The sequence below is a fragment of the Cenococcum geophilum genome, assembly GCF_001692895.1.
Source record: "Cenococcum geophilum 1.58 unplaced genomic scaffold K441scaffold_38, whole genome shotgun sequence".
In the NCBI taxonomy this organism is placed as follows: domain Eukaryota; kingdom Fungi; phylum Ascomycota; class Dothideomycetes; order Gloniales; family Gloniaceae; genus Cenococcum; species Cenococcum geophilum.
Genome location: NW_027137596.1, coordinates 1,213,790 through 1,282,733, shown reverse-complemented (window position 1 = coordinate 1,282,733; position 68,944 = coordinate 1,213,790). Strand labels below are relative to the sequence as shown.

Genomic DNA, 68,944 nt, shown 5'->3' with positions numbered 1-68,944 from the left:
AACCCCTATACTTGACAAGCCTTTAGTATAATTATTTAACGCCAATAGTGCCTCGTAGAGAGCTCGTCGGGTTCTTCCTTATATTGACCCTAATTCCTCTTCCTCTCCAAATTAAACCAGATCTTATTATATAACAAATCGTTTATCTATATCTCCTGATTTTCTAAATAAGTTATTACCTTTAATGCTAGCTATTTATATAACTAATTCTAATGCTGACGGTTTAATGCGAATTTAGGGGTTGCTAGAAGACTCTGTTAACTAGTAACCTTTATTACTATAAAAGAAATGCCTATAGAATACACGGCGGCCGTAAGTCTTTCCTCTACCTATATTTAAATCGCAAGAAATCTCAAAAAGGTAACGGATTTACTAAGCTAAATAAATTGGAAGACTATAAAGAAGACACTCTTAAAACCGGCATTTAGCCCTAAATTATATCGCGACGCCTCTTTAAATAAACCTAGATTCGGTAGAGTTGAGTTCTAATTCCTAACCGGCGACGAGTACTTTAGAGCAGCTATTTAAATATAATAGTCGATATGTTCCTAGTATACTTTAATTACTAATATATATTAAGTATTAATTAGTTAGTAGGATACCCGCCTAGCCCTCTATTTACTAGTCTTAATACTAATATATAGGAATTTATTCTAGGAACGCCTTCTAATACTATCCCTTCCCCTCTATAAAGTCTAATAAGTTAGGATTCTAATTCCCAGCTAATGATAAGTAATTTAGTATAGCCTTCTATATATATCTTAGATGCCTATTATATTATTACTAGTATATCTATAACTTTCCTTAGCTTAATAATATATAGCGGGCATTAATAAGATATAAGTTATTAGATCCGCGCGCGCACTCTATACCCCCTTCTAATAACCCGTACATTAAAGGTTAGGTACTATTAAATAATAGACAGCACTATTAGGCCTTTAAAACAACTGCCGGCTACGCTATAGATCTTTACGACCCTAGTACGCAATAGACATACCCTAAAAGTGATATTAATATTAGATACAGTCCTTATAAATAAACTTATAAATAAAGGTAGCTCTACCTATGCCTTTAACATAGCTTACCTCCATTAAATATATCCAGTCTTATTTAATTTACTATTATTACCGCACCTATTATTTTTACTAAATGCTAATATAATTTATCTACAGAGCTTATACTACTTTAATCGCTGCTTAAACAAAGTGGGAATATATCCCAGCTTATTGTAAAACTGTTAATATTAATGCTAAAGATAAATAATATATATATTAAAGAGATCTAAAGTGAGATTTAGATATGCTATATAGCGCATCTAGAGTTAGTAAAGTGTTAGCTACTTTAGAATAAGATCCTTTAGATAGCTAGCCCTTTGTCTTTAAAAATATTTAATAATTTACTTACTTAGTTGGGTATAAAGACCGGGCAGATAAAACTACTATAAACCCTTCTAGCAACTTTTAATAGTTCTTTAGGAATATACGGAGACTATATATTCGCACTGCCCGTACGGCAGAAAAAGACCTCTCCTATAAATAGCAACAGCACACCTACTTTAGAACTATCTACACTAGCTCTATAAGCAAATTGTAATATATATCCAAGGAACTACGCTAAAAGGCAAAACATGCTTCAATATAGACGGACTCGTAAGTTCGGCTTTATACTACAACTTTTTTTATTTCTAATACCTCTAGATACATTAAATTTAAAATTTAAAGGCTTAAGATACGCTAAAGACTTTTCATAAGCGGAAAATCTCAATAGGTACCTATAAGTTTATAGGATAAAAGTTACTAAATCTCCATAAGTACCTAATCGGGGGTTCTAATTGCTAGGCTACTAAATTAAAATGTAATGGGGGATACTAGTCTAATTGTAAGAGAAAAAGGTAGTCTAGTAATACCGCTGTAGCTAGGAGGATAATATAATAGCAGTGTTTACTATTAGTCGTCTAAATAGTTAAGAATTTTAATTATAGAGTTATTGTCTTTATATTAAGAATCGATCTTCTAGCGGTGTAAGGAGGTAGGCTTACTAGCCTCTACTAGATAGGTAAATCAAGTTAACCATTATATTTTAACACTTTATTGCGAAATTTATCAAGGACTACGCGATATTAGAAGTAGTCGCACTATATTTAGTTGGGTATTTATAAAGTCCTATTACACTAACTTACAGCTAAATTAGCCTAACTAGTAGTAGGATCTTCTAGTATTTACAACTATCATAATACTGTAAAGATATTATAAAGACGAAGGTATGAATAGGTATATCTTAAGGATGTTATTAGTATGCAGTTTTACGTTAATAAATATCAGCCTTACTAGCCTCGTATTGGCATTCTGGTTTACTATAGCTAGTAGAGTAAGGTCCTAGGCTAGTGGCGATTTGATTAAATAGTAAGCGAGATATTTTAAAAACCTTTGTGTATTTATTACCGTAAGGCTTTTAGGGAGTCTAAGCCGTATATTAAGGAAGTTCGTTTTAATGGGGACTAGGATAGGATAACTAGTGGAGGTGATTAGGACGTAGTAGAAATGCGTAGCAAGCTCGTATAGTAGTTCAGCCTTAAAGCTTCTATAATTATTGCTCCAGATAATATAGTATAAAAGTATTGCATTATTATAAATGAATTAAAATCGTCTCTAGAAACGATTAAAGCTAATAGCCCGATTATAAATAACTGTAGCAAACATTACCAGCAAAATATAGTATTTTAATATTATAACCGTATAAAAAAAATAGCATATTATAGACCTTTTTAACTCTCAAAATCTATTCTACGCGGTAGTACTATTATTTAATTTTACAGAACAAACTGTTTGAGCGCTACTATATAAACCTATAGTAAGCAGGTAGATATCTCTTTAAAGTAATAGAAATCTACTACATTAGTTAACACTACATTACCTACTATTATTGCCTCTACCTCCGCCTCCTATGTATCTTATTTATAGGTAAGGCCTTTGCCTAAAAGTTAGTATACAAAGGAAATTAAATACCGCTATATTATATGCAGCGCCATAATAGTTATAAAGGACTTCCGTTTTGTACTAGTAAGGGTCTTCTTCTTTTATAAATTTTGCTATCGCGTATACTATTTAGTCCTGTAGGTAGACTATAAGTTTATTAATCTTTATCCTAGTTAGTCTAATTTCCTATAAGTAATGCCGATTTTAAAGGTAAATAATATATAGTAGAACTTTTCATCAAATGCAGTTTATTTTATAGTGATTAAGCAAATAGTCTCTATAATAGGTATAGTCCTAATAATTTACTCTTTATATTTTGTCTCTAAAGCTATATTTCTTCTTATATAAAGTATATAAATCTTTAAATTTTATCTAGTTTAACGGATAGGTACTATAATTACTAAGTGCTATAGCACCTATCTGCTTTCTCTTATTATAGATAGCTTTGCTATTAAGACCGTAAATAGCTTTATCTTTACTTTCCTTATCTATATTATTGAATATTCTTATATAAGCTATTTTTATAAGCGTGAATATTAATAGTGCTCGCTGTTGGTTATTGATATAATTAAATTTTTTAATTATAGAGTCAATTTCCCTATAGTATTTTGTAAGAATGTCCCTAGCTTAGTAGTAGTCTATATAGGGAAGTGATCTTAAAAGTGCTTATTTATTAATGCTCTTAAATAATTTCTCGCGATTGTTATATAGTATTTCTTAGAGGAAAGCCTAGTAGATATGCGAATTTATTAACTGGCTTATATATTGCTAATACATCGCAATACGTATATTATAGTCACCATTAATAAAACAGTTTACTTCATTAATATTAATAGATATATTAGGCCGAAGAAGTATATTATTATCCTAAAATAAAAACATCTTTAAATAATAGAGTTAATAGGTATTTATAATGAAGAACTAGCTTTAACCTTTTATAAGTAAGATTTATAGCACTTAATAAAGTAGGTTTGGAGGTGATTTTAGTAAGGGGGTCACCTTCTTAAGGGATAACCTTTTAGTAGAACCAATTACTAGATCTTATCTACCTCGCTAATTTATCTAATTATTAAAAGTATATTTTACACCTAAGCTAAAAGCATTTAGTTAAGTTACTAAATATAAAATACTAAAAATGATATTCTCTCTTTAATGCCGACGCTAGATTACGGCCGGTAAAAATACCTTATTACCTTCTCCAAACCTTCTAACCTTTGCTTTAGTGTTTTAGTTAGTAGCTTCCTGCTTCTTTTAAAGCTGCTACTCCCACTTCTCTTCTCTATACTTCTCCTTAAATAGTTTCTTAGCTTATTTAAGCAGATCTTCTCCGAGATTATCCTCTAATACTACTAATAACACCTATCTAATAGTGTATTATATAGATCTATCCTCTGCAACACGAAGAGCCTTAATATACTTAACTATATAATCGTTATCCTCTCTATAATATAGATATCTCCCTATCTTCTAAAGCCGCTTCTCCCGTTATAGGTCCCACTTTTCTTCTCTAAACTTTATCTTAACTAAGCCCTTAAACTAGTTATAATACTCTTCTCCTACTAGACTATCCGTTAGTACCTCTAATAATATCTATCTTATAGTATATAGTATAGACCCGCTATCTATAAGCTAAACAGCTTTAATACACTTAACTATATAATCCTTATTCTTTTAGTTAGGTAGATATATATAAGGAAGTATTTTCTCTTTATAAGGATTTAATAACGGTAATTGCCTTATTTTCTTTATCTTTTTAACTTTTACCTTTTTAGCCTTTACCGTTTCCCCCCTTAAGCTTTTACGTCGCTTAGTAGATTAGCTATCTTTAGGAGGCGTAGAAGAATTAATGGATAAGGCAGACTATTTCTAAGCAGGAGTATTCTAAGGTAGAGTATTAATGCTAGATAATGGAGCGTATTAACTTTGCTATTTTAGTAATAGTTAATAGATAGGGTCTAGTCTGTTAGCGTTCTTAGCCGGATTATACTTACTAATAGTATTTTCTAAGGAAATACATTAGATAGACTGGGATAGTTTTAGGACTATTTTAGGTATACCTTAATAAGCTCTTTAAGAACATGCTCTTTTTATATTTATATTACTCCCCGCAGAATTACTACTAATATAATACTCTATAGCTAAATCACCCTAGGTAGGTGTTTACTCTAAATGCTAGTCACTATCTTGTCCTAAATTAACTTCCTTATTACAAAGGTATTTGCCGTAAACGTTATTAATATCTACCTTAGTCGGACTTAGTATGCAAAAATCGCTAACCCTTACCGCAGATTCGTCCTATAGTTTTTCTCTAGGAAGTCCATTAGGTAAGTTAAAACGCCTAGGTTTAATTATACGGGTATGGGTATAAGTATAGTCTAGTCTATTCTATAGCCCACTTCCTTACTTTTAGAGAATATTTGCATTCTAAGTGCTTATATAGTCGCTAGTGTTACTAGAGCTAGAGCCACTTCTATGCATTATTTTAGGGTAATTAGGGACCGACTCCTTACCCTAAACGCCCGTGTTATTTATAATTCTTTTAAGGGTGCTTTAATTGGAATTTTTAGAGGGTATTAAAGAGTATTCCGAGTCTGAAATAATTCTAGCTAGCTGCTTGTCTGCTTTCTCTAGCCGCTTATATACCTTTTTAAAACCAAGTTGATTATAGGGTACTTTGTTAGTACTATTATAAATAATATAGTTTTAGTTATTAAGGCTCTGGCTACTGTTAATGCTATTAGTAGGTCCTAGGTAGGCACCTAGGCGACTAGCTATAGTATTACTTAGAAGACTAAAAATAGAAGTTTAGCCAGTTTAGCCGTTAAGAGTATTAGGCTTAAGACTTTGGGCGCTATAATAGGGTGGACCGTTATATAGTTTTCCAGTATCTAGTATAAGTGGTTTATCTATAGTATAGTGTAAGCAATTTTCCTAAGCCGATTATAACAAAATTTTGAAACGTAGTATATTTACCTTTGCTATTAACCGATACTCTAGTCCTAGCTCTAGTTCCGACTCTAGCTCTATATTTATTTTAGAGGATACTGTCCCCCTAGCCCCTATTACCGGCTAGCTACTTAATGGCCGTGCGCCTAGGGCTAAGACTAGCTATTAATACGCTTCTCTAATATTTCCTAAAAATAAAGTCTTCTACCTTTAAAAGAAAGTTATCGTCAACCTTCTACCACACATGCAACCTTACTAAAAGGTAGCGCCACAATCCAAAACTTACGCATACCCATCTTACCATCAAAAACAATCGATTTTCTAACTTTTAAGACCTAATTCCTACTGCCTAGCGAGCTAGAGGTGGATTTATTTGTCATTTTACCCCCTTTTCCTAACAGAAAAATTTCTCTAAGGGTGGCCCTAGCTTATAAGCGAGGCACGAACAGGAACACCAAAACTACTACTACTACCACTAATACCAAAACTACAAAATAGGGGCTAGTTTCTCTACTACCTCTTAGCCTAATCTCCCCAGAAATCTTCTAGTAGGATTAGTAAGGAGAAAAGGGTATAAGAATAGTAAAAACTAGGAAAACCCCCCTATAAGACACAAAATGCCAAGGCCCGGTAGGCCTAAAAAGAAACCTCCTATAGAAATAAGTGATAATNAGTCTATATCTACANTCACTTTTTCTGNCCCTTCTCCTTCNCCTGGCCTATTTGGGACAGGAGAAAAAAGAGGACATCCTTAGTCTTCTACTGAAAAAGAAAACCAAAAACCTGCAAAAAAGACAACCAAAATAAGGACTTTTACGGCTGGTATACCTAGTATATCTTTCTCTCCCCTTTCTCCAGAACAATACCTATAAAAGGCTCTAGATAGCCTAACCCAGGCCTATAAAGGGCTAGAAGAAGAAGAAGAAGAAGAAAAATAAAATAAAAAGGAACAAGTTAAATAGCTAGAGGACTATACACGTAGTGTCCTAGTAGGAGAAAACCCCTTTATAAAAGGAAAAGAAAAGATAAACGATGTCCTAAAAGGACTAGTTGAAGAAGTAAGAGCTCTCCGTAAGGAGGTAGCCCCTACTAAAAAAACCTACGCAGAGAGGCTAAAGAAGGACCTCCTTACTTCGTCCTCTCTACCCTCCTCATCACTACCATTTCCTACTCCTTCTACTTCTACTAGAAGTAAGAAAAAGCAGCTATAAGAAAGAAAGCTAGTCCTAATTACAGACTAAAAGGACTAACCTTTAGATACCTTCTCTATACGAAACAAAGTCAATCAACTATTTGCATTAAAACTGCAAGTAGAAAAACCTGTTTTAGTATCCATAGCTAGAACTAAAGGAAAACAAAATATTCTCCTTACGACTATAGAAGAGAATAATGCGGATTTCCTAGTTAAATATAAAGAAATCTGGCATAACTGCTTTACCTTTTAAAGAGAANAAAAACTAGAACCTTGGGTTNAAATTATAGCCTATNGGGTTCCTACCCTACCTTTCTTAGGAGAAGGAGGCTCTAAGCTTCTAAAAGAAGAAATTGAGACCTTTAATCCTATAAGGATATAAGGACTACCTAGATGGATCTATTTAGTGTAAAAAGACACGATCTATAGACTAGATTTGGCTCTATAGTTTTTACTATAGAGAATGAAGAAAAAAGATAAGAAATCCTTAAGCAAAAAGAGATATCAATTGCAGGTACAGCTACTAAGGTAGTAAAATACCTCGAAGTCTCTCTTACTACGCAGTGTACGAGCTACTAAAAATTTGGCCATATAGGAGATAGGTGCTCTACTAGGGCCTGTAGATACTATACGGCTGCACATTTATCTAAAGACCATTCCTGTTCTATCTGTATAATAACAGGCAAGCCTTGCCAGCATACCACCCCTCTTTGCATTAATTGTAAAGAAAAATACTTTGCTAATAGTAAAGACTGCGAGACTCTTAAAGCTGCTAAACTAGTACGCGAAGAAGATTCTATGGAAGAATAAAACAGATAGGATTCTAGAAGGAAGTAACTCCTACTAGGCTCTTAAAAAGATATTAGAGAGCAAAAGAATAGAAATAAATTGCAAAAGGACAGGGACAAGGGTTAGGATTTCTTATAGTTTTTCCTACCATTTTCTCACTCCCTAGTAGTTGTAGTATCTTAGTATTTTACTAGGAAACTATAAACTCCTAATTTAGGGGTTTATAAACTACTAGGATATAGCTACTAGTACATATTAAGCTGCCTAGAAAGGATTTATATATATAGAACTATAGCGCTATAGCCCAAGGCTGCATGCGCAGTATTGTACGTAGTATAATACAATGGATAAAAATAAAAATAAAAAAAAGTCATCGTCATCGTTATTGCCGTTACTATTGTCGTTGTTATTATAATTGTTATTATAGGCACTAACACTAGGTTTCCTAATAGGATTATCGTTTATAATAGATAATTTTCCTACGTAATATTAGATGCTATTACTATAACCTAGCTGTATATATATCTACCTTAGGTTCTAGTTAAGCCATCTCTAGCTTCCTAGCGCTCTATACCTTTTTTTTCCGGGATAAGACCTATAAGATCTATAATCGGTATAGAATAGTTGTTTCTATCAGTAGGTTTCTAGCTTTGCCCGCTAGTTTTTAAGGGAGGCCCTTTAAAGTAGGGCGATTAAGAGACTGGTCTAGCTTTAGGTAACCGGGTAGTTAATTTTATAGGATTATAGAAAGTTTGGGAATCTATTTATAGGTTAAAATTTAGGGCGAAAAGATATAGAATGGGTAAGTAGTCTTTTTAAGTAAGATAGTTCAGAAATAAGTAAGAGAGAGTGTTCTTTATAGGCGTGCTTTTAGCATAGCTTAGTCCTTAGCTTGCTGCTAACCTTGCTAAAGTAGTAGCTTAGCTTAAGTAGCTTCTAGCTAAGACGTTACAGTGCATAGATATTAAGCCCATCCCCTTGGAATTGGTGGTGCCTCTAGTGCTAGAATCAGCTTAATAAGTTAGCTTCTAGCCAGGGGAACTACTTAGAGAGTCGTTTAAGATTTACGCGTCATTCCCCCTACTTAATCCGTTGAGTTTTCTCGTAGGATACCGCTTCTTTTAGTTAGTAAATGTGTAAAGGGGTGCAACCATTGCTGTCTGCGCCTTGCTGTACTAGGGTCTATATTAGTAATGCTTACCCGCAACTCCTGGAAGCAGAGGCAGTATTGGTATTTATTAGTGGTGTCGAGTTAGCTTGCTCCGCGGCTCAGCCTTCGCCCCTCTTGGCTATATTACTACTTACTTTCTCACTAATTTAAAAGTGGATGCTTTAGGTGCCCCTTATACAGTATAACGTAGTCTCCTAGATGGACGACTTGTTATAGCATTGCCGTTAAATTAAGGCTGTATATCCTTAGCTGTTTTTTATAAAGTTTAAATCTAGCCTTTCTAAAGTGGACTAAAGCTAATGCTTAGGAGTTAGGGGGCTAATAGTAAACCCTAGATCCTGGTATATTGGCCTTAGTTTATAGTATTTGTTTACCGTAGTGTGTTACCCGTTCTTATATAAGATAGAAACTCCGCAGTAAAAATAGGGTCGACTAACTTAGAGTTATTTGGTAAGCACTTTATATAAAGTATTAATAGGGGTATACGGACCCGTTTTACCACTATAGTAGCTTTATATAGTGAGGTATTTCTTTTGCAGTTATAAGGTTAATATAGCGGTCCTTTAACCGAGTCTATCTATCCTCTAAGCCTCTTGCCGCCCTTTGCTGCCCCCTCCTGCCCTATTTGCACTATACTGCTACGGCAGTTATATTTTAGTAACTAGTTGCAATACAAGCTCCATAACTTCTTATTCTAGCTACAGCTACCTAAGTTATACTCCTAAAGCGGTAAGGGTGAGGTATATTCTTTAGTTATCTATAATAATAACCTAATAGAGTTTTAGTGCTAAAGTATATTTCCGGTACAACGTATAAGGGTTAAGTTAGTGTCTTAACCTAGGGCGGATAATCCTTTGTTAGAACTAAGACGATAGAAAATAGGCGAAATGGGGCTATATAGATGTTAGAAGCAAAGACTAAGAATATAAATAGCTATAAAAAGAATACTAGAGAGGAGAATAAATGAAAAGCAAGGCAGAGAGAAAAGGAGGCTTAGAGTGTTACGGCACTATTACAGACCCTAGCCAGGGGCTCGCTTGGAGACTTGGCGTATGTATATAGACGTGTCCTTTCCTTGACCTTCTTCCAGACCCCATCTTGGAATTCTCGTTCACTGGCTACCAATAGATTCTTGTTCTTTTGACTGAGCCTTCACATAGAGGATACTTAGTATTAGTCTCCCCAAATCTAATTCGACGGTAGTATATAGGCCTTAGGAGCGGAAATAATAGTTAAACATTTAGAAATTAGCTGAGAGGGTGCGTATCTCGGTGTTAGTCATAATTGGAAGGTCGGCGTTAAGGAGTAGACGTAGGGTATCAAGGGTGGGGCCTTATAGTAGGGGTATGATAAAGGTAGAAGCGGAATTCGAGAGAGAAAGTGCTGGTAGAGAGGGCAGTAAAGGTAATAAAGCATTTTATAGACGTTAAAAGCAGCGGTTGACTAAGTAAGAGATCGATACCCGAAAACGGGTATCGGGGCCCCGCTAAACTTAAAGAGGTAGTATACCTAGATATAGATTACCAATCTACAGCCTTTTTTTGACTTTATTTACCCTTCTACTCTTTTATAGCAGGTGTATACTAATCTCTATATATTCTACAGCCGTACTATCTTAACCGTCCGTAATAATACCGTTACTGCTATTAACGATACTATTCTCCGCTCCCTTAATAGCCCTAAGTCCATCTTTTACTCTACGGATACTATAGAATAGTGTGGTGGTGGACGCGGTCCCTCCAGATAGGAAGTCACAATGCTGTCTGTCTGTCTGTCGGTCGGTCGGTCGGTCGGTCGTCAGTCGTAATCAATCAGTAGGAAAGCAGTCAGTAAGAAGAAAGGAAAGAATGTATTCCGGTCGCTCGTGATGTCCAAGAAGGAGGGAAGCCGAAGGCTCTATAAATACAGGAGAATGCCAAGGTACTAGGCGTGAGACATTTTACCCCACCACAATAGGACAATCTAAATACTAAAAATACTCCCCCCCTAGAGCTTTTATAGAGCTTTAACCCTATAGGCCTTCCTCCTATATAGCTCTACCTTAAAATTAGCGCTCTAATAATCCTTTTACGGAACCTATATCCTAAAAAGGGCCTTTATAACGGTCCCCGTATAGTTCTTACCCGAATAGGCCGCCGCTATCTTAAAGCCTATATTATTAGCGGCTCCTTCGCTAACTAGCTATAGGTTATTCTATAGATTAAGCTTACTTCTATAGAGGGCGAGCTGCCGTTTATTATTAGTTAACGGCAGTTTCCTATCCGTTTATCTTTTATAATAACCGTAAATAAGTTATAGGGTTAGTCTTTTAACTTTATAGGCGTTAATTTACATATACCAGTTTTTACACATAGTTAGCTCTATATTGCACTATCTTAGGTTACTACTATAAATAGTATTTTGGTACTACTTCCCCCAAATTAAATAGAAACGGACAATATTATATATCTAGAAGTTTTGCTTTTATAATAAGGGAAGTAGTAGTAGGAGTAGAAGTAGGAGCAGAAGTAGGAGCGGCAGCAGCAGCGGTGGTGGTGGTAATGGTGGTAATAGTAGTGCTAGTGCTATTAATTAAAGAAGAAGACGACGACAATGATGACGATGTAAATAGCTATTATTAATATACATCACGTAATCAATTATATAAATCTATATTACGCGATTATATAAAGGCCACCTAAGTCGAAACAGCAAAAGGCCACCTAAGTCGAGACAGCGAGACGCCACCTCGCGTAGCGAGGTGGTAGATTGGATTCCCTCCTAGTGTATAAATAGTCTCTTTTCTTTATAGATCAATCTACACACGAGTCCTTCTTTTCTTACAATCGGTGCACAGACTACCGATTAACAGATCTTGTTAGATTGGAGTGGAGTGGATTTAGGGGTCAAATCCACTCCAAAGCTCCTAGAGCTCCACGAACACTAAACCTAAATAGGACTAACGGTTACCTATAAAGGTTAGTAATCCAGCTCCAGTCCAGTCCAGTCCAAATTGGCTCTAGTCTAACAAGATCACTGCCTGTCCAATCTTCTTCTTAAGCCTCTTCCGTGGACTCTCCTTTGGGCTTTCTTTAGTACTATACGCTGGGTCGTTCTTGTCAAATTGGTGTGGCTGCAAGAAGTCGTCAAATGTTGATCCTAGTCTTGAATGTTGTGGTCGGAGAGGGGAGGAAATTGGGGTAAACAACGATCTGGGCCTGCGAATCTTATCCCTTCCTTCTTCAAGACTATCCAACCCCAAATTCTGGCTTCCTTTTCCTAAAGGGTGGTAACCTGGGTCAATGGCATGACCCACAATGAGATGGTAGAGGTCTTCCGGTGTGAGTGCATAAGTGTAATAGCGGCGTCCTGGTATGTGAGGAATTGGGTTACGTATGGGAGGCGCTATATCCCAAGGAAGCTGACGCTGGTGGAATGTATGCTGTGAAGAGAATGTTGGTTTAGAGATAGAGATGTGCTCATAAATACGGGGCCCGCCGGCTGAAGTTGCGTAGGGGAATGAAATATAAGTGTCTTAAGATACATTCGCTCGCAGGAATTCTGAGAGGCAGTCTGGGTAATCCTGCGAGGCATATGATTCGGAATAGGGCATGTTGTCGTCTTGAGAGTCTATTTGAAGTTGGAATTAAGGGGCGCTGGAAATAATTTAGTCGATGAAGTTGTGAGCGCGGAAGCTGCGCCATTAGCTTTGACGGACTTAATAGGCATAGTGGACGCGGTAACGTTTTCTTAAATACAATCGGGGATGAGAACGGATTTGTGGGCGTAGTTAAAAGATAAGTAAATGACATCCACGTGCCATATGTCCTAAAATGATTAAAATTATAGATACGTGATTTTTCACGATATGTTAAAGAACTGTCGATCGGTAGTCCGTGCACCAATTGTAAGAAAAGAATGATGACTCTGTCTATTGAATATGGCTTTAAGAGCCTCTATATATATATAGGAAAGGTGTAGGGAATAAGGACGAGAAGGGGGTAGGGGGGGTGGCAATGAAAACAAGGGGTAGGTGACCGAGTCAATGACCGAGTCAATAATCGAGTCAATAACCGAGTTAATAGGAGGTAGCTAAGTCGGTAATAAGATAACCTAATTTAGGTCGACACACCCCCCCAGCTAATTAACTAGTAGGTGATTAGCTAGATATACCTAAATAGGAAATATCTATGGTATTAAACTAAATAGAAACCATCTAAAAGCAATAACTTAATAAGGAAATCGTGCAAATAGGTTAAACAGTATAGTTAAATCTAACTATAATAGGGTCTTGATATTAATTAGATTTAGTTATTAAATAAAGCTCTTATACTTCTGCCTTAGCAGGGCCTTTATAAGACCGTTAGCCGTTATATTAGTAGTAGGAACCCACTTAATTATAATTAAGCCTTTTTAAACCTCTTGGTAAAGCTAGTGCTAGTAGATATCTACGTAATAAAGCTTTATATTTAATTAAGGTCCGTTCTTAGTAAGCAGTTAAATTATCTATAGGTTATTACAGCCAATTATATACTCCTTATTTATGTAGAGTTATATAGCTTAAAAGAAGCGCTACTACTAAATTAATTCGGCAGCTATATTTAATAGAGCCTTAAGTTTAGCTTTAGTGCTTAATATTATAACAGTCTTCTGCTTAGTAGAGCGCCAGTTAATTACTCCCCTAAATAGTAAAAATATAAAGCCGTTAGTGCTCTTCTAACTAATAGGATTATCGCTAAATATAGCGTTACTTATATAGACGACGATCTGACTTCTAATATTCCTATTTAAGTATTTAATTACTAGGGTTTTTATTTAATAGAGGTATATAATTGCTTAATTAACTGCAGCTTTATATAGGGGCGACGGATTACAAAGGAATTCTATAAGCTTGCTTAAGGCTTAAGTGCCGTTAGGTTGTGTAATATAGGTAGTATAGAGTAGTAAGCCGACCTTTCTCTAATATATATAGACCTGCTACTTAGAGGCCTGCTCTAAATTAGGCAAAATATCGTCCGTACTTATTAGCGTATATACTAGATAATAATCTTTTAAATAAAAGGTGCTGGCGATCTTATTAATATAGGAATCTTAATAAAGCTAAAGCTTCTATTAAGGTTAATTGCGAAGGATTCTAATTTCTAAGAACTAGGTTAGTTCTCCTAGGTTCTTAATCTCGTACTTCTTTATTAGCTCTTCCTTAAAGAGTTAAAGCTTTAGTAGGTCTTCTATGCGGTAGGCTACTATAATATTATTAACGTAGAAGAACACGATTAGCTAGTCGTTATAAAATAGGTATAATTCTCTATTAACTACCGTTAGACCTAGGGTCGTTAGGGTAGTTAAGAACTTATTAAGCTAAAGTAATAGTAATTATTAGAGGCCGTATAAAGCTCTTTAAAGGAGTAAATACCTACTCTTTTATTAAAAGCTATCTAGAAACTTAATATAGACTGTCTTATTAATAAGGCTATTAGTAAAGGCGTTAACTATATTATACTATTAAGTCTTTAGATTGCATATAGCGACAATTGCTATTATAGCCCTAAATATTTTTGCTGCAAGGGTTGCTATATACGTATCCTTTTTACTAAGTTATTATAAGTTACCTTATATATAAAGATAAGCTTTAAATTTAACTAAATATCTATTAGTGTTAAACTTATAAGTAAATACCTAGGTAACAGGTAAGACGTTAAGCAATACTATCCGTTTAATAGTCTTAAATATCCCTTACTGCTTAAGATTACTAAATTCCTTATTAGCGGCTTTTATAAAGCTATCTTTATACGGGTAAGCTTAAAGCTCCTTTTAGCTATAAGGTGGTAATAAAAGCTTTTTATAGTATAATTGCTTTTAGTAATATTTAATTCTAATAGCAAAAGCTTTATAGAAGGCAGGAAGGGTATCTAATTACTTAATATCTATAAGGTAAGCTTCTTAATGCATTAAGGGCTTTTTAGTTCTTTTACTTGTTATAATATTAATATCGCCTATATTGCCGTGGATCTCCTATCTTAAATAGGCTTATTCTTTAGGAACGAGTTTAAATTAGGGTTTTCGCTTAATCAAGGCACTTAACGGCTCTATATTAGTAGTATTTAATTAAGGTTTTAGCGTCTTAGCTAGGGTAGAAAGGCCTAGTATAGAGTTGTCCTTAGAGGCTTATAGGCTAATTACGTTATCATCTTAATCTGTTACTTAATCTTAATTTTCATTAAAATCTACCTATTAACTTCTACTAATATCTACCTCGTCCTCCTTATCTAACGTCTTATCTAACGTCTTATTAAGCTCTTCCTAAAGCGTCCTATTAATATTTAATACATTAATTACTTCCAAAATTTAATCCGCGCGTTTTTAGAGCAGATTTGCAAAATTTAACTAACTATTATTATAGAGCAATTGCTTATTAAACGTTACGTCTCTTATTTAAATTACCTTTTTTTCGCTAGGTATATAGACCCTAAAGATATTCGTTAACTAGTACCCCACTAGGTAACCAATATAAGCCCTTAGCTTAAGCTTTTATATATATAGGATGTTATATTTAAGCGGGTAAGCTCTACAGCCGTATACTTATAGGTAAGCTATATTTAGCTTTAATAGTAAGAGCCCTATTACTAACTAAAGTTTCTTAAAAGGTGTTATCTAGCCGAGCTAGGCGCTTAGTGTCCTATTAATTAAATATACTTGTATAATTACAGCACCTGTCGTACTAACCGCGTGCCTACACGTTCGGTACGTCAGGTACGCGTTTACGCGTTCGGCGCACCAACTACCCGCTTACGCGTCTAGACTAACTAATTAGGGGGGAAGGACGCATTAGTATATAGACCACGTAGTCTGCTTTAATATAAAAGACAGTCACTACCATCCTAAAGAGCATACGATACTATACGTATTTCGTGCCCTGGGATATAACTCACTCGTACTATTAAGTTAGTACAAACACTAATTAGTAAGCGCGCACAGATCAGCAATCACTCGACACCTCCCCCCAAGCAATACTTAATAGCGACTACCCGTTTAATCCTAATACAACCTACTAGAAGGTTGGAAGGTAAAAAATTACGGAACTATTACCAACCCTATATACTTATTTAAGTCTTAATATAGTTTACCAGAAGTTTATAAACGCGAATACAGACCTTTACAGAACCCCCTATCCTTAAACCTCAAACCCCTATTCCTACTACACCCTCTATTAATACCTCCGACGTCTTTTTAAACCCCTTATAGAGACACCCTTACCCTTCTATAAACCACCGCGGACCTACCAACCGCTTTTACGGACACTATAAGACCCTCCCCACCCGCTACGCACTATACTATATAGCATAGCGGATATAAGTAAGCAAATTAACGAAGGCTAAGAGAAGTGGAGTTAGGGAGTCGACCTTACATCTATAAACGACGTTAATAACTATATTAAGTTTAAAGTCCTTAAATACGGACATTATAAGCTTATAAACGATGACCTATAGGAGCAATATAAGAAAGACTTTACAAACTTTACAGAAGCTACTTTTAAGGCTTATAGTATCATACCTATCCGTAACCTATAAAACCTTTTACGTTACCAAGGTATATAGGTTAAAAAAGATAAACAAGTTACTATTACACGGTCCCTATATAATACACTATATAAGGAAGACCAAACGGAATAGACCAAAAAGCAGATCTTAGATTACATTAAAACCAACAACCTCTTTGCCTCCTTTAAACTTAACAGAATCTCTAGCTTTATAGCTAACCCCTTTAACTAAATTCGCTCTATAAACCCAAGTAGCATTAGAATTAATCTTACTGGCCAAAGTATACCTAATACCCAAACTACGGACCGCAATACCCCCGCAACCCAAATTACGGACTATAATACCCCCGTAAACCAAAATACGGACCAAAACCCTTCTGTTAACAAAGCTACAGATCCGCAACCTACCTAAGTCATAGATCCGCAAACCATATATCCGCAAACCATATATCCGCAAGCCATATATCCGCAAGCCATAGATCTATAAGTTATAGATCCGTAATATACCTAAGTAAAGACCTATGGTAAGGAACTAGCTAACCTAGCTAAGCTCTATACTAACAAATCTAAGTATAGCGGTAAAAACGACAATTTTAACTTTAAACTAACTATCTTTACGGACCTTTACTAAAAGGCTAACATTCCTAAATAAGAGTTTAGCCAAGCCTACTCTACTATACTATACGGCCTAGTACTTAACTACTACTATACTAACCTCAAGAGCAACCCCCTTAGTGTTCCCTTTAATAAACTATATAAAACTACTTGTAACTACTTTAAAGGACCGGAATATAGGCGTAATATCCTTACCTAATAGAATGCGACTAAGCTACGGACCGTAATTAATAAGAATACTAAAAAATCGACTATAGAGTGCCTGTAAATTCTTATTAAAGACCTTTAGCACCTATAGCACGGCCTTAACGCCAAGCTTCAAATAGACGACTTCCTACATAACAAACTTATTACGGCCTACCAGGAAGTAGAGCCCTATAAGTACGCCTATTATAAGCCTATAGACACCTTAGCTGGCCTTATTAATGATTTACGCTCCTCTATTATAATGTATAAATTCTTAAACCCACTAGGCAGCACTTAAGCCTTTACTGCGGATATTTAATATCCGCAAACAGACTTAGACGTCTACTTTACGGACCGCCGCTACCGCTAGCAGCACCTGTACCAACTAAGTCCCACCCGTAACCCCTATAGCAACTCCCGTATAAAAACATACCCCCGCAGACAGACTAGCTAGAAGTGCTTCGTATGCGGTAAGGAAGGATATTAGTCTATAAGGCATACCTAGGAAGAACGTAATAAGTCTAGGAAGAGACTTAATAGCCGTATCAGCCAGTTCATTTTAGAATATAAAGAAGAGGAAGCAGAAGAGCCCCCTAATAAGTTAATAAAAGCCCTTATAATTAACTTTAACTTAAACGCTTAGGAATAAGAGACCTTAAAGACATTTCTAACCACTTTCGGACCTTTTATAAACAGCCAAGCCTTTAATATTACGACCGTATTAGCCGACCGTTCCTTTATACACTTAGTTACGCCTAAAAACTATTCCGTAAGTATCTCCGTTACGAATATTATAGATTATAAGCAGGACCTATTTGCATATATCACTATAGAACGCTATACCCCTAAGGAATTCTACGGCGTTATAATCGACACAGATACCTCTAAGAAGTCTACTATAGGTTACGGACAATACCTTGCGTATAAGACCACCGTAAATAATAATACGGACATTAATATTATGTAAACTGGGGCCGTAAACGTCTAATTCGGCATTAGCTTAACCGCATTAATTAGATTAGTTAAAGTCAAGACTCCAATTGGCCTAGTTAACTTCTACGTAGTAAAAGCGGACACCCCCTTCCTACTCTATCTTACAAACATAGACAGGTTACAGGTATACTATAATAATGTTACGGACACCCTAATTGGCCCTATAACTGCCCTAGGAAGTAAGCATGTTACCCTACCAATTATACAACAATTTAGACACCCGTTCCTTATATAGGGAGAGACTTTACGGACCTATATTTAGGAATCTTTTAACTATAACCCGTGCTACCTTACTAGTACGGAGATCTACCGTCTATACCGCCGTTTCGGCCACCTATTAGCCGAAAAGCTATATAGAGTCCTTAAACGCTCTAGACACAACAACGTCAATAGAAAGGTAGTTAATTACCTAACTAAATACTACTCCTTCTGCCAGAAATACGGATGTTCCCCAGGCTAATTTAAGTTTACCCTTTATAAGGACCTTAACTTCAACCACTTAGTATACGTGGACATTATATACATTAACGGCAGTCTAGTATTACATATAATCGACGAGGCAACCCGCTATTAAGCCGTCCGTTAGTTGCAAAATATATCTATAAAACACACTTAGGACATTTTACGGACCTACTAGATTAACACATACGTTAGACCCCCTAAGTACATCACCCATAATACCAGTAGGAACTTTATTAGCAAAGAATTCCAATAATACGCTATAGCCATGGCTATCTTAATAAAAGCCGTTCCAGTTAAGGCGTACTAGTCTATTAGGCTTATTAAGTAAGCTTACCCAGCTCTATAGAGAGCTTATTAGATTATTATAGACAAGTATAAGGACATCTAAAAGGAACTAGCTTTACAGATAGCCGTAAAAGCCATAAACGACACCGCTAGCCCTAACGGACTAGTACCCACCCTCTTAGTTTACGGAGCCTACCCAAGGATAAGCAACCTAGGCCCTCCTACCCCGTCTATTACAAAACGAGCAGCTATAATACGGAAGGTAATAGCCGAAATAGTCAAGCTACGGGCCAAGTAAGCTATTAATAACGCTTTATACTACCGTAATAGACCTAACACGACCCTAGTATACGACCTCCTACTTAACTCTAAAGTCCTTATATAGCGTAAAAGCGGCAAGTGAACCGGACCCTACCGTTTACTAGCTATAGAAAACGAGACGTGCTATATACAACTTCCTAGCGGCCCAACCAGCTTTAGGAGCACGTCTATAAAACCCTACTTTCGGCCTAAAGACACCTATGACGTTAAGCCAGACAAACTAGAAGCAACTACCAAGCTAGATAAACTAGAAGCGACCGCCGAATCAAACAAGCTAGAAACACCCTTACCTACCCTAAAAGTCCTCTAGAAACCTACTAAACCTACTATACCTACCATAAAGCGCGGTTAAGGACGCCCCTAAAAGCACCCTATAACTAAGAACACTATAATAAAGACTTACTTAACCTCCGCAGGAATATCCGCAAGGCAATCTCCGCCTGCGGATATATTAGTTCTAGTATAGGAAACCCCCTTTACGGACTTATAACGTAAAGAGATTAACGGACTACTTAAAAAGGGGGTCTTTACGGTTATAACGGAGAAAGACGTTCCGTAAGGCGTCCGTATATTTAACTTACGCTTTATTAATAAAATTAAGCACCCAGGTACTAACAAAGCTTTTAAAAAATTAAGGCTTGTCGTATAAGCCTATAACGACTAAGGGAAGGGCTTAGTCCTTACGCAATCGCCTATAATTTAACGAGTCAGCTAACGGATTATACTTATACTTACGCCCGGACTACAGCAAAGCAAACCCGTAGCTCTTTACCTACGGGATATCTCGCAAGCCTATATACAGTCTAATACCTACCTAAGTAGGGACATCTTTATACAACTACCCCCTAAGCTTAACCTACAACTAGAAACAATCCTATAGGTTATAAAACCTCTATACGGAGTACTAGAAGCTAGAAACCATTAGTTTAAGATATACTACTAGCACCACGTTAGTAAACTTAAAATGGAATAGTTGACCTACGACCCCTGCCTCCTATACAGCCCATTAAACGGCCTTAGTATTATTAGACTCCAAATAGACAATACCCTCTTCCTAGCAGACCAGACCTTTACGGACGCTAAAGAAACTAAACTATAAAAGGCAAAGTTCTTAGTAAAGCCGTAAGAGCAGTTAACTAAGCAGACCCCAATTAAGTTTAATAGAGGCTTAATTACATAAAAGGGCAACCTAATTAAGTTAACTCAGGAACGCTAAGCTTAAAACCTAAAGCCCGTTATAATAAAGCCTACGGACCTTACTAGCTCCCGCAGAGAGACCTATAAGACCGTAAATACAAAGGACCAATACGCTGCACAGCGTATAAGAGGCGCCTATATTACCATAGTCTGCCAACCCAAATCTGCCTACGACTTATCCTTTGCGGCCCAGGCAGTAAATCTATAAGAAGAAAATATTAAGCAGCTTAATAAGCGCATTTAGTGGCAAATCGACAATATAGCAAGGGGACTTACTTTTATACCACTAGATCTGAATTCCCTTAGCCTACTAGCATTTACGGACGCCTCCTTTGCCAATAACAGGGACCTATTATTACAAATCGGCTTTATAATTGTACTTACGGACCGCAATTAGGACGTAAATATACTATACTAGTCTTCAATTAAGTGCAAACGAGTAACCCGTAGTGTACTAGCTTCTAAACTATATATACTAGCNCATAGATTTAATATAGCAGCCGCAATCAAATCAACGGTTTAGAAGATTCTATAACTGGAGCAGTTACCCCTAGTTTTATACACCAATTTAAAGTCCCTTTATAACTGCCTAGTTAAACTAGGTACGATACAAGAGAAGAGGCTCATAGTTAACCTAATGTGCTTACATCAGGCCTACGAACGACATGAGATTACAGAGGTCAAATGGATCAGCAGTGGAGACAACCTAGCAGACGCCATAACTAAGGCAAAGCCGTGTTAAGCTCTTAAAACCCTAATTAATACGAATAAGCTCAACCTAAAGGTTACAGAATGGGTAGAGCGAGACTAACGGAGCATTTACGGTTTAGTTACGGCCCGTTGGAAGGCCGTATGGTGCATTTACGGCCCGTTAAAAGGCCGTACAGTTCACTTTACGGACCGTAAGCAGGACTTACGGCTAGCTTGGAGCACCATTTGGAAGGCAACCCAGAAGGCACCTTAGGGGAGATTTCCTATGTATTTTCTTTTATGTTCTATGGTTTTATTAAAGCAACTACGGAGACTATACACAAGTGGTTTCATTTTTCAAGTACCGCCAGTGTATAATTATAGCACCTGTCGTACTAACCGCGTGCCTACGCGTTCGGTACGTCAGGTACGCGTTTACGCGTTCGGCGCACCAACCACCCGCTTACGCGTCTGGACTGACTAATTAGGGGGGAAGGACGCATCAGTATATAGACCACGTAGTCTGCTTCAATACAAGAGACAGTCACCACCATCCCAAAGAGCATACGATACTATACGTATTTCGTGCCCCGGGATATGACTCACTCGTGCTATTAAGTTAGTACGAACAATACTACAGCTCTAACAATTTCCAGCTAGAGTTCTTCTAGTAATTAAGCCTTAATCTGCATATATTAAGACTTAATAATAATTACCCCCCTAGAACGTTTAGTAGAACTGTTTTAAGACTTTATATATAGGGCCAACTGCTCTAGTAATATTCCTTTTTAGGTCCTTTAGGTGTTAAACTCGCCACCTAGAGACGTTTTACCATTAATTTAGATTATTGCGATCTTTAGGTTATATTAACGTTCTACCCTATTTAAGTATTATATATTTACTTATATTGTTAACGACTTATAGGCAAAGGTCTTAACCTTATTTAAATACAGAAATTCGTTATAAAAATATATCGTCTAGATATAACCGTTATATGCTACAATTTCTAGAAATAAGTTAATATACACTTAGTAGAAGGGTCTAGTTGCCTTACTAGTAGGTAGTCTTCTTAATACAATCTTATAAGCCTTGCTAATAGCATAGGTCTTATAGTTAATTATCGCTAGACCTTAAAGTTTTACACTACCTATTTCCTAGGGTAAATACTTAATTGCGTCGGGTCCTACATGGCCTAGTCTCTTATACTAGAGTCTACTAGCTACTTCCTAATTAGAAAGGGGGTCTTATAATTAAATTGCGAATAAGGCCTTACTTAGGGTCTTTAATTGCAGCTTGTTATACTCTAAGGTTAATTAATTATAATAGCGCTTGCAATATACAAACGTCTTATAATTATTTTTATATAGTAGGTTCGTTTTATTATCCTACCATATATCCTTCTTATTAAACTTTCTTAGGTAGGCTAAATTTATATAAAAACCTAGTATATAAGCTGCGTTAGCTAAGAAGATCTTTCTAAAACCTAATAGCGTCTAAATAGTAATTACCGCCGTCCCTATACCCTTAACTAGATCTATACCCATCTTGGTATATACAAAGTTATTACTTAATTAGAGCTCATTAACGAACCTTAATTAATCGCTAATAACGTATATAGTGGTTCCGTTGTTAAGGATTACGCTATTATATAACTTATAGTCAGTGCCTACTTTATAGGCGCCTATTTAATATACGCAAAAGGTACTATTATCTTCCTTTTTATCTAGGCTTTGTATAGCTTCCTTTTCTAAAGACTACTTCCTAACCTTCTCTAGTATTCGCTTATACTATTCTAAGGCATTAGCAATCTTTTCCTTAACCTTCTTAGCCGTAGCTTTATCTAATTTCCAATTCTTTAATTAAACCAACTCATTAATATAAGGGCAATCTTAGAACTAGTAAACAGCTCCATAGTAGTATATTAGGGTATCTTTCTTCCGTGCCGTCCTAGTAGTAGTTAGGGCCTTGTCCTTAGGAGCCTCGTCCTTAGGAGCCTTATTAATTAGCTTACCCTAGAAGCTTACTATATTAGCACTAAGCTAAGCTCTATTCTTCTACTAGGCAGTCTTTAATCGTTAATAGTTTTAATATATAGATATTACGTAGTCCTTGGCCCAGTTATATTTATTAAATTTAACCCTCCATATTAAGGCCTAATTTAGTAATACTGGCTCTACCGCTAGCAGAAAGTCTCTAATTACTTAGTCGCCGTCTACGTCTAACAATTTAATCTTTTTATAGTTATTATACGTCTTTTCCCACTACTATAACCAGGTTTTAAAGCTCTAGTTCTTTAGACCCTTTTTAACCTTAGCGTATTAAGTAGATAGGTAGAGCTAATATACAGTATTAGTAGGGGCAACCCTCTCCTTAAGAGTTACTAGTATATTATATACCGAGTTAATACCTAGTATATAGGTGTTTAGATGTCTAGCTACTATACCAGTAGTATAGCTTTATAGAGAAGTTAAGGCTGCCTTCTACTTCTTGTACTCCTTCTTTACTATCTTATACCTTTTATAGAGAATTTAAAGCTCGTCCTTCTTGTCCTTAGAGAGAGCTATATAGGAGGTTATTCCTAACTTTACGTCTTAAGGCCTAAGAAAGACTAGCTTAATTAATTGGGGCAACTTGTCCCGTTTAGTTAAGGGGTCAACATATTCCTATACGTCTCCTATTTAGGCTTAAAGCCTAATAAAGTTAATCTATTTATCCCAATTAGCTTGGCTCGATAATATCACCATCGTGGTAATAGCTTGGGTAGGTGGTTAAGAAGTTATATTAAAAGGTGCTTGCAGAAAGGCTAAAGGATTTAGTAATAAGTAGTAATTTAATAAGGGGTATAATTAATTAAATTAAATAGTTAAATAGGGGCAATACGGCAAGCAACCCGGGCTTATAACTGTTAATTGGTAGTCCGTGCACCGATTGTAAGAAAAGAATGATAACTCTGTCTATTGAATATGGCTTTAAGAGCCTCTATATATACATAGGAAAGGTGTAGGGAATGAGGGGTAGGGGGGGTGGCAATGGAAACAAGGGGTAGGTGACCGAGTCAATGACCAAGTCAATGATCGAGCCAATGACCGAGTCAATGGGAGGTAGCTGAGTCGGTGATAAGATAACCTGATTCAGGTCGACAAGAACCTCTCAGTATCTTTTTTTCATAATCTCAACGCATTCTATATCAAAAGTCTAAGCGTCTTTCAGCGCCTTCATCGGAATCTACGGAGTTATTCACGACGAAAAGTTAAAAGCAGTTCAGCTTCAATGAATGCTACTCTATGCACAGATTACTAATTGGCCGTAGCTATTATGCCATCGATTCGACTTCCCGAGGTCATTCTTGATATGTTTCTCTCTGTGCTTCACGTCTACGTTACGTCTTTATGTGCTTGCGCAACACATGGTGATACGGTTCATGACATCGCTTTGCACAATAGCACCAGCCCATCCCTTGCTTCAATTCATGTCCCATGGCAAAATAATCATTTTGTGTAATTAATTTAGTACTTTGGTTACTTGCGCATCCAAGGTGCTGAGAGCTTGCAAAGGGCAATTACAAAGAAAAACTAACTCAATTTTACTCTCTCAAAATCTTTGATGCCTTACTCTTCAACTCCCTACTAAGATTCCGCGTCTTTCTCGCTATCGATCTAGCATTAGCCTCTACAATAGATGAATCCACACTGAATCGACTCTGGTTTGTCGATTCCTGAGAATGTTCGCTGTATGACATATCAAAATTGGAATCATTAGAAAGTCTGTCTTGGAGACTCAAATCCCCTAACATAATCGGGGGTGACTGCGCTGAATCATCATGTACACTCGGAGTTTGTAGAGACAGTGAAAAGTTGAACGACGGAATCGGGCGTCCACTCTCATCTTCTCTGTAAGAGGGAAGATACCTGCCTGTTCCTGGACCGTAGAGACGCTGATACTCATTCCGATGAGCCATCATCTGAGCGACATCCGCATGGCACTGAAACGGCGCCTGCACATGTTGGCTCTGATATGTCGGCGCAAACAGTCCCATATCGGCATGATACTGCGCAGGCTCATGCTTCAAATCATCTTCATGCCACCGTTGATCAAACTGCTCACGAGTACGGTCCGGTATGTCTGCCGGAGTGGTATGTTTTCCATCCGGCATTCTGTCTAACCAGCCCTTTTTTATAGCTGGCATTCGGCCATCAAACCTTTCCTGCATGTTTTGAAAGCCCTGTGTATCATTGCAGTTATTCTCATACCACGCCTCTGTTTCAGNCATGATAATTCTATTCCCTGTAAGCTCTCTGACGTCGCTATGCAATTGCTCTTTGCACTGTTTTTCATACTCGCTTTCTCTATACAGTAGCTCGAGATGGTATACAGAGGTGGCAACTTTCTCTTGGGCAGTCTTGGTCCACTTGAGGACGCATTCGCGCTCGTATTGTTCTTTAAGAGCAGAGAATTCCTCACCTGGAAGCTTTCCAGAAGTTTCTTCAACGAAAGACAAATTAGCCCACGAGAATGTCGAACAGGTAGCTCTCTTGTCAGCTTTCTCTTGGTTAGCCTCCTCAGAGCATTGAGAGTCAGCAGCCGACCGTTCTAGGGAGTAGTTGCTTGTGTGTGGTGTGAGAGAGCAGCCTGGGATGCCTCTAATGCGACGTAGCGAACCATGGGCACCGTGCTTGATCCGGGATGCTGTGCCAACATAACTAGTCTCGCAAGGCATCTCCGAAGAAGTGTGTGGATGAATATGGATAGAACCGGAAACTGAGGATCCAGAGTGACGGTTAGGGAGAGTAGTGGCATTACGAGTCAGTCCTTTGTTGCCATAGCGGACGGCGGATAGTGAATCTAACATAAGTTCTGGGTTCCGACGAGACGTGCGAGTGGATTGATATGGATCTACTGTCTTTGGCTAAGTGCGGGATTTCTTAAACCGCTGAAGAGCCTACCTCGGTCAGTTGTATGATATGGAATCAGCGATTCTAGGCTGCAAATACAATCAAATATGGATCGAAACTTCAAAGAGTGAACGGCATAAACCGAATGCTTCGGGGCATTCATATACCTTACGGAGGAGTTCACAACAATGCGTATGCAAAAGCGGCCAGAAAATAACAAGCGCATTATGTTTTGATAATGCATAGAGACAAGGAATAATGCCGAAATGGCGATACTATGCTTAGATGAAATGAATTGAGATATTTTATCGAATAAAATGCATTGCAAAAGTCGTGGAAAGTCATAGTGAAGGAATTGAAGATGTCTATTTTTGATTCTTAGTTCAAAAAACTGGATTGCAAGAAAACAAGTACCCGCAGTAGATAAAAGTAAGAATAATATTGATTATTTTAAAACCTTACGCTGACTATCCATCTACCAGTACCTTCGGCCAGTTAATGCGGCGGAAGTCTCGTAACCAATCCCTTCACAGACTTAAAAAGCTTGGAGAGCCACATAACCTTCTTCGTCAGCGCTGGCATGTTTCGCGGTGAAACTGTTTCTCTAGTTAATGGCATATTAGTCTCCGAGCTTGTTGCTGTGGACTGCGAGTAACACGAACTAGCCTGCGGGCTGTTCGGGTAGTACTCAAAATCCCCGTTTTGAATAACAGGCAAGTCGAGTTCCGCATCAAAACTCCCGAGGTCATATGCCACAAAGCCCTGGTCGGAATAGAAGTCAACGCCATGGCCGCCGATATGCGGCAAGTAGTAGTGGAACTGGAAACTGTCGAGTTCTCGCTTCAGAGCATTAGAAGTAGATGGTAATGCTAAAGTGTCCTTCGTTTTCGGATCCTCTTCATTGATGGTGTCGAGTTGAGTGAGGAATATATGCGGGCTTGAGCGGCTGCATGGGAGAATCTGCTTGCCTGGGTGTTCTAAGGGCGGCTCATCTATTGCGGGATGGAATAATTGGTGGGTAGAACGTACGGAGGCGGGCTTGGGTGGTGCAGGCGAGCTTGACCTTTTGCGTAGAGAAAGGAATTTTGCGAAGAGCATTTTGGGAATTACTGTGGAGAACCCTGCTACGTAAAATTTCAGTTTAGGTTAAACTTAGCAACAATATGCTCTCTGTGTATGTAGTTTGATAAAGGCGGGAGCGAGGCCGGCAACATCAATGGGCTTATATAGAAAGTTAAGTATGAAATCCCTTGTCAAATTTATTGAAAGGTAGGATGGCACTCTCCTAACAAAGTGATCGCATAAAGGACATAAGCATAGAAATAGCATGCAAATGTGAATAAGAAAAAAATTGCTAGTTCTTTGTTGACATGAAAGAAGTCAAAGGGATTTTCTTGCAGTCACTTAAGAACGTGTCGCTTATATGGGGGACGTTTTGCATCTTAAGTTCAAAAACTAAACAATCATAATATAGGCAAAGGATTGACCAAGGAGAATGTATTAAATTTTATATTTTAGAGGATTGGAAAAGAAGCACCGGGCCCGTCAGTATGTAGATTTTTTTTATCTCAGCAGCGCACGTCAGCGTGGAGGCCACATACGCGCTGCATTGGATTGAATGGGAGTCCGCGATGCGGTTATATCAGAATCATTATCACCACGATGTCTCCGAGACGGACACCATGATAATCTCTTGATTTTTCGCATCACCCTGGTCCGAATATTCGAAAGACCGGTGGTAACCCGAGGCCGTGTTTGCAAGGTAACCATGGAGTTTGAGTTAGAAGCATGTGGCATTGGCGGACTTGGGGCTCTGATTACTAGCCCGACATTAAGCCATGATACCCGGGAATCTGTAAATAGGGACTGATCCGGATACACGTCGTTAATCGTACCTGTGCTACAACCCGATTGATCAGAAATTTCCCTATTTTCCATGGGAGACTCGGTCGGTGAACTTTCTGAGTCTTCAAGCCAAAATTTCCTATGCCGAGGCCAGCACTCCCTCAGTTTCGCATCGTTTTGAAGAATATCAGTGCCAGAGTAATACGAAGGCAAGGAGTCCAGAAATCCACTCACTTGCGCCATTGGAATTCTTGAAGGCAAAGAATGCTGCCAGGTGAAAATTTGCGCGGAGCCCCAATAAGGACTATCATGTGGGCAGATGTCATCTATCTGGTCCACTGCAAGATCTACATCTGCATCATCGAAGAAGCTGCGAGGACCAAACGGCACTATGAAAGGCGAGGTGTCCGGATGTATTCGAATCTCTGTCAGCAAGTCACGTAATTCCTTCTCATCCTTGCAAGAAATTGGCCCGTACGCCGCACCATTAGGTTCGTTGACAAGGGCCAAGAAGCCGCAGGAATTCCGTGCTAGTGTAGATAGATACAGAGCCTCTTCCTTGGCAAAAAACTCCTGCATAGCTTCTATCGCGTCTTGATGTTGAGGAGAAATCTCACCTCGTTCTTCTAGAGAAGCAACCAAATCACTGCGATCTCGTTCATCGAATGCATAACGCATAGGCAGACTCCATTCGGGATCAAAAACTAGCCTTGCATAAATTGATTCTTCAGAGAATTTTGAAGTGATTTTGGTAGGACTTAGGGTTGGGTATTTAGAATAACGGGCATCACCCTCATCATCTCGAATGCTTCGGGGTTGATTTAGAGAAGACGAAGTTCCCTCAGTACTTCTTAACATCGTCACGCCTGTGCCAAAGTGCATGCCCATCCTCTTCTGATCTGGTGAAGTCGCTAGGACCCGAGACCCGTTTCGAAAGATGTGTGGAATTGGTATGGGACTCTCAGCCATTTGCGTAAAATCGTCCCCTACAGAAGAGCATGAATTAGTGGCATTGCAGGCAAAGCCTATTGTAATAATACCTGTCTCTCTCTTTGTCCGCTTTCCAGATTGACAAGATGGGAAGTCTGTGTCGCAATAATGATCAAAAGTGTTCATAACGGACTGAAGCCCAGCTTCAACCAACATAATTGCGATAAACCGAGTACGAGATATTGAACGACAAGGTTGGCAGTTACACAGAATGGTAGAGAGAAGGCTCTAATTTTAGCCCAAAACTGGACAGCAGATTGAGGGTGAGTGGCTGTACCTTTTGGGCTTTGGCTTGTCCTGGGGTCGTCGAGTACATTTTATAGTACTCACTAACTGCACATTGTAATAGCAAAAATGCGGCTGTGAAGGACGTTGTGTTTTGCGGAGATGAGTCTCCAAGTTCGCACAATGTCGGCGAAATGTGGAGCACCAACACAGCAAAATAAGAGCACAAAGGAAAGCTTCTGATTAACGAGTGATTTTGGTAGATCTGGCCCCTAACGTGGCTGAATGGTAAGAAAATCTGGAAAGATGGAAAGGCAATGGGTTGGTGAATGGGGAAACAAATCCTCAACCCTTATGGCCTGTTACGGTTACAGAATGCCATATTGTAGATGGATCATCCTTGTTTGTATCCCTGCATCTTGTTCCTCGGCGGGAACGTAAGAATAACACCAAGACCTGCGAAGTCCGCCCCAAGCCAGAAAGCGGAGCGATATCCTTTCAAGGGCTCCTGCTCATTATTATTCGTTCTTTCTTCGAAATTTCCGCCAAATGCGAGGCCTAATCCGACGCTGTAGTTGACGGCGGTGTTGATAGAACTGCCTGCAGCTTCCTGCAGCTCTTTCAATACCTGGTCGCTTACGATTAAGCTTGCGCTTTGCAAAGCTGGTAAATTTACGTCCGAATTTATCTGTAACGGCAGTATAATTAACATCTTTTTGGCCACAAATTAATGCCAATGCCTTGTCAATCGGCTTCATATTAATGGAGATATCAAGTGTTGAAATTCAATGTGTGTGACGAGAGGCACCGTGCATTTGGTGATACGCACGTGGAGAATTCGTTGGATAAGGAGCAGTATGCCCGTACGTGCCAACGGTCCACCGGGGGTCTGATCTATGAGATAAAGTCGCCGGAATTCTGGGCATCACTTGGCACAAGCAGTCTTGCTGGAATAACTTTGAGTTCTTGGGCTTTGGATTCGGGTGCCGTTCTATCACAGCCTTCATTATCCCACTCGTACGTCGGAATACTCTTCGCGAGCTTGCCTTGAAGCAGGATAACCCAACAGGTGGAATGATTGCATGATCCCACCCGTATCCACTGGATGTGTGAGGCCCTCTCTTCTGGATTGAACTTTTCATTCAGCGTTCGATACTCTCGGCATTCAGAGGAACATGTTCGTCTACGCGGACAGTCTTGGGCATTGCGTCGAAGTTGGACGATGGTACGAGAAGCCAGAGAAGGATCCGCCTGCACACAGCACGAAGAAATCAAAGTCGAAACATGTCGGATCTAAAGATTCGCCAAGGCTTGCACCTATAATGCCAAGGTTTACCTATAATGCCAAGGCTTACCTACAACGCCAAGATGATCAAAAGTCTGCACCAGATGGTTTCGAGTTCAAGGCAGAATTTCCCTATTGGGTAATTTTAAGAGGCTGTGCAAGGAAAATTCAACGCCGAGCCAATACAAAGGGGGGGGGGGGCGGTCTTTGCGTTTTCTGGAATTTTCTAGTTTGTCTTAGCAGTGCGACCACACCGAAGGGGGCAAAATGAGGAGAGATGCTCAAGCCTTGACATTACACTGTATTAAACATCTTGTACATTTTTACAACGATGTTTAGTGCAATCTATTGTTTGTTACCTATATACGGATGCAAAATAAAAGAGAGTAATTATCATAAAACGGGGTAGGAGGATCACATGATGCTCGTTTCTAGGTGTGAGCGGTCTATCTAGAAGTGCTGGCTTATTATACAATATGTATGACCGAAAAGCTATCCCTTCGTGTGGCATTTAGCACTTTTCGTATTGGGCGCATTGGGCGCTTCTACTTGGGTTAGCATGCTGCAGACATCCTAGCTAGCGCGATTTTATTAGCAAGCACCTCAATATATCGACGAAATGCTGTCTAAGGCCACTACAAAAAAGACACTGGATATATATTTTTTGAGGAAGTTAGGCAGGAAGTTGTAATATATAATGTTATAGCTGTATACTCCTGTCCTTCCTTTATTAACTAGCTGTTTAATTATAGAGGCTTTAGAACTAAAGACGCACAGCATTTTCTAGGCGGCATAAGGATAATAAGTTGCTGAGGATTTATAATTAAATAGGCAGCAATAATATTAAAGCTTTTTAATTAACTATACTATATATTCTATATTCTGTACAGGCTTCCTATCCACGTTGCTGCTACTTACCGCAATATTCGAACGTCAGAGGCGCAGATAAGGCGCCTATACCCCTACCGCCGAGCAATCGCACCGACCAAGGCTTTAACACCAAGCTATATACAGTATAGAGCCTCTAGATTGGCTTAAGAGGCGTGCATATACGAAAAGTGCATGAATTCTTGCCACACGAAGGGATTGCGCTACAAACGCATATCTGTAATTATAAGTAGAACGATACAATACGTAATAACCGATCGTCCACCCCTAGAGATGCGCCTCCTCGCCGCCGTTTGAGACTTGGCAGCAGAAGCAGGCTATGAGGGCCTCCCTGGATACTAGATTTGGGGCTTGAGGGTGACATCGCTGTCATAGACCACAGGTCTGCATATAAATAATCGACTACAATCGGTCTCCTGCCAAGGCGAAGAGCGGATCCTCCCAAGAAGGCGGACAACACCCAAGCCTCGCCGAGAGCCTCATCCGCGAACGACACTCCAATCTTCACGCAACTTCACGGATATACCAAGACGCTTGCGAAAGTGGCTGTTATGTCGTTATTGCGAATCACACTCCGCGATATGGGAACGTGGCACGAATTGTATCTAAATAGGGCAAACCACTCTTGCCACTGTCTGTATATGGACATGTCTATGTAGCTAAGCGAGCACTGCAGCAGCACCCCTGCATCTTAGCAACACCAACATCATTAACATTTACAAAATTAAGCCTTGCTTGCTTGCTTTCTATATTAGTCTTATTTAAAAGCTAATGCCTTATTTACTTAATTTCTAATAATTAATTATTGCTGTTAATAACTTAATAACCTATACGCTTATCTAAACCTTCGCAAATTATTTATAAAAACCTTAAAAACTTAACTAATAACGATACACTTAATAAGCTAAACTCCTTAGAGGTTACCTACCAGTCTCCCTTACCTTCCCCTACACCTTTAGGCGATACGCCAGCGTTATAGTCTCTATTCTCTATAATAGCGCCTCTCTCCGCGGCTTAATGCGAGACTTTAGCTACTAAAAAAGCTAAAAAATGGCTTTAGTAACTATATAAAGAGGACCTAAGGATTAAAAGAGCTTAGGTAAAGGAGGTTAAGGACTAAGCAACTAACTAAAAAATAAAACTTCTTTAGAAATAGGAGGACTGTACTAAAATACTATACGTTTAAAAAGAATAGGAAGATTAGGCGACTAAACTCTATATATTAAGCCTCGCTACGGTAATAGCGAAATTAGCTATAGTAGTATTATTCTTAACCCTAATTAATAAACTAGGTAAGTTGCTTCTATCTATAGCTAATATCCTAAATACCCTTTTCCCTGGCGTCCTAAATAAAGAGATACTTAAGGTATTTTAGGGTACTTTTTTACTTAATAACCTTTCTTGCCTCTAGATATACTAGCTCTAGTCTAAGCCTTAAAATAATATCCTTATTATTAATAGCGTCCTTTTTATAAGATTAAAAAAAGGGATAATAAAGGACTACCTATTTATTAAAGTATAGGTAGAGGGCTTTCTTAACTATATAATAATTTTAATTATTATATATAAGAATCTTTTAGTAGATCTTATTCCCTAAATACTTGCCTTCTATAATTAAGTTATCTAGCTATTTACCACCTACTAAATTGCTCCCTTAATAACTATAGCCTTAGAGCACTACTTTATAGTTATTTAAAAGAACTAGTTAGAGCTAGCTAACTAAAAGATCTCTAGTAACTTCCTAGATATTTATTATAATCCTAGTACTTATAAATCCGTATCTATCTTAAAACGCGTATAAGTAAGCACTAATATCTTAAGGACCTATTATAGCTTTAATAGAGGGAAGTGTGACCTAGGTAAGGATTATAAGTTCCTATATACCTATAGTAAGTACGGTGGCCCGTATACTGTAAGAAATTATAAGTAGTAATTACTAGAGGAAAGTGTTAATAAGAAAAAGGAAGAGAAGGAAGAGGATTTTATTAAGCTATACCTATACTCTACTAAAACCGTGCTTTACCCTTATAGTACGGGTAGGCTAAATACTATACTATTATTTCCAGTCTTTCTACCCTCCTCTCCTCTATAGGACTTTCCCTCCCCCTTAATTATTTAAGCGTGGGGGCGTTATTTATCCCTATACCCCGGCAACCTTTAATATAACATTATTAGTATCTTAAAGTTTAGATGCCAGATTAGGGCAGACCTAAAAATTAAGTTCCTCTCCTAGAAAAATTAAGCCTTAATAGCCACAAATATGGTCTTAATCTTAGAGAAGATTAGCGCCAATCTAAATATAGGTAGAATTATAATAGCAACGTCTCCTATTATATTTTTATTACTAGGTTTAGTACCTAAAGCGGATAGGGGATGGCGCCATATTTATAACTTATCCTTACTATCTAGCTAATCTGTTAATAACTTAATCCCTATAGCATTTACTATACTATAATATTTAATAGTTAATTAGGTTCTCTAATACGTTATATATATAGGCCGTAGTTATATAATTATTAAAAGGGATATTAAGGACGCCTTTTAAAACATCCTACTTTCTATTAAAGCTTAACGCCTTATAGGGTTCTCCTAAAAGGGTATAGTATATTTTAAATATTACCTCTTATTTAGCCTTTAAACTACACCCTTTTTATTTAATCTTTTTGCGAAGGGATTCTACTAAATACTTATCTAATATATCTTAAACGCCGCCTTAAAGCACTATCTAGATAACTTTATCTTTATACTCTCTAACGCTTCTATCCTCCCTTAATTACTTAGCGTGTATAACTAATTAAGTAATAAATTAGGCATCCTATAAAACGAATTAAAGAATATTAAAGGCACTATGGCTAAAGTCCTAGGTTATATTATAGATACTCTAAAGTCTAAGCTGCGTCTTTCTCCTTTAAAATAGGCCACTATAATTAAGGAGATTAATAAAGCGTTAAGTGGTAGATCCCTAACGCTAGTTTAGAGTTAAAAACTAGCTAGTAGACTTACTTAAAGCGCCCGGGTAATTAGGCTTAGGTATTTATATAATCGCTCTATCTAGGAGTTTATCTCTACTTTTATAAAAGTAGGTGGTTATCCTTACTAACGGCTAATAGCTAAACTTTGCCAAGACTTATTATAGTGGAGGGATACTCTTACCCTTTTAAATAGTATCCTCTTTTTTAATAATATAAATTAAAAATAATTCTATCTCTTTTTAGACGTATCCGGGATTCTTAGTTATAGGGCCTTCTTCTTTCTTAAGGATTCTTAAGGGATAATATAGCCGCCCTATTTAGTATCTCTACCCTAAGATAATTCTTTAAGCTACTACCCTAATATAAAACACCGCCTTGCCCTAATTAATAAGTAGGAGGTCTAAGTAATTACAACCTTATTCTAGCTTTAGGTAACGCGGTAGGAGTATAGCTTAGTCTATATCCATACGGATAATATAGTAGCACTCTTAGGATTTTAGAATATGGTGGTAAAAGAACTGGGTAATTACCCGCTCCGTAAAATCCTTTAACTAGCCGCAGCCTATAATATTACGCTCTATATAGAGTGGGTTTCCTTTATAAAAAATAGGCTAGCTAATACTCTATCTCATTTTAATTGCAATAGGGTGTTATTATTATACCCGCATTAGGATACTTCTAATTTACCGTTACTATACGCTTCTTTATTATATTTAATCTAACGCTAAAATAAAAGACCTAGTTCCTTTTAAAGACCCCCTACCTAATTTCTAGATTAAGGTAAAAGCCCCCTTAGAATACTTCGGCTAACTATTATAGCATAGCCTCTTTAATAGAATAAGAGATTTATACTATTCCGCAATTAAGAGTTAGGAGGGCTACTACAACCTTTATAGAGCGGTAAAGTACTTAGCGCCCCTCTACTACCTAGGAGAATGGATTACCTAATAGATCTTTAGTAATGCTAGTCTAGGAATAAGCCGTATTAAGCCTACTATAATTAGAGCCTATGTCTTCGCAATTTAATCCCACTATATTAACGCTAATTATAATACCTCCGTCTTTAATAATCCTATTATTAAGAGAATCCTAAACGGTGTAACATCTATAAATCCCTCTACTACGGCTAAAAGATTGCTAATTACTAAAGATATTCTTACCTAATTAGTTACCCTAAATACCTAATCCGTTAAGGATCTTAACTTTAATACCGCTATTACTATAGCCTTTACGGGATTCCTTTATCTAGGCGAGATTACCTACACTAAGGCTTAGAAAGATAGCTACGCCTTCTTTACTATAAAATGTACTAGAAATAATATAACGCTAGTAGAGGACTATATAATATTATATCTAAAGTATAGTAAAACAGACGTTAATTACTAAGGAGTCTTAATTATAATTGCCGCTTTAGGGCAACCTAAATGCGCAGTTTAAGCTATAAAACACCTATTTAAAAATAACCCCTAACCTAAAAACGCCCCTCTCTTTTACTTTAAGAGATTGGCCTTTATAAGCTACGCGGTTAGAAATAAGCTAAAGTATAAAGTTACTGCTCTTAGCCTCTACTCTAAGCTCTATAATAGACACTTATTTTAAAAAGGTGCTACTTAATACGCTTAAGATAACGGTTTTATAAACGGCTAAATATAGCAACTAGGCTAGTAGTCCTTATAAGCGTTCCAGCTTTACTATTTATTATCCCTAAAAAACCTATTCTGGCTAAGTATAAACTTCTAACATAGAATACTAATACTGTTCTTATTATTACTCGCCCTAGATATAATAGGTAAAGGTATTTAGGTATAACGGCGTATAGAAGTACCTATTTTAGCACTTTAATATATTAACTTAAATCTCTCCTTTCCCCCCTTTTTTTATTTTTTATTTTTTCTTCCCCTTACTCTACCTTGTGTGGTATAGGCGCTGCGCTTCTAGGTCTATAGGTATTACGTTTAGTTAAGGTAGAGTAATCCCCTATAAATAGCCTTATGAATATACCTATTCTTAATTAATGCCTTTAAGCCCGTACCTACTAATTAGATTAATTAATCCTCTTCTCCGTAAGTATATAAATAATAGATAGATATATCTATATGGCTAAGCGAGCACTATAGCAGCACCCCTATATCTTAGTAACATTAATATTATTAACATTTACAAAATTAAGCCTTGCTTGCTTGCTTTCCCTCCTACCTATACCTTTTTCTTTGGTTATATATTTTAGGCTTTGTAAATAGATACTGTAGCGATATGCTTGCGCACGGGTCTATGGGCATCACGTTTAGTTAAGGCAGGGCAATCCCCTGCAAATGGCCTTGCGAATATACCCATTCTTAATTAATGCCTTTAAGCCCGTACCCACTAATCAGATTAATTAATCCTCTTCTCCGCAAGCGTGTGAATAATAGACAACGTTTGTAGGCCTCGATGAGCTAAGAGGGTAGGTGGGGGCAGAAGGCCATGTCATACGGCATATAAAAGCTTTGTCTCGCTATCTCTCTCTTACCTCTAGTATCCGGCATCTATTATCGACTAACACCCGCTCACCTTCCGTCAAGATGGCGATCCACCAGCACACCTACGTCTTTGTTATTGGCACTTTGTTTGCCATGCTCGATGCCTACAACAACGGTGCAAGTGAGTAGCTCGGACCTGCTTCTGTGTGGTACAGATACTAATTAATTTGATAGACGATGTGGCAAACGCCTGGGCGACCAGTGTCTCGTCGAGGTCCATCTCGTACAGACAGGCAATGGTATTTGGCACCATATTTGAGATGCTTGGAGCGATCACTGTCGGCGCGCGAACGGCCGACACTATCAAGAACGGCATCATTCCCAACTCGGCCTTCCGCGGCGATGCTGGTGTCCAGATGCTCGCATTCACCTGCGCGCTCGCAGCCGCCTCTTCATGGGTCATGTGGTGCACGCGACACTCTGCCCACGTCTCGTCGACCTACTCGCTCATCTCGGCCGTCGCCGGCGTCGGTGTCGCGACCGTCGGGGCCTCCAAGGTCCAGTGGAGCTGGAACAATGGCAAGGGTCTCGGTGCCATCTTTGCCGGGCTGGGAATGGCTCCTGCCATTTCCGCCGGCTTTGCCGCTAGCATCTTCATGCTCATTAAGCTCGTTGTGCACATTCGCAAGAATCCCGTGCCGTGGGCCGTCTACACCTCGCCCTTCTTCTTCCTTATCGCCGGTACCATTTGCACACTGTCCATCGTCTACAAGGGCTCTCCCAACCTAGGCCTAAACAAGAAGCCCGCGTGGTATGTTGCCGCCGTCACCATGGGCACAGGCGGTGGTGTCGCCGTCCTGTCGGCCATCTTCTTCGTCCCCTTCGTGTATGCAAAGATTATTAAGAAGGATAACAAGGTTAAGCCGTGGATGTTCATACTGGGCCCTCTGCTCTTCAAACGCCCAGCCCCTGCCGATGCTGACCGGGCCAATGTTCCCAACTACGCCGTCGTCCAGGAGGACCAGGAGGAACAGGAGAAACAGTCCCCCACTCGCTCGCCAGAATTAGTCGGTGAATATGATGCTAATAAGAACGAGACCGGAGACATGCCCATCACGACCCCCGCCGAGGAAAACGAGAAGAAGCTTGCTGCGGCCGAGGCCACACAGTTCACCTACAAAGAGCTTATGGCTCAGGGCGAGAGCAAGCTGCATGCAAAGCTCAGGAAGAAGCGCGGTCCCCTCGGCTGGGCTATGCGCACACTCCATGACAACCCTATGGGCGCTGGCCAGCTCTACGAGCTTCACAACATCAAGATTGTCGCAAAGCGCATTCCTGCCATGATCGTTTGCGGTGCTCTCTATGGCCTCCACTATGATATCCACGCTGCACAGACTGGTATTGCTGGCACCCCGGAGGGTAACCGCATGCAGCGTGTGTACGCACACGCAGAGAAGTATCCCAACGAAGTCGAGCACACCTACTCGTTCGTCCAGATCCTCACCGCCTGCACTGCATCCTTTGCCCATGGCGCCAATGACATTGGAAACTCGGTCGGACCCTGGGCTGTCATCTACTCCGCCTGGTCTACCGGCAGTGCCGCTGCTTCCAAGGCTCCTGTCCCCATCTGGCAGCTCGCCGTTCTCTCTGCAACCATCTCGGTCGGCCTTATTACCTATGGTTACAACATCATGAAGGGTGAGCGGAGCTCAATGGCGTACCTTGAATACTTATGCTAACTCGATTCTTGAACAGTCATGGGTAACAAGATCACATACCATTCACCTAGTAGAGGTTTGTCGCCTTCCCTCCGGGCTAACACGGCATCTGCTGACTCTGCTCGTTTTTCCAGGTTGCTCTATGGAGATGGGCGCCGCCATCACCGTCCTCGTCTTCTCGCAGTACTCTCTTCCCGTCTCTACCTCTATGTGCATCACTGGCGCTACCGTCGGTGTCGGCCTCTGCAACGGCACCTTAAAGGCAGTCAACTTCCAGCGAGTCGGCCTCCTCGTCCTCGCATGGATCGCCACTATCCCCATCGCCGGCACTCTCGGAGGAGTACTCATGGGTCTGTTCCTCAATGCTCCTCACTTTTCCTAAACGGAGTCTCACTTCTAATTGATGAGATGCCCACTTGACTTATGCATAGTCATAACTGATTCTTGGATTTATTGCAAATATAACTAGGGTATTGAATGGCATAAACAAGGGTCCTGTATGTTAGTACTGTTTGAAGAATAATTGTTGTAACTAGCTGTCGACCTGCTGCCTACCACCCTATGAATTACCACCCTGTTCCAGCCGCCTGTTATTATTTTTCTATTACCTACACCATCCCCCTCTATTCCTACATCTTCTTCATGTAAGCTCGGGCCCATAGTACTCGGACGCCCCTGAGCTCGGATGTCTTACCAAAATCAAATCACCAATTTTTCTACGCAATTAATCCACCACTTCTTGTTCAATATAGCTTAAAATTAGGACATAGCATAAGAAGCTCTTGTTAAATACCAAAATGAGGGACATTTGTCTATTTAAGAAGCTATACTAGCTTATACCGTTTTACATTTAATTTTAAGCGAGTAATTATATAGGAAGTTTCTATAACGATTTATATACTAATACTAGCAGGAATCAACTCCTACCTAAAAAGAGTTGCTTATTGTGAGGCGACTAGCTCCGCACCACTCAGCCATGGCACAAACTGTTGGTAGGGGGGGGTACTTGGGCAGTCTCTTTGAGCTCAGCGGCGTATCACGTGATAACCGTGCGTATTATCAAATGCACGGCCTCACTAAATGCTCGCTTCTCCACCATTTTCACAAATAAGTTTAGTAACCTATAACTCCACCATTTCTTAACGTATTTAATTTATTTTTAGCGAAATTTAAAGCTTAAAGGAATGTGAAACTTTCTATCTAATTATCCCTCTCTAAAACCTTTCGTGTAGGTTTGGGTTGCCTCCTAGGTTACTTATATTAAAATACCACCTCGGCATTATTATTTACACTTTTAGGCTTAACCTCTACCTTTTTAGGAGATAGCTTCCTAATAGGTACTTTCCTAGGCTTCTTATTAGCCTACTTAACCTCTACTTTTAACTGTCTATCTATTACTTGCTGCTCTTTCTTTACCTATCTCTATACCTTTAATTTAGCTTCCCTTTTTAGCCTTTCCTTCTCATCACAGAGCTCAGGGAAATTATGAAATTCTTCCGATCTCCTCCACCAAAGAACCTGAAACAGATCAAAAGGATCTACATACCAAACCAGCTCCGACCGCATACGAAAGATAGTCCCTCGCTTTCCTCCGCCACGACATTCTTGCCCCAGAGGATGTCTCTGAAAAGCTTTAGCATCGCAATTCCTCAGTATGTGGGCTCGAACAACGGGAAGCTGTCATTTACAGCCCTCCGTATGCTTCAAGATGGTTGTTTAAATGAGGTTCGGTTCGTACAGGAAAGGATAGTTTCCCCGCATCTGTGGGAAGGGGAAGCGAGTGTGTTTGGAGATGATATTGTTAAAGACTTTGTGGAAGATATTCTTCTGGATAAAGAGACGTGTGAAGACCTGCAAAAGCGTCGAAGATCGTGTATTAAATGGAGATGCAGGGTTCCAGCTGGTAAATATGATGAGGAACAGTTGGAAAAGACACGGGCTGCATACAGGGATATGCTTATAGGTATTAAGAACGTATGGGAGGGTGCAGGAGTAACGGTAGAACGTGAGAGCAGCTACCTAAAGACTGAAAGGTCAGCAGTGGTAATTAGGTGTTGGGAGAAGAGGGAAAGCTAAAAGAGGAAGTAAACTAGAATTGCAGGATATAGTTAGGGAGGGGCGAAAGCGCCCTCGCCTCTCTATAGTGTCCAACCTTATCAAAACCACAAACCTTACCATCCCCATCAATGGCGGAAGCTAAACGGTTTCGAAATCATACAAAGTTTACATATTTTAAAAGTAAATAAAGTTCGCCATTTCAACACCCGTAAAAGTTGTAGAGGACATATTGAGAGATGCAGGGAAGAACGCTGTTTGGAGTAAATCCCCGTCATGAAGCTGGACCTGGAGGCATTCTAATATCTGGTTTGTGAGTAGTTACATATCAGTGTTCAAGCCAAATTTTCATTATGGCGAAGCACTTTTAGAAAAGATGGGCGGAGGCTTTCCGCACCCGCCCTCGCTAGGGAACGTTAAGAACAGGAGATTATTTTAGAGGCGTCTGAAGACGTTTAGGTAGTTCTCCATTTAATTTGTTCTAAGATATTTTAAATTTAATATAATAGTTTCTGCTAAGAAACAAAGCACCGACAATGCTCGCTATTTGATGAGTGACAGATTGAACAGAGCGCCAATACCGTTCCTAAAACGAGATGGTCAGGGACTATAACAAGAGCATGTATCAGAGATATGCTGGGAAAGGAACAAAGCCGGAATTGCCTTTCTAAGCCAACGCTATGCAAGTAGTTGCCAACATCTCGCGCATATTCGAGACTCCAAATTCCCTGAACGCCAGGATATCATGCCCACTCATATCCTCGTGTGGCTGGTATCTACTGGAAAAAGCGATGTATCTTGTGTACAACAACAGATGAACACAGAAATCGGGGGGTCGTTAAAGTACTTTTTGGTCCCGTCCACGACCGTTATGAGACGAAAGCGTAAGACGTCTATTCCAAGCCAAAGAAAAAAGATAGCGTGAGATCGTTCATTACCGGCGAGAAAGGCCTGAGTGAGCTGCCATCGAGCGCTTGGTGGGCCGTACGTCTTCCTCGCTTTCGGAGATTTCCTCTCCATCGTCCAGTTCTGCGTCACTGTCTGGCTCAGACAAATCGTCTCCCGTGTCATTTTCCGTCTCCTCTGCTTCCTCATCGTACATCACTTCCGAGTCTTCACTTTCATCATCCGACTCTTCCACATGGTCAATACCGTTCACAGTTGTTGGCATTTCGTCATCCTCAGAACTTTCGTTCTCTTCTATGTGCTGTAAGTCCGCTGGTTTCCTTTGGTTCGATTTGTCCGGTCTAGAGCCTCTATCAATGGCGAGCCGACCTTCTTCAGTCACTGCCTCATCTGATGAGATTTCTTCCTCTCCCTCAACATATATTACACCTTCACCATCATCATCCTCAGTCGCAGCCGTCTTCTGAATATTTCTTCTCAGCTCTAGCTGAGCGTACAGCATATCTAACCTTCCCTTGAGCGACAGAAGCGGCTGAAGACCACTTGCTCTCTCCTTGAGGACTTTGTTCAAGTTGGAAAGCTGCCGCACTACTTTTGGCTGGCTGGCTAGATATCCACCGTGTGCTACGAGAGACCATTGTACCCATACCATGAGGTTACCGGCACGCCCGGGGCGTTTGTGTAGTATTTCTGCTAGCTTTTGTAGAAGATTCGCGATGAGGGTCGAGGGAAGTCGTTCAATGGTGGATCGCACGCTTTCCAAGTCGTTCATTCCGAAACATGATTCCAACAACTCTCTGTCATTTGTCTTGAGGGCTTGTGTAAGCATGATTCCAACAACTCTCTGTCATTTGTCTTGAGGGCTTGTGTAAGCATGATTCCAACAACTCTCTGTCATTTGTCTTGAGGGCTTGTGTAAGCACTGTGCCGAGGGATGTTGCAGATGGAAGCGAAAGTGTCCGATTCCTTGAAGCAGGTGCAAGAGCCCTGACATTCGCATTGGGATCGGCGAAGGTGGTTTCAACGTCGACAATGTCTGGCGCATTCGCTTGAAGTAGTTCCCCAAAGGACGGCTCCTCGGGCTCTGCGGTCATCTCTGCAGGGCCCTCCTCCCCATGGATGCTTCCATCTGCCATGACTGCGTCTTCTCCGGATGGGCCATCCTGCTCTTTCCCCGGCCCAGAGTCTCCTTCGCCCTCGCCTTCATCATCGGAACTCCCGTAGTCACTCTCCTCTTCTTCGTCGCTGCTTATCGTGACCACTTCTCTTCTGGCGTCTTCCATCTCGACGTCACCATTACCGCTTCCACCGGCTGCCACGACAGCTCTTGCCTCATCCACTCTGTCTTTCCGTGCGTCCTTGATGCCGTTGGCTTTGGCGGCGAGGAAAGGCTTTGCATCTGATTTCTCAGGGATTAATGCTGCGAGGCCGTTTTGGCGGGTGTCGCGTGGTGGCTGTGATAACTTTGGCTTTTTGGCAGGCGGGTGCGAGGCCCGGGGCTCAGTCCCTAGCGGGCGATTTCGCGAGGCAACAGCGGCGACCATGGTGAGAAGAGCACGCAGACGCGGAGCGGTGGGTGGTGGAGGGAGTCGCAGTCGCAGAAGAGACTCCGGCTGCCTGGTGGTCGCTGATGGTGCCCAAGGCGGCGAAAAGATTTGTGAGGTAGATTTTTCGTCGATGCATGGACCTGGTGGTAGCGAAACAATGCGCGCGCGCTAAGCCGTTTGCGTTAAAGGGGGCCAGCGTGCGGTGTGATTGGCCGGCACAGCCAAGGCCTGGCGGAGGAGCTGGATTCTTAAAGTCGCATCACCCCCTCGGATCCATGGACTCCTTTCTCTGGCCCTTTTGAAGCTTTTGCTGCACGATTCGCCTCCAATCACGCGCTCGCTGCCCACCTTACTCGCCATTACCAACCCTCCGCTCCACCCCCGGTCCGCGCTCTTGACGCCTAAAAAGGGCTTTGCGACTTTCGCCCTGAGACAGCACCTTCGCCAGGTTATTTTTACTTGTGGGCCTTTGACTCGTCATCATCATTATTTATTTGGTCTCACCCGCTCTCTGGGCACATCCCGACCACCCCGACATCCCGACACCCCGACCCAAGACTATTTGAATTTTCGCGACTCAGCCTCGCCAACAGACGCGTCTGCCCCTTCACTCGCCCAATCCCAGCCGCCGCTCCCAGGCTCTGACTCACCCTGGTAAAGTCTTTACACGCTCTGTGTGGCCACCCACCCCAGCTCCCACCCTAATCAGCCCGCTGTCACGTGCTCCTCCCCCCCGGCTCGCCTCGTGTTTCAGCCGCCGAGCATAAATCTTCGGGCTGTTGCTCTCTTAACTTCTTACTTCCGCACTTTCGAAAAAAGTCTCGGTCGCAAGCCACCCCCACCCCCCACCCCGCTCTGACCAAACCCATAACCACTTTCAAAAAACACTGTGCGGCTGCCTTGACGCTAACTGGCGCGTACTCTCTTGAAAGTTCTCTAGCCGTTTGCGCTGCCTGACGTCTTTGACGGCTGCCTGTCGCGTGCCTTGCGCCGTCGATCAAAACATTCTGCGTCAGGCTGAGCGTACACAAACAAACATCCTCCTTCTGGGGAGACTGACTGCGCGCAACCTATAGCTATCTGGCCCTATGGCAGTGATGACATCATCTGCCTTCGATAAAGCGCCTTACGAGGGCAAGGCGCAACCCGTTCCATCCTCAGATACGATGGCTTTGGATTCAGACATCAACGGGTGAGTCTAGCTCTCTCCATTCACCTCATTTCATTGTGCATTTTTCTTTTTCTGTCACAAAGCGCATGTATTTATTGAATGAATTCATTTGCAGAGTCGCGAATAAATATGACGCCCTCTTTGACGAACCTGACTCCCACTTCATTGAAAACTCAACTCAGTCCATCTACCCTGAGTCAGATCCTCAACCTACCCTCAACGGCAATCACCTACCAGACGGCACAATGCCACCCTTCGATGCGGCAACAGCTCCTATAACGGACGTCTCCAGTGGCATCGCGCCCATTGTGCAATTTCTTCCTGACCACCAAAACGACTCGAATTCTCTCTTCGACGGCTCCGACATCACCGCGCCTACTTCCACCCTTCCAGCAGTCGAAGCTCCAGTATCGGATCTAAGGCAGGACAAGGATTCAATACCAGGCGGAGCAACGGAGGAACAAGTCGAGCCAAGTTTAGGAAACATGGAGACTGCGGCTCCTCATGCCAAGATTGTACCTTCGCGGGAGAACTCAGATGTCATGGATGTGTCCCAGGACCTCCCAAGTGCGCCCGCCTCGGGGGCAAGCTTTATGGATACGTCTGAGGATAACAGGGCGACTCCCGGAACAGAACTCCCTGACCGTACGGGAAACGACGCCACGGAGCCCACTGCGGATAGGCCCGCATCGCTCCCACTGCAAACTCATCCTTCGATCGAGTCCCCATCCCAAATTCCGTTCACCCAGTCACCAACAGCGACCGATCAGGATATGGCTGAGGCGCCTTCATCTGGAAAAGTGCGAACGCGTGAGGACGAGGAGGAGGAAGATGCTCCATCTGCGAAGCGCACAAAGACTGAAGAAGAGGATGGAGCAGGATTTAAAATTCCCGAGGTACCGGCTCAGAAGGATGCTACTGTCAGCAATGGCAATACCGTTTTTGGAGACCAAATTTACGCCCAGCTGGCTGAGCAGTACTCTAATTCTCCGATGACAAAGGCGCAGAACAAATTCCTACTTGAGCGCATACGAAATACGAAGAAGATCAAGGTAGCCTTTGCTTTTAGAGACCCAGTCGATCCCGACGCTCTTGGTATCCCCCAGTATCGTGATTTCATCAAGGAACCAATGGATCTCGGCACTATGGAGCAGAAACTGAAGGATGACAAATATGCTTCCATGGCGGATTTTATGAAGGATATGAATCAAATCATAGAAAACACTGTCAAGTTTAACGGCCAGGAACACCCAATCACCCAGGCTGGCCTAAACATGCGCGCCTACTTTATCAAAGGATTGGTGAAGATGCCTAAAACGGACATCGAAGTGCCTCCGCAACAGAAGAAGATGAAAAGGCCCACAGTAGCAACTGTTGCCAAGCCGCGGCGTGAGTCTAGGACTAGTGTTGTCCCTACAAAATCGCCAACTGTGACGGCGACGGCCACATCTCCTCAGAATACATGGCCTTTAAATTCGGATGGCATGCCCCTTATTCGACGGGATTCTTCAAACGCCAACGACCGACCCAAGCGAGAGATACACAGGCCTCCGCCGAAGGATCTTCCATACAACAGCGTGAAGCCGAAGAAGAAGAAGTACCAGCTAGAGCTGAAATTTTGCGAGAGCGTGGTCGCGGAAATGACGAAGTCGAAACATGCCAAATTCTCTTATCCTTTCCTAAAGCCCGTGGATCCCGTGGCTCTCAACATCCCTCAATACCTTAAGATTATCAAGAAGCCTATGGACCTTGGCACTGTAGAAAAGAACTTAAAGGATGGCAATTACCAGACTGCAAAGGACTTCTATAACGATGTGATACTGATGTTCAATAACTGCTACAAGTTTAACCCCGAGACAGATGACGTACATAAGATGGGAAAAATGTTCCAACAAGTGTTCGATTCTCTTTGGGCCCAGAAGCAAGCTTGGATTGAAGAGCACACCCCAGTTTCGGAACCTCAGTCGCCAGCAACAGCCGACTCTGAAGATGAGGAAGAGGAAGAGGAAGAGGTCGACGATGAAGCCGCGAAGTTAATGGCCATCCAGCAGCAAATTGCCCAACTGAATAGTGCAGCTCAAGCGCTGCTTCAGCAAAAGGCCGGTAAGAGAGCCTCTCCAAAAGCAAGCGCCAAGAAGGGCGCCAAGAACGCGAAACCTGTGAAATCAAGGAAGAACAGTACCCTCCCACCACCTAAAGCAGCACCAAAGGCAAAAGCACGAACAAAGCCCGCCGCTCCCTTGACCTTTTCGCAGAAACAAGAGATTTCAGATGCTATTAGTACTCTGGGAGATTCGGACATGAGGAAGGCAGTTCAGATCATCAGGAATGGCTGCCCTCATCTTGCAGTAAGTGCATCGCCTCTGCCTCTTGATATTTACTCTAACACAATATCAGAATGTCAATGACGATGAAATGGAGATCGATATGGAAGAAATTGGCGACGATTGTTTGCGTGAACTTCTCAAGTTCATCAGGGCCGTGAAAGGACCAAAGGGTGCTGCAGATGACGAATTCGAGTCGCAGAGACATGTTGCTAAGGCTACTGCCGCTTCAAAGCCAAAGAAGAATAAGCCTATGGGCAAGAAGGAGCAAGAAGACAGCATCAAGCAAATCCAGGAGCAACTCAGGAATTTCCAGGCCAATGCCTCTGGTTCCGATCAGTCTCCACCTGGTAAGCTCCTTGCTACCTATCTCACTATCATGATGCTAACAAACGCTAGCCATTCCCCATGATGAGTCAAGTGACGATGACGAGGATAGTGGCTCCGAAAGCGAGGAGGAATAGACTTGTCTTTTATCAACTTTTTGCTATCTTCGTGGCTGTAGCCCAAATCAACACACCTCCACCTCGAGCAGCTTGCATGCCCTTCAGCAATTTATATTTCAAGTAGCAACAACATGCCACCGTATTCGACATCCACCTTTTGCGCATTATTTTCGGCCTAGATAACATTGGCTAAAGCACGAAAGGCCTTAAATTTGATTACGTCCCCTCTGCGATCCCACAGGATGTCTTCAACCCGCTTCGCTGTACCATATCTCCCACTTCACCCTCCCTACTTCCCTCTTTTCATTTCTTGTCCATAGATTAGGCGATTGACCCTTTTTTTATCCTGCAACGGTTATGACGTTGACGAGTGTTCTCTTGGAATATTATTCGGAGAAATCTGCTGGTCGCAATGAGCGGTGACTAGCAATGGGAATTGGAATAAAGTTGGCTACTGAATGGAGGCAGTAGGCAGCTTCACTGTACACTAGACTGACGATTATGCCTGCGAGTGTATGCGCTTATGAGCTGAGCAGCTCGGAGCAATAATTCGAAAAGCAGAGTTGAAGACGACATAAAATGGCTTGAGGTGCTTATGTGTGAGCGTGAACGGTGATTTCAAGAGAAGAACCGTGTTCTCTATTATAAGCCTATTAATTTCCTCATAGTTGCGTTGGGTTCTCAAAACCTGCATATCTTCCAGTCGTGATGCTCCATCCCTGTAGTGACCACTTTTCGATTCGCGAATTTCTTGAACTTCAACGACCAAAACACCCGGCTAGCTCTCAGCCTATACAACCAAACGCCATCTACCTTATTCACGCTGTGACCCTCCACTACCTAAACTTTCCGCGTACAAACCCAAATTTTCGCCCATTTGAATACCGCCTCGATCCACCTCATCGCAAACGCGACATCCGCCATCATGGCGCCGGTCCAAATCAGCGAAGTCAAGGGCAACACGCGCGAAAACAGGACAGCAGCACACTCGCACATCAAAGGATTGGGCTTACGGCCCGATGGACGCGCGGATCAGAGCAGTGGGGGTTTCATAGGGCAGGTGGCTGCAAGAGAGGTACGATACTTTCCCAGGAGCGCAAGAGCTTATGGCAGAAGCAGAGCTAGCTGCTGCGCTGTTGGAGCTCGCTCTGATAGCTTTTGCGGGCTGCCGAATAGTCATCATCAAATTTCATCTTGCTAATTCATCGACTGGATATGTAGGCATGCGGTGTTGTGGTTGACCTTGTTCGCGCAAAGAAGATGTCTGGACGGGCGGTCTTGCTTGCAGGTGGACCTGGCACGGGCAAGACGGCGCTGGCGCTCGCGGTGTCGCAGGAGCTGGGGACTAAAGTGCCCTTCTGCCCCATCGTGGGAAGTGAGATATATTCGGCGGAGGTGAAGAAGACGGAGGCACTTATGGAGAACTTCAGGAGAGCAATAGGTACGGCACTCTTACAGCTTCGTGCTTTATTCCCACGTTGGTATCCTAGACCTATCATGTTTCTGGAAGTAGTGAACGGCTACGGCGGAAGCTCTCTACGCTTCACGAGACTATGAGTAATGGTGGATAAATGCTAACGAAAGCTAATGTAGGGCTCCGCGTCCGCGAAACCAAAGAAGTCTACGAAGGCGAAGTGACCGAGCTTACGCCTGAGGAAGCTGAAAATCCCCTCGGGGGTTACGGTCGCACAATCTCACACCTCCTGATCACCCTCAAATCCGCCAAAGGCACCAAAAAGCTGCGACTTGACCCCTCAATTTATGAAGCTATACAAAAAGAACGCGTGCGCCTTGGGGACGTCATCTACATTGAAGCTAACACGGGTGCCGTCAAGCGAGTTGGTCGCTCAGATGCTTATGCTACCGAATTCGATCTTGAGGCGGAAGAGTATGTACCAATACCTAAGGGAGATGTGCACAAGAAGAAGGAGATTGTGCAGGATGTGACACTGCATGATCTGGATATGGCCAACGCGAGACCACAGGGAGGGCAGGATATCATGAGCATGATGGGCCAGCTGATGAAGCCGAAGAAGACGGAGATTACAGAGAAGTTAAGGCAGGAGATTAATAAGGTGGTTAATAAGTACATCGACCAGGGCGTAGCCGATCTAGTACCTGGTGTTTTGTTTATCGATGAGGTATGCCACATTCGTTCAACCACCTCTATCTTCACTTCGAATTCTTCCATCCTTCCATTCAGAAAATCGATTTACTAACTAATCATCAGGTCCACATGCTCGACCTCGAATCATTTACGTACCTCAACCGCGCTTTAGAATCCCCCCTCTCCCCCCTCGTCATTCTCGCCTCCAATCGTGGCCTCACGCATATCCGCGGCAGTTCCTCTCTTCCACCATCTGCCCACGGCTTACCTCCGGACCTCCTTGCTCGTCTTCTCATTATCCCAACGCACCCCTACGCACCTCTAGAAATCCGCTCTATCATCCGCACGAGGGCGCGCACCGAAGGCCTTGCCATCTCAGACGCGGCACTTGGCAAATTGGGAGAGCTAGGAGAGAAGGTCAGTCTGCGGTATGCACTGCAACTAATGGCTCCGGCAAGTGTGTTAGCGAGGGTTGGTGGCAAGGAGGGTGGTGAGGTGGGAGTCGAGGAGATTACGGAGTGTGAAGGACTATTTTTGGATGCGAAAAGGAGTGCGCAGGTGCTTGGTACTAACGAGGGGTATATCGCATAGGAACTTAGGAAGAATAACTATGATTAGGATGTACGATAGATATCCTGGTATGAGAGTGTAGGATATAATCGCGGATCTCAGGTGTTCTCGTGAAGGCTATAGAGTATTACTTGATTGCAGGATCTCTTAGAATAGAGAGTTCAGAAAAGTTTAGTAAACGGCTCGACGTAGAGGTGTATATTCTAAGTTGGACAGTGAGAATTCTTATTCAGAATACTAGAATCATGCTTGGATGGAATTATTTTGATGCTCTCAGCTCCACTTCCCGATTGGCTCTTTGAACCGCGGTCCGATCTCGAAATCTCCCTCCACCCGCAAACGCCATATCTCTTCCCTCAACCTCAATCCACCACATTCACACACCAAACCCACTCACGAGCCCACCCCCCTTCCATCTCTCAAAATCAGCAATGCGTCCGTCCGTCTCCCTCCCCCGCCTCCTCTCCGCTCGCACTCTTTCCCGCCGCACCCTCAGCACCACCCCCCGCCACGGTGCCGCCTCTCCCTTCAAAACTGCCCCCTCGCCCCCTCGCCTCCCAAAAGAAGAGCAAGAGATATTCGAGCAGCTGCAGAAAGCGAGCACAGGCGCCTTCAGCACACCCAAAGCCTCCTCCACCCCCTCCAACCCCACCCCCTCGGCACCCACCACCGCGTCCGAGCCGAAGGCGCGGATCAACCAGTCGCCTGCTTCGGATTCCGGGTCCGAAGAGACGATTAGAGTCGAGGCGGCGGGAGAGGGCGAGGAGCTGCATCCGAATCTGAGGCGCGGCGCGCCGCCGGAGTTTGAGGGCAACGTCAATCCGAAGACGGGAGAGGTCGGTGGGCCGAAGAATGAGCCGCTGAGGTGGGGGCATCGGGGGGATTGGAGCTATAATGGGCGGGTGACGGATTTCTAGGAGAGAGGTGGAAGGGAATTTGGGGCGGTGCGGGTTGCGCGGAGTTTGGGGGGTTGTATATATTTGACGAGTTGAAGCGTGTATGGGGGGGATTCGTGAGGTGTTAGTGCATTGGGATTGGAGTTGGAAAATTGGGTGCTTTGGAGTTTTTAGATATGTGTATTAGTATGTATTAACACCTACGAGAAATTTAGCAATGGGCAGTCTTCGAACTTGCCCAGGATGCAATTTATTACCCTCAATCATTGAGTCTGCCAGTCTCAACGGGGTTGAGATCTGCTTAGCACCTTAAACGCGAAACCAGGAACTAGGCAGGGTCATTATTAATCAACAGAGGAGCTCATTGTACAAGTCCTCCTAGCCCAACGTTAAGATGTTGGGTAAACACAAAGTCTGCACACCAGCCTTCCCCAACTCGTCTATAAAAGGATTGTCGTTTCCCCTCAAGTATGCTTTCCCATTAGCAAGAATAGAGGAGCAGGATGGAGTAAGCAGCTTCTCGGTATTCTTTACGCTTTATATATACACCCGGGAACATAAAACACAAAGACCTAGTATATCATATATAGACGCCTTACCTTTCACCTTCTCTCAAATAGCCTGGAAGAGCACGTACAGGCTTATTAAAGAGGCCATTTCACTAGTGTCAACCCATCCTAATGGCATACGAAGTCACCCACCACATGAGATGGAAAGCATTATCGAAGGATATAATGCCTTGGCCAATTTTCTAAATAACATACTAAAGCACTGCCGGTGCACCCAGCCACGCAGAGTCACCTTTTTTGCTCGCCCGAGGAGAGGACAGGCATGCATCGCTTTTTTAGGGATGTGCTCTATATAAACCACCAGCACTTTGAAGCAAACAATGGAATAAAATATTACAGTCAGTTGAGGTAAAATGGTGATAAGTCATTGCATGTGTCATGACAGTAATGTGTGAGAGAATTATCTATTCATCTATATACCAGCGCTAAAATGGCAATGACTTGTATAGACAACATATATATTGACGGTAGGCGCGACAATCGCGGTGCGGCGCTTCTATAAGCGGACGGTGTCAGTAAGGGCGCTCCTTGAGTCCAGATGGAAGATTGGCCAGTAAGATTTTGCCGGAAAGGAAGTGACCAGTGCAGTAGAAGAATTACGTCCGCATAACAGGAACATGTATACGAGAGATTCTGCAGGTGGAAATTTCGACTCATGAATAAGGAAAGACAGAAACATAGACAAGGAAGGATATAGAAAAGAAAGTAGAATAGAAATATCGAAATGATTCGCCGGACTCCAACGACCCAGGGTATATCCGCAATTGATGCCGAAGAATGCCTGTTCTCCAAACGCCGGTTCGAATAGGGGTTAAATAAAGAAAATAAACTTACTGTCCAAGTGCAACTCCCAGCTGGTTCACCGCATCACAAGCCTGCTTCTCTTGGCTAGACACATCTTCCATGTTCACGACGTTGTTGTCATTGAACACTATCCGCTTATATCCGTTTGACCCGCCCCAACTCTCCCACGTGGGAGCGTCCGAGATCTTATACTTGTTCGGATCGAGGCTCCTGATGAAGCTGGCCCAGTACTTGTGGATGAATTTCCCGGCGTCGGTGTCGCCGTCGTAGAATACGGAAGTTAGCTCGCCTACATGAGTAGCACCACCGACATTCCAACGATAATTCCATGTTTGGCCCCCGCTGGCGTTATAAAAGACGCTAGAGATATTCATGCCAGGGCAGATGTAGCGCAGGTGGCCGTAAACTTGCGCAGCCTGGGTTCTCCATGCTGGGTCGTTCTGGGTATTGGAGGGGCCGGGGAACACGGCGCGGAGCTGGTTGAGGTCGGACGTGGTTGCAGTGGGGAATTGGTCTTTGATGAATTGGTCTGAGAGTTTCTGGGAGTCAATAGTTTTTGGAGTAAAAGTTATGCCTTCATTTGTGTCATCGCCAAAGATGGCAGGAACCTTAACGAAATGGCCATCAGCGAGTTCATCATACGTATAGCCCTTGATGAAGTCATCGTCGAGTGTGGGACCCCAGAAATAGAGTGGTGGGTCTGCTGCTCCGGGGAATGAGATATTGAGACCTCGTACGGCGGCTTGAAATCCGACCGCATCCATTTCCTGAAGACATTGGATATTTTTGCAACCTGCTGCTTTGAGTAATGCGTCATACATGAATTCGCTCTCTTTCACAGTACGAAGCACGGGGAAAGCCTGTGACTCGGCAGCTATGCCATGGAAGAGCTTATTGTCAACTCCGCCATAGGCTGTTGTCTGAAGTACGACGGACCCTGCTCCAGCGCTGGCGCCACCAAGGACAACCTGATTCGGATCCCCGCCAAACTGATGAGCGTAGTTAGTATAACTAGACTTAGTACAAAAGAAGAGGGGCTTGGAGTAGGTTGTGCCCCAAATGAAAGTGAATGTACCTGCTTTATGTGAGTGTTAACCCATCTCAACAATTGCTGCTGATCTTTCAAACCGTTGTTAAGGCTGAAGCTCTTGTTTCCAGCAATTTCACTGCTCGCAAGGAAACCGTACGGCCCGACCCTGTAGTTAAAGTCCACGACAACCATATCCATTTCACCAGCCTTGATGAGGCTGCTACCGTTATAATTCGCATTCGAATCGCCGTTAAATCCGCCTCCCTGGATAAAGACAAACACTGGGACTGGATTGGTGCTTATTGCATTGGATGAGGCGTAAACATTAGCGAATAAACAGTCTTCGGATTCGGGATCGCCGAATTCTACTTTTAGATCGAAAGTTGTTCCAATGCAGAGTGGGCCATACTGGTATTTACATTAGCTATGACTCAAGGCTTTCAGTGGTTGATAGCACTAGAAAAGAATAGATACTCACGCTATTGGCCTCCTGGATACTGCTATTGGCGGGGGGGNCTTGTGGGGCAGCGAAACGCATACCGTCTACTCGAGACACTGGGCTAGCATAGCGCATCCCGAGCCACTGAGTGACACCATTTGGCAGAGCTGTCCCTTTATATTTAGCATAGCCAAGATCAACGAGAGTGTCGACAGCTGCTATATCCCGGACGCAGAAAGCTAAGAGGAGGAAGACTAAGAACATGCTTGATAGGCTCGAATGAAAGTATAGACTTTTAGGAAACATTTGTGGATGAACTCGGGAGGGGTTTGAGTGATAAGTCTGGCAGTATAATAATCTTCAAGGTTCTGTTATGGAGGTGAGGGTGGATGTCGCTAGTGGTTTTGCTTGAATTAAACGCCCCTTCCTTGATTGACGTATGAAAGAATGAAAGAGGATCGGAAGTGCAGAAAAAAGAAAGGCAGCACAGAAGCTCTATACTGCATGTTTGAAAGAAAGCTGAAGGGTTTATATTTTCACGATGCCTCAATTCGCTGTAAACCATTAGGTGTCAAAGAAGCAGAAGATCATCGAAGCGTACGTACTGGCATCCGCAACTCTTTGTAATGGCTCCTCCTGGGCGCTCTGCACTGATGTGTGCCGTGATAGTTGAAGGAGCAAAGAGGACAGTGAGCTGTCTGCCAGGCTTATGCACAGCCCGAGACCCGTTAGAGGAAGGATTACTGCCAGGGATCTACAGCTCAGCTCAGGCTTTGCTACGAACGCGGGTAAGGAAACGGGCAGGATGACAATTGCCGTCGCCGGGATTGGCCCGCTGCAATTGGGTTGTCGATCGGAAATCACTGTCTCAAATCTCAACACAACATAGGGCCGACAGCAGGTGGCCAGAGGAATGCAGCAACACAGCATACGCCCGCCAATCGTCGTCTTAATGGTCTCATCCGGACTGATGAGGTTGAAAAAGAGTATTCACAAATCTGTGGCCAAGCACTTCCAAGAGCAAGTTCTAGGCGATTAGTCGCTTGTACTTCCCATGTTGGTGAGTAGCATTTTCTTAGCACTTTGGTGGCCGCTTGTCTCAGGCCGTCAGACCCCTTATTCGTACATATTTTTATATCATGCTTTGGCCACCAACAGTTTGCCGATCACGCTGTCCCCTTGCCTAGCTAATCCGCTTCGGCTGAATAACCGAAACAATGCCTCCCTATTGCTGCCATCTATCAGGGGTTATGCGCAGCTAGCTGCACTTCTGGTCCAATCAATATCCCCAGCACTCAAATTTTCGCATCCCACAGCCTCCTTTCATGGCTTTGCTAAAGAGCTTTAGGTAGTCCAGAAATAGAGCACATGCTGCGGCAGCCGGGAAAAAAGGCATAACGCCTAAATACTCTCCCGTTATTGGAATAGCGTTGCGGATCACGCCAAAACGCCCTTCTGGCGCCTCTGGCTGGCCAAAGCCAAGACGTGTTAAGACTTGCCCGTGCCTGATCGACTATGATCGACACGCGCCTTTAACAGGAAGTGGAAAGAAGATATATATACTTTTCCTCCCCGCCCTATCGATGACACAGGACCACTGAATAAGCTTCCTCGTGGAGAGCCGATCGCAATTTTTTGTTTGAGTATGAAAAGCTTCACCAGCCTGCATTTCGGAAGACGCGTAATACGTTTCGATATCCTCCTTGTTTCTCTTGCTACGTTAAATAAGTGGCGTCTAGCAACAGGCTGTGATATCCTCATAGGAGATATTATGATACAGTGCGTAGGATCGTATGCTCACCACATCTCCGTACTCGCCCGAGTGGCTTTAATGAAAATGGTCTTAGAGATAAGGGAAAACCAATCCTTACTACCCATCCCTGTTAGGTTTGGAGATTCAATAGGCATCAATATCTGAATAAGTTTCTCGAGGCTAGGCATAATACCCAACCGTAAGAGTAAATTGCATGCATCCATAAATGATTACGTCACAAAGACATGACCTTTTCTCTTCAGCCCTGTTTCACGCCCATGCGGTATTGCACTAAACGTCAGAACAGAAAGATAAACATATCTACGGACTAGGATTGCCTTTGTGGAGTAGGAAAAAGCGCCTGAGCACGAGATGCATACCGGCGCCTATCGGGAAATAGAAGATAACACGAATGTGACGTTTCGAGCGAGTAGATATGGAGGTGGATACTGCACTCCCTTTCATCCTGCTAAGCAATTAAGAGACGTATAGCATGATAGAGGTAGTGCGGAAGAACAATTCCAGGCAACGAAGGAACCTTGTCCTTCTCCAGTGCTATGCAAATTATTCATTAAAAGCATAGTCAATAGTATGAAAGCGGGCGGGAACTAGGAAGAGATTAAACATTCCACAACTTCTTGAATAGGCTTTGCAAAAAATGCGCGCATAATGTAATTCTTCCAACGTACAGCACTGAGTAAACATGTTAATAACCATTGCCACACAACCGTTTGAAGGGCAGCCAAAGTGGAAGTCATACGAATTGCGCATTGCTAAGGATCCGTACGAGCATTTGAAAATAATAATAAGATATTGAGCGTACTAAAGCTTCAGGTAGGAGTCTTCTCATATAACATTTGCTTTCACTTCCTAGAGAGCGATAGATCAAGCATCAATATTCTTGGCGCACAGCCCCAGCTGTGGGTGAGGCTAAATGGGCAGGTGGCTTGTTTCTGGCGAGGGTGAACCTGACCAATCGATCCGCCATGTGCATGCTAATGTCCATACAGAACTCGAGAGTGACGCTCACTTGACAACACAATCACTAGACTCATTGCACAGGACCCGCCGCTCCAAATCCTTCCAGCTCATGCCGTTCGTTTTGTGAGCTTCGACTTCCCGCCGCCGCCAAAGAAGCCCCGCTCTTCTTCCCGAAATCGTCGCGTGCCCTCCAACGAGCGTAAGATTGGCAGCCCTGGAAGGTAGCAAGGGTAAGAAGAGTTCTGTAGGAGAATCTTTTGAACTAAAGGAACTTCGTGAACCAACCGGTGAACCAAGCAAGGCGCGCAGTGTTGAAACCAAGCGTGAGCGCAAGAGGCGGGAGAAGCTTAAGCAGCTTCTCGCGGCTGACGAGATGAAGTTTTCGCACAGCTTGCAGTTCAACTCTGTGCCAGACTGGAGCAGCCACTATATAGCATACAGTAATCTCAAAAAATTGTTAGTATATCTTCAATAACCACAGACATCTCGGCTCCGCTGACCGTGGTGTCTTCACGTAGAATCTACACCCTCGAGAAGAAGTTACATCAAGCCAGTGCCCAAAATCTCGATGGAGAATCATCTCCCCTCCTCAACGGCTCTGTCGATGACCCTGACAAGATATTCTCGAACGCCTTAGACCACGAACTGGAGAAAATATGCTCGTTCTACCAGCTGAAGGAGTTGGAGATATATGGAGATGTTGACAGGTTGTTAAGAGATGAAGAGTCCTACGAAGAGGACCAGGAGGCATTAGAGGCGGAGCAGAGTGAACAGCCGCCAGGTACTCGGGGAAGCAAGAGACCACGTTCGAGCAGCATTTTCAGGACTATTGGATTCAGACAACCCCGACGGACAAGCACAATGAGCCGATCCTATGAAGACGAAGATGGTGATAGTGACGATGATGATGACGATGAGACTTCAAGGCTACGGAAGCCCAAAAGCAGGGACGGCAAAAAGATATGGGATTCGCATACTGAGGATGATTTGCGGGCTTCTACAGACTTCGCCTCGTCACGACGGAGGACGAGTCTTGCATTCGACGACTACAACGATATGTCCTTTTCCGCATTGTACGACTCGGGTGTCTCACTGAAGAAGAGAACGATTAGCCTCTATGTTTCAATATGCGAGTTACGCTCCTTCATCCAACTCAATAAGACCGGTTTCACAAAGGTCTTGAAGAAGTACGACAAAATTTTAGACCGCAATTTGAAAAGAGCATATCTCGAGCAGAACGTAGATACGGCATATGCCTTTCAAAAGTCCACCATGGACCACCTATCCGAAAATCTATCCAGGATTGAAACTGCATATTCCAAAATTTGCACAAAGGGAGATGTTGCAGAGGCGAAACGGGAGTTGAGGCTTCACCTAAGAGAGCATGTGGTTTGGGAACGTAATACTGTGTGGAGAGAGATGATCGGGATTGAGCGAAAATCTCAAGCTGCCAATATGGGCATCAGACAGACCATGCTTGGTCAAGAGACAGACCCCCGAAAACTTAGACTTCAGGGCGACGAAGTCGAGGCCGATATGAAAGAGATTAATACGCCAATTGGGAGATATCGATGCCCACAATGGCTCCTCAGCTCAACTTTCTATACCCTGATTGTCATATTCGCTATCTTCTTATTGCTATTGTTTATCCCGAGCATGAAGAAGCCCGAGCAACAAAACTGCTTGGCCCTAGTCATCTTTGTTAGTTTACTGTGGGCTACTGAGGTATGTAATCATAAGCCATACACGCCATCTCTGCTCACACAATTGCCAGGCCATCCCTCTCTTTGTGACTTCATTACTAGTCCCTTTTCTGGCGGTAGTTCTAAGAGTCGTTTGCGAGGATGAGGGGCCACACACTCGACTTAACTCTAAAGCTGCGGCTTCATATGTTTTTGCTGCGATGTGGACTCCCGTAATTATGCTACTTCTTGGCGGCTTCACAATCGCTGCCGCGCTTTCCAAGTACAACATTGCTAAGATGATGGCTACGTTTGTGTTGAGTAAAGCTGGGACCAAACCCAGAACGGTGCTCGTAACGAGTATGTTTGTAGCTATGTTTGCGAGTATGTGGATTAGCAATGTTGCGGCGCCTGTTCTCTGCTATTCAATCATCCAAGTAAGCCTACCGTCGGATTGAATTCATACCATATAACTAATGAACTCCAGCCCATCCTCCGCAACCTCCCCTCTGATTCTGCGATGACCAAAGCACTCCTTCTTGGCATCGCGTTGTCCTCGAACATAGGTGGTGCTGCCTCCCCCATTGCCTCACCCCAAAATCTCATTGCCCTCCAAAACATGTCACCCCCACTAGACTGGGGTAGGTGGTTCTTCATTGCCCTCCCTGTCTGTATTATATCCATTCTTCTTATCTGGATTCTCTTACTTGCAACTTTTAAACCTGGTCGTAACACAACAATTGTACCAATTCGACCTATGAGGGACAGTTTCTCGGGCATACAGTGGTTCATCAGCATCGTCACCATCATAACGATCGCACTGTGGTGTGTAACGCACCAACTCGAACCAATCCTCGGAGATATGGGTGTCGTAGCCATCATTCCCATAGTCCTATTCTTTGGTACTGGTATCCTTACTAAGGAGGATTTCAACAACTTCCTTTGGACCATCATTATCCTTGCTGCTGGTGGCCTCGCGCTTGGGAAAGCAGTCAACAGCTCTGGCCTTCTTCACACTATTGCCCACACCATCACTGATAAAGTTGGGGGATTAAGTCTGTATAGTGTGCTAGTTGTGTTCGCGACACTAATATTAGTCGTCGCTACGTTCATTAGCCACACTGTTGCAGCATTGATCGTGCTGCCGCTTGTGCAGAAGGTAGGCCAAGGAATGAGCGAGCCACATCCAAATTTGCTAGTTATGGGGAGCGTATTGATGTGTTCAGCGGCGATGGGCTTGCCGACAAGTGGGTTTCCAAATATGAGTAAGTGTTTTCTTCTCTTTTTCCCCACTACCAACGTGAAACCCCATTTGCTTATCCTTTCCCAATACGTTATCGACCTCCCCGAACACGAGACGTAATATCAAGGAAATGATAGTTTACTGATATTTCCCCTTTAGCTGCTATCATGATGGAAGATTCGCAAACCGGCCAACGCTACCTGCATGTCAAGCACTTCATTACACGCGGTGTCCCCGCCTCCATCATCACTTTCTTCATCATTATTACGGTTGGGTACGGATTGATGCTTGTAGTTGGGCTCTAAGCTTCCCCTCTCGTCAATTCCCCAGTTCCAGCGCGGAGCGGATTTTTAGAACGGTTAAACGATGAAAGCTAAGAAAAGGTTCTCGATTTGGAAAATGAAGGGGTATTTTTATCTTGTGCCTTGGTAACTCTTTCAGTTAGAGGTTTGTCGGATTTATCGGAGAGAAGAAAATGAGGCGGTTTGATTAAGTTGTGCTGTATACCATCAAGGACCGATGTTGATCGTGCATATGTGCCCATATCTTTTACTGGCTAAATGACGCCAGCGATGCTGAAACCGTGCCTAGAGCTTAATATCTCCTCACGAGGCTCGTACAGTGAAGGCTTTGTCAGTCCGGGAAGTTGTTATAAGACTCGTTAGAGTTTCCGCAGAATTCCCGCAGGATTCGGTAAATTCAGAGTAGATTAATAGTATGCATAAGCGGATGCGTAATAGTGCTACTTTCGACACTCGTCCGGACTACATGATGCTTCGAAGACGGTACAGCGGCCCGTTTGCAAAAACGTGAGTAAAAGATATAAAAGTCAGAAATGAGGGCGGAGGACAGCGAATGTATAAGTAGGCTTCAAACAAAAACAAAGGAAACTCTTTATCAACACAGTCCAAAGGAATATCGACCTATACGGATAACGGTATCCCAGCCTTAGATTTCAACCCAGACTCAAATCTCCTCCACAGAATTTCACTGACTCCCTCCAGGTATCTTGCGCTCCAAACAGAGCCCATCAAATCCTTTCACCATAGGTTGCCACCCTCTTTGCTGCTTTTGCTGCTGTTGTCCTTTCAGTGCCAGCACCAGAACCAGAGGTCGATATCAAGCGCGATTTAAAACTTTCCAAATTGATTAAGCGTGCGGAGATTGAGAAACACCAGGGCTGTTTTTGCTACAAGGGAACGCTTGACCGCCGTAACCAGGCTGGGTGCACCTTGGAGTACCTGCTAGTTACTGAGCAATTGGAGCGGTTTAAAGTCAGGTTGGGGGTGGTGTTAGGGCAAAGATATAAGGTAAAGGCAGTTTATGGGGGTTTAGGCGTGTCAAACTGCCCAATTGGCCCAAAAAGACCGGCCCCATTGGCAACGCCAATGGGGACAATATATAACCTCAAATTCTGGCTGACAAGACGCGAAGGAGGGGGAAAAGAGGTAGAAGAGACCAGACACAACAGATCGAATTTCAACTATCTTGTGAGAACTCGTGTGAAGATTGATCTATGAAGAAAATGAGGCTATATAACGTGTTTGACCACTCCCCGGGCCACACCAGTCCTCGGGCCACTCCAAAAACCACCAAAAATCGAGAAAATCGCATTTTGATATCTTGACAACGGCTTTATAATAAATTCTAAAATTTCATAGCTAGCCTTTTATGCCTATTCTAAGACTCCTGTTAAAGTTCTAGAATAATAAGCCTAGCCGTTATCAAGATATTGAGTTTTGGCCCCCAATTTTGAGCTAAATTGCTATTCCTCTAGAACTACTGAATGAATTACTTCTAAAGTCAGAGTAGAGTCTTAGAATAGGCATAAAAGGTTAGTTATAGAATTTTAGAATTTATTATAAAGCCGTTGTTAAGATATCAAAATGCGATTTTCTCGATTTTTGGTGGTTTTTGGAGTGGCCCGAGGACTGGTGTGGCCCGGGGAGTGGTCAAACACGTTTTACATGATGGATGAGTCATAGGTAGGGGGGGGACTAAGCCACATTTGGCGTCTGACATATCTTGACGAAATTAGGAAAACATGTTCATGAAGTCCTAAGGCCGTTACAGTAAAACAACTTCTCAAATGATGAAAACCAAGTTCGAAAGGCCAATATCCGAATTCGTAGTCCAAAAATCTCCGGTACAATTAAGTTAGATTTCGCCCTGCCTCAATGACAATTTCGCCTTCTTGCCCTACGTTCCAACATCTCTACGTTCATTCTTCTCCCCATACACGTCCATGTGTCTTTTCAACACATCTTTCCGGATGGAACTATACTTGCACCCCTCAGCATTGCACAGGAAGCTTCGTTCGTCACCATGTATCTTCTTATGGCGACAGTGGTCCTTCATCGAATTGAAAGCTGTTCCGCAGTTCTCATAATTGCACGTGTGCCGTTTGGAATTGGGCCCCCAAATTAACGAACAATTGAGAATTCCGCTAATACATCAAAGTGAAAATCGGGGAGTCCTAACCGTCAGTGCAACCGGTATGAGCGATAAACAGTTCCTCCGTTCATAACATCACAACCTAAACTCAAGATCAACTCTCCGTACGGCGGCTAGAGACGCTTGAAGAATTTGGCGAAGCATCTTTTGAAGCATCTCCATGCATATTTCGCACGTGTCTTGCTAAAGCATCTTTCCGTATGAAGCCCTTTCTCACGTACTTGCATCCCGTGGCCGTGCAGAAGAAAGTCGAAACATCGGTGTGAGTGAGTTCGTGGCGGCGGAGGTCCTTCGGTGAGATGAACCCCTTCGAACAGTCCGGATGTGTGCATTTATGTGGTCGGTTGTGCTTCTTGAGATGGCGGCTGGGAGCGGTTAGCAAATTTCTTAATAACTCACAAGGGAAAGAGCACCGAGCGGGTGAACAGATGCGCAGTTTTTCAACTTTGCAGACGGCCAAAGAATTTTAGACATACTGAAGCAACGAACGGTTTTCGAAGGAAGAACTGCAATACTGGCAAGTATGTCTGGTACTGGGCCGTTCTAAACGAATTGGACTAGAAAGAAAAGGGCCCTCTTCGGCAGCTGTTGAACCAGTCACTTCCGGGTCCTGGAGAATAGAGCTAGTCTTCAATGCTCCTTGAATGTCACCGGCGAACGGGCTATGACGCCGGTAGCTGCAAGAGCTAGCACTATCTTGCACCCCAAGACTTTCAACGGTTTGTAGAGAGAAAGTCGGAGTTATTAGCGGCGTTGGATTAATTAAATGGACTGTGGAAGTATTACTGGTGGGTCCGCCGGAATAACTTAATGTTTGGGTTGCATCGGAGTCCCAAAACGTGAAATCAGAGTGGCTTGGTGAGACTAATTGGATAGGCTGCAAGGAAGATATGGACGGCCCTGGTGCGTTTTCAGAGACCGGAGTAATGCTGATAGGATCCAACTCGTATGAGTCTTGGATAGCGAGATTCTGAGCACGATGAGTATTGTCTCATCCGGATAGCGACGAAAGCTCGACTTACGGGATCTATAGGTAACTGGCCTGCATGAACGGCCGTTTCTGGAGGGGAAGGACCACCTAAGAATATCTCAAAAAAGTCGGCATTTTCGTGCAGAGCATCTCCAGAACCCCAGCTGTCCGTCCATGGCTTAAAATTCGGAAGGTCAGATTGATCTTCAGTACTACCAACGTTAAATTGCTCCGTCTCTTGCTCTTCTACAGGTCGCACGAAAGGAAACGTTGGTGTATCCTCATTATCGGTAAAAAGGTTGTTGAAATGTGGTGACTCCTTTGAATACGTAAGAAAGAAAATATACGGCGCGCAGGAATTTGTTGGAGAAACGGAAATTTTGCTTCAAGGGCGGAGACAGAGGTCCCCGCAATGCGAAGACAAGTGACAAAGATAAGCTCTAATTATGGCGCTTTGGCTTTAAAAGAACTAAAAAATTGCGAAAAACCTTAACAATACAAATTTAGATGAAGCAAATAAATATAGATCATATAAAAGGAAGCCGATCAAAATATGAGGTAAGGCTGAGGATTACACTTAGATGAACAGTCAGCTGTGGGAGGTCCTCCCCATGCCGCCGGTGGCGACAGTGGAGAGGGGAAAGTTTGATGCCGCGGGCGAAGTTTTAATGCAAGCCGTGATGGGCTGGGGGAAGAAGTGAGAGTGTTGGATTGCTTGGAAAACCTGTGGATGGACTTGCTTTAAGTACAGGAGGGAGGGTGGCCTCACAGAAAAGGCTGAAAAGTGGCCATGAGCGCGAGCCAATGATGATCCCAAGACTGGGGTGGCCACCGTAAGGTCTCGGGCAGCCTCGCTTCATCATTGCTGGCCACTTCCTGGCCCGCTGGAGCCACTAGGAGTGATATGTTGGCACTTTGATTTTCAGAGATCACGTACAAGAAAAAGCGTAGAAGTTTGTTGCAATTGATTGCAGCGAAGAAGAGACCGCCACGTGATCCCCTCTGACGAGCCAAGGTCAACACAACCTATTTAATGCTGCAAGGATGGACTTCAAAGGTAGGCCATCGAGTGAAAGTCTACGAAGGACCATAGTCTATCTACATAAAATGTGGTGAATGTAGAGTGTATTAGATCACTGAATAGGCATGGCGCGGAATATACAGAGTTGGCCCATGCATTAGCCCGTCGCCAAGAGACTGGCCGCCCCTTGTTTTTCAGACTAATTACTATACATCTGCAAATGCAAATAGTTAATTCTGAGAAGACCTATTCTCTGAATAGGCTTTGATAAAAGGAATACAAATTCATGCTCCGGATCACGTATAGCAGGCCTTGTATTAGTAAATCTTACCATTCACCGTTTCTGCGAACTCACGGTAATCGAAGGCACCACTTCCTTTTCCCATAACCCTTCTAGCTCTCCTGCATCAAAAACCCCCTTCAAGCGCCACCTCATCCACACCTCCCAGCAATGATCGCCTCGTCAATCTCCCGCGCCGCCGTCCTCGCCATCCAGGGGACCCTAACCTTCCCCAACGTGACCTCGCGCCACACCCTCCAGCACATCCGCCCAGCCAGCACTCGAGACCCGGCCCTGCTACCGCAACTGCTCTATAGCGCCCCAGCTGCGCTGCGGCTGCACCGGGTACACGGAGACAGCGTCGCCGTGCGCGAGTAACTGTGTGGGCGCGCCGACGCACCACCAGCACCAGCACCAACACCAGCACCAGCAGCAGCCCCGCCCCATCCCCGCCTTCGCATGCCGCCCCTGCGCCAGCCTCTCCATCTCACTGTACCCAAAACCCGACGAACCCCCCAAGACCGGACCGAACTCCTGATCCCCTCTGCCGCCAACTCCGCGCAAGAAGCCGCGCTGCTCTCCCACCTACGCGCCAGCACGCCCCCGCCTAACGTCACCGACGACGGGACGGTCATCCTGGTGCGCGCGTACCTCGATGTCGCGCGCATCCGCGTGCTAGAGCGCGTGCGGCGGGAGCGCGAGCGGAATGCGCAGGCAATGCGGCGGCGGCGGGCGGAGCGGGAGGCGGCGAAGCTAAGGGATGGGGAGCTGGGTTCGGTTAGCAAGGAGTTGTCATGGGGGGATGAGATGGCGAGACGAGGGAGTATGGTGGGCGGTTGGGGCGGCTGTGGGGAGGGATAGTCGGGGGGAAGATTCCGGCGCGGAGGAGGAGAGGGAAGGTGTCTGTTCGGAGGGCGGCTGATGCTATGGAGATCGATTCTGGGAATGTCGGGGACGCTGAGAATGGTGAGAATGGTGGGAGTGGCGGAACTCGAAATCACCAGACTTCCGCAAGGGCAAAAAGTAGGCCGCTTACGATCTCTCGTCGAGAGAAGAAATTGAGCCAGCGGGCGAAGGAGACTAAGGACATTGAAGAGGCGCTGGAGAAAATATCCATTTGATTCTTTTCCTCGGGGGTTAAGGGAAACACTAGGACGAAAATGACATTTCCGGATGAAGTCCTGATTGTCCCCAGATCCGTAATCCCGTAGTCTGAGCGAATGTATTTAGATATTGAAGAGTGTTATAGATAATTGAGTCCCTAACGCCACATTCAACTTTAAGTGTTTGGACCAGTTAATGTACGAGCCTACCCTAGCTATAGAGATTTTTAGACGCGTCTTGGAAGGTTGATATCGAATAAGAGGACTACGAAGATCAAGGACTACGATGGTCACCATTTGTGCAGACTGACTTCTGATCAAAATATTCTAAGACGACATCGGCTTCCGCGTAGAAATTTTTCCGAATTGGATTCACCCCCCATCTCCCTCACCCGCTACATCAGGTAAGAACGCCATCGATAGCACCGGTATAATGCTAGCCGTAAGAAGTCTAAGGCATAACTCTACGCACCATTGCATAAATACATATGCAGTGCGGTAAAGACTAGACCTAGAGCAGCAGTGGCCAAATCCAGCGCAAGAAGCGGATGACCTCAAGCAGCATGATTAAAAGTCGTAGATGGTTCTTATGAACACTAGAAAATTGTGGAGATCTATGTTTGTGGGCGGGTGTAAACGCAATTTTGCTGGTTGGCGGTAACGTAGCCTATGGGCTTTGACGGTTGGGGGTCTTACTGTACCACTTGCCTATTTAAGCTTAAGCAGGGATCAAGCTGCGTCAGCCAAAGCGCTTGCGATCGCTGCGCAATTGACGGCAGAGGCATCTACTATTACATTTGAGGCAGCAACGGCTCACTCAAAGGCTTTAAAAGCGGCTACAAAAAGGTAGATGAAGAGGTCAATACGCAGGTAGAGGTAGAGGACGACGAGCAGAGCAATTCGAGCGACAGTGAGGTGTCAGATAAGGACGTTGGCGTGGATATGGGCGACGTCGTGTTAATAGACACCCAATCGCGATTGCCCAGCTCTATAAGAAAGGCTTAAGCCTCTAATTAAGGAATAAGCACCTTAACCTTATTGTCTAACCCTATTACAATTCCTTTTTTATCTATATTATATTAATCGCCTAGGGGGATTACGTACTTAGTAATAGTAGCTTTATAGAGATTAAACCACTCTTTAATAATCTCCGGATCCCTAGTATCCTTTCGCTCTTAACTAAGGCCTTAGGCAAATTAAACCTTAAGCTCTAGGTGTTAGGTAAGGAAGTTTTTATACTAGTGTTGAGTAAGCTCTAGAGGACCCTTCTTTACAGTAAGGATGCTTTTAGCTATAGATTTAAGGTATTAAATTCAAGGTGGCCAACCCCAGGCTCCCATTATATTAATCTATTTAACTAGGGAGTCCTCCTTAATAACCAAGAGCTTTTAAAGCTTTTGGTGATACTCCTTGCTTAATTGGCGACCGTTGCGACGATGGTAAACAGAAGAAGGCGACAGACCGTATATTTGGGCAAGAAAACGGCCAGATTGATTAGGATTGGCTTCCAATAATTGAAGAACAATTTGCATTCGATCTCCTTGATCAAGCGACAGCAATTGGGGGGTAGTAGAGGACATAGTGGTGGTGTAGTAAAGGAGTATTTTGATGTTTTGATTTTGATTTTGGTATGAGGCCCGTGCACTGTCTCGGGTGGCTGTCTCGTTTGGGTGGCTAAGACGTTGACCCATGCATTAATCTCCACAGGTGACTTTGTGCTGCCACCTTCCGCTTGCGCGCGCAAGCGCAGTGTCCGCCTTCAAACCACAATCCCCTCACATGTAACAAACCTTACACACGTAGACTCAGGAAACATAGCATGAGCTGATCCCTTCAAGGGAACCTCCGGTTCTTGTAACAGGGTTTTTGTCCATGAATGTGGTAAACACATGTGTTATCTTTATAGGGAGCTACCTTAACACGAATGGACTTCATAAGTGCCTGGGAGAGATCAAAGAGGAAATCTTCGGTGTAGTAGTTCCTTTTGGCCTCATCCATCCATTCTGCATCGTTGACATAAACAAACCAGTCTACCCATAGACGCCTTGCTGAGTCGCCACCAACAGTGTTCTCGTAAATTTTGCGAGTCTTGTGGATAGGATAGGATTTCTCATTGAGTACCTTTTGTATTAGCGCGTCGATCGCAGCGTCTTTGTAGTCGCCGTCCTGAATTTTATCCCCAAATATGTACGCAGATGTGAGACGCTCCCACTCAACCTCCATCTCAACGTCCTCTTCTGTAAAGAACACTCCAGTATACAGCCAATGAATATACGTTAAGACAACGTGCGGATCGTCTTCTGGTAATGGAATAACGCGGTCCTGAGCTTCTTTCCATTCTCGCTTAGTGGCATTCGCAAAGAATTGTGCGGATGCGCAGAGAACGTCTTGATGGATGCAAAAATTCGCAGGATTCTCTGCTCCGACAGAAAGTGTTATTATATTAACCCCAAGCCTTGTTCTCGGATTAGTGCAGGTGTTTTATATATAACTTAAAGTAACTTACTTAGGAGCCTCTGCGGACGGCTTCCGTTGAGGTATATCTTTAAAAGACGGAGCTAGAGGTATTGTGATACTTATTCATGTATTGTTGATACGGGGGTCTTAAGTTGTCCCTTTATTGAGTGAATGTTCAAGCGAGGATGTTGAGAGTGTGCGGGACAGATTGTCGATTCGCGGGGTTTATTAGGTGGGAAAGATTTAGGATGCGAAAATCTTGGCGTCATGTTCACGTGCAGCCGGCGGTCAAGGGTGACGACTGTGTAGCTATTCTGCAACTTGCTGTAAGCGTTTCCGCATATTCTTGTTTATATTCGTTGTTATATACAGTACGGCTTACGGGAGCTAGCAGGAGGGACGGTCGACGCGCACTGGCCATACTTTATGAGCCGCTACTATACCCTCGTGATAATGACAGACTGAGAAAGTGCTCGCTATCTACACCGGCCGGCCTAATAACTAATATATAGTACTCCTTAACACCCAATCTATCTCTATCCTCTATCTTATCCTTATCTTTGCTAGACTTCTTCCTAGCGATAATATATCGTTCCTTAAAAAGATCCTCGTCCTCCTTAATATTATACTATATCCATCCTCTTTTCGTTTTACTAAAATCTAAGATAATATAATATTTCCTATCTAATTCCATTATACAATCCTAAAACTCCCCTACGTTAGTAATTAGTATAAGTTTACGCCCCTTATTAAACTAGAGGTTATTAATCCAATTAACTATACTAAAAGAGATGTCTATAAACTAAATGCCTCTATTATATGCTATCTATAACTATAATAATATATTTTAGGTAGGGTACTTAATCCGCTCTATCTTATTATTAGACTTCTACTATAAGAGATTTCTGTAAAAGTACTGCTTAAAGATACTATATTTACTTTAGCATTTTAAAGCGCGTACAATACGGGCCTCTAACTTAGATATTGCACTAACTCTATTAGTCTTCTCTGTAAGATTACGCTTTAAGTAGTCCTTAATAAAACTAAATAAATTCTATAGTATGCTAGTAGCCTAACTTAAGGAACCGGTTTAAGAAGTTTAGATTAAGTATAAAGAACTTCCTTTAAAATAAGCTATAGAGCAAAATATCTAAGTTAGGAAGATATTGGTCTATTAAATATTGCTTAAGCTTTTCCCTTTTTAGTTTAGTACTGTTAGCGACTCAGTCAATCGAGATATAAGTACGGCAAAAGGGTCGCGCAAGCCTGTATGATTGGATTGTCTATAAACGAGAATCTAAAGCTAAAGAAAGGAAAGGAGAAGAAGGGGAGCGCCGCTCGAAGCTATATACGATCTTCGCGTCACGTGACCGCAATATGCGGCAATCTATGGCAACTTGCCGGTGCGTAGTTCTGCTAAGTTCTACCAGTGCCGTAACATTACCCCCCCCCTCTAAAAAAGCCTACCCTTAGGCTTTGCCGCTAAAAGTCTTAGTAAGAGAATCTAACCAATTAGATAACTTT

At 42.6% G+C, this 68,944-nt stretch overlaps 12 protein-coding genes across 12 annotated transcripts; 5 read left to right on the top strand and 7 right to left on the bottom strand.

Moving 5' to 3' along the window:
- Positions 1-24,921: 24,921 nt before the first annotated feature.
- On the bottom strand, positions 24,922-26,055 carry K441DRAFT_679598 (uncharacterized protein; the record flags this gene model as incomplete). The annotated part of the gene is made up of 1 exon (XM_067651279.1): positions 24,922-26,055. The coding sequence occupies one exon, from the start codon at positions 26,053-26,055 to the stop codon at positions 24,922-24,924; it is 1,134 nt and encodes a 377-aa protein (XP_067501124.1).
- Positions 26,056-26,690: 635 nt separating this feature from the next.
- Positions 26,691-27,328, bottom strand: K441DRAFT_728991 (uncharacterized protein; the record flags this gene model as incomplete). The annotated part of the gene is made up of 1 exon (XM_067654185.1): positions 26,691-27,328. The coding sequence occupies one exon, from the start codon at positions 27,326-27,328 to the stop codon at positions 26,726-26,728; it is 603 nt and encodes a 200-aa protein (XP_067501123.1). The 3' UTR covers positions 26,691-26,725.
- A 180-nt stretch (positions 27,329-27,508) lies between these two features.
- K441DRAFT_205350 (uncharacterized protein) lies at positions 27,509-29,693 on the bottom strand. The gene is made up of 2 exons (XM_067640509.1): positions 29,116-29,693; positions 27,509-29,061 (listed from the first exon to the last, which is right to left on the bottom strand). Exons 1-2 carry the CDS (start codon positions 29,219-29,221, stop codon positions 27,812-27,814), a joined length of 1,356 nt encoding a protein of 451 aa, XP_067501122.1. The 5' UTR covers positions 29,222-29,693; the 3' UTR covers positions 27,509-27,811.
- Positions 29,694-36,960: 7,267 nt separating this feature from the next.
- Positions 36,961-39,474, top strand: K441DRAFT_641466 (putative sodium/phosphate symporter). The gene is made up of 4 exons (XM_067646653.1): positions 36,961-37,075; positions 37,129-38,592; positions 38,650-38,688; positions 38,747-39,474. Exons 1-4 carry the CDS (start codon positions 36,997-36,999, stop codon positions 38,992-38,994), a joined length of 1,830 nt encoding a protein of 609 aa, XP_067501121.1. The 5' UTR covers positions 36,961-36,996; the 3' UTR covers positions 38,995-39,474.
- A 2,127-nt stretch (positions 39,475-41,601) lies between these two features.
- K441DRAFT_688858 (NUC189-domain-containing protein) lies at positions 41,602-43,117 on the bottom strand (the record flags this gene model as incomplete). Its single annotated transcript, XM_067652238.1, has 2 exons — positions 41,602-42,381; positions 42,497-43,117. The coding sequence occupies 2 exons, from the start codon at positions 43,115-43,117 to the stop codon at positions 41,602-41,604; spliced, it is 1,401 nt and encodes a 466-aa protein (XP_067501120.1).
- Positions 43,118-43,993: 876 nt separating this feature from the next.
- K441DRAFT_205271 (Bromodomain-containing protein) lies at positions 43,994-47,059 on the top strand. Its single transcript, XM_067640508.1, has 3 exons — positions 43,994-44,312; positions 44,407-46,639; positions 46,689-47,059. The coding sequence occupies exons 1-3, from the start codon at positions 44,209-44,211 to the stop codon at positions 47,025-47,027; spliced, it is 2,676 nt and encodes an 891-aa protein (XP_067501119.1). The 5' UTR covers positions 43,994-44,208; the 3' UTR covers positions 47,028-47,059.
- An 887-nt stretch (positions 47,060-47,946) lies between these two features.
- Positions 47,947-49,995, top strand: K441DRAFT_664585 (TIP49-domain-containing protein). Its single transcript, XM_067649373.1, has 4 exons — positions 47,947-48,136; positions 48,283-48,502; positions 48,655-49,202; positions 49,292-49,995. Exons 1-4 carry the CDS (start codon positions 47,987-47,989, stop codon positions 49,757-49,759), a joined length of 1,386 nt encoding a protein of 461 aa, XP_067501118.1. The 5' UTR covers positions 47,947-47,986; the 3' UTR covers positions 49,760-49,995.
- A 106-nt stretch (positions 49,996-50,101) lies between these two features.
- Positions 50,102-50,793, top strand: K441DRAFT_664584 (DUF1674-domain-containing protein). Its single transcript, XM_067649372.1, has one exon. The coding sequence runs from the start codon at positions 50,170-50,172 to the stop codon at positions 50,653-50,655; it is 486 nt and encodes a 161-aa protein (XP_067501117.1). The 5' UTR covers positions 50,102-50,169; the 3' UTR covers positions 50,656-50,793.
- Positions 50,794-52,033: 1,240 nt separating this feature from the next.
- K441DRAFT_688854 (triacylglycerol lipase-like protein) lies at positions 52,034-53,740 on the bottom strand (the record flags this gene model as incomplete). Its single annotated transcript, XM_067652237.1, has 3 exons — positions 52,034-52,996; positions 53,083-53,445; positions 53,516-53,740. The coding sequence occupies 3 exons, from the start codon at positions 53,738-53,740 to the stop codon at positions 52,034-52,036; spliced, it is 1,551 nt and encodes a 516-aa protein (XP_067501116.1).
- Positions 53,741-56,206: 2,466 nt separating this feature from the next.
- Positions 56,207-59,934, top strand: K441DRAFT_616117 (SPX domain-containing protein). Its single transcript, XM_067645734.1, has 5 exons — positions 56,207-56,666; positions 56,729-57,935; positions 57,985-58,329; positions 58,380-59,157; positions 59,295-59,934. Exons 1-5 carry the CDS (start codon positions 56,584-56,586, stop codon positions 59,438-59,440), a joined length of 2,559 nt encoding a protein of 852 aa, XP_067501115.1. The 5' UTR covers positions 56,207-56,583; the 3' UTR covers positions 59,441-59,934.
- Positions 59,935-61,601: 1,667 nt separating this feature from the next.
- On the bottom strand, positions 61,602-62,844 carry K441DRAFT_728974 (uncharacterized protein; the record flags this gene model as incomplete). The annotated part of the gene is made up of 4 exons (XM_067654184.1): positions 61,602-61,954; positions 62,066-62,559; positions 62,612-62,771; positions 62,819-62,844. The coding sequence occupies 4 exons, from the start codon at positions 62,842-62,844 to the stop codon at positions 61,684-61,686; spliced, it is 951 nt and encodes a 316-aa protein (XP_067501114.1). The 3' UTR covers positions 61,602-61,683.
- Positions 62,845-66,555: 3,711 nt separating this feature from the next.
- Positions 66,556-67,660, bottom strand: K441DRAFT_641453 (uncharacterized protein). Its single transcript, XM_067646652.1, has 2 exons — positions 67,470-67,660; positions 66,556-67,418 (listed from the first exon to the last, which is right to left on the bottom strand). Exon 2 carries the CDS (start codon positions 67,184-67,186, stop codon positions 66,797-66,799), a length of 390 nt encoding a protein of 129 aa, XP_067501113.1. The 5' UTR covers positions 67,187-67,418; positions 67,470-67,660; the 3' UTR covers positions 66,556-66,796.
- Between the last annotated feature and the right edge of the window lie 1,284 nt (positions 67,661-68,944).

Coding starts and splice junctions, on each gene's coding strand:
- K441DRAFT_641466 (XM_067646653.1), top strand. CDS start 36,997: ATGGCGATCCACCAGCACACCTACGTCTTTGTTATTGGCACTTTGTTT. Junction 38,593..38,649: donor TGGTTACAACATCATGAAGG/GTGAGCGGAGCT, acceptor ATTCTTGAACAG/TCATGGGTAACAAGATCACA. Junction 38,689..38,746: donor ATACCATTCACCTAGTAGAG/GTTTGTCGCCTT, acceptor TCGTTTTTCCAG/GTTGCTCTATGGAGATGGGC.
- K441DRAFT_616117 (XM_067645734.1), top strand. CDS start 56,584: ATGAAGTTTTCGCACAGCTTGCAGTTCAACTCTGTGCCAGACTGGAGC. Junction 58,330..58,379: donor TCTGCTATTCAATCATCCAA/GTAAGCCTACCG, acceptor AATGAACTCCAG/CCCATCCTCCGCAACCTCCC. Junction 59,158..59,294: donor AAGTGGGTTTCCAAATATGA/GTAAGTGTTTTC, acceptor TTTCCCCTTTAG/CTGCTATCATGATGGAAGAT.
- K441DRAFT_664584 (XM_067649372.1), top strand. CDS start 50,170: ATGCGTCCGTCCGTCTCCCTCCCCCGCCTCCTCTCCGCTCGCACTCTT.
- K441DRAFT_205350 (XM_067640509.1), bottom strand. CDS start 29,221: ATGTTGGTTGAAGCTGGGCTTCAGTCCGTTATGAACACTTTTGATCAT. Junction 29,062..29,115: donor GCGGACAAAGAGAGAGACAG/GTATTATTACAA, acceptor GCTCTTCTGTAG/GGGACGATTTTACGCAAATG.
- K441DRAFT_205271 (XM_067640508.1), top strand. CDS start 44,209: ATGGCAGTGATGACATCATCTGCCTTCGATAAAGCGCCTTACGAGGGC. Junction 44,313..44,406: donor TTGGATTCAGACATCAACGG/GTGAGTCTAGCT, acceptor ATTCATTTGCAG/AGTCGCGAATAAATATGACG. Junction 46,640..46,688: donor ATGGCTGCCCTCATCTTGCA/GTAAGTGCATCG, acceptor ACACAATATCAG/AATGTCAATGACGATGAAAT.
- K441DRAFT_641453 (XM_067646652.1), bottom strand. CDS start 67,186: ATGGAGGTTGAGTGGGAGCGTCTCACATCTGCGTACATATTTGGGGAT.
- K441DRAFT_664585 (XM_067649373.1), top strand. CDS start 47,987: ATGGCGCCGGTCCAAATCAGCGAAGTCAAGGGCAACACGCGCGAAAAC. Junction 48,503..48,654: donor GAACTTCAGGAGAGCAATAG/GTACGGCACTCT, acceptor AAGCTAATGTAG/GGCTCCGCGTCCGCGAAACC. Junction 49,203..49,291: donor GTGTTTTGTTTATCGATGAG/GTATGCCACATT, acceptor ACTAATCATCAG/GTCCACATGCTCGACCTCGA.